Below are 70832 nucleotides of genomic sequence, written 5' to 3' on the forward strand. Positions count from 1 at the left end.
AAAAAGGGCCTTTTTCTCCTTGGAACTGGGAGAGAAAAGCTCATTGTCACTTTGGTAGCTGTTGGAGACCAAGGGTTGGAATTTGGACTCACCCATTGGTGTGTGGTGACCATGGAGGTGGTGAATGCTCATTGAGGTGCATACTCAGGGTTGTCCCCCATATGACAGGGAAGAAGACACCCTCCAGGAGGGGGTCTGGAGCTTCCTGGAGAGCCTGGGGTTTCTACAGGGAGAGCGTGTGCTTGGGGCGGGCAGTGGCTGGAGCCCCACAAAGTGGGAGAGCGCACAAGGTGGAGTCACCAAAATGGAAGGTGCAAAGAAACAAAGATGGACACCCCAACCCTACACAGACCAGCTCCAACAGGGAACAGCACCTTTACAGTCACCACGCCACCAGCAGCAATCACACAACCATGAGTGACACAAACGTCTCTAGCCCATTCCCCCTCTCAGGCAGATCTGCTGTGAAGGTCACAAGTGGTCTGTGCATCCTCTGGGTCTGCTCAGATCCCCTGCCCCAGTCTCGGGGCCATTACCCACTTGGCAGTTGGAACCCTGGGTGTCTCCAGATCCTCATGTCCTCTTTCTGCAGCCAGCCCATCTTGGATTTGGCCAGCATAGCACGTCCATAAATTCAGCCCAAACACATATCCAACAGTGAGCACACTCATGCATCAAACAGCCAGGAGCAGAGTTTAAGAAGATGGCCAGACCATGGTGATTAGGCACAGATTTGGCCAGACCAGCCCTGGTCAGCCCCCCGCCCACATGCAGCCAGCCCCTTGCATACCCCTCCTCTCCCCATACACATTCTTCTTCTTCCCAATCTACCCCTTCTCTGCCCCAGTCTGCTCCCCAATTAACAACTGTCACCATAGAATCATAGAGTCATAGAATCATAGAACAATTTAGGTTGGCAAAGACCCTTAAGATCATCGGGTCCAACCGTTAACCTATCACTGCCAAGTCCACCACTAAACCATGTCCCTAAGCCTTACATCTACATGTCTTTAAGTACTGCCAAGGATGGGGACTCAACCACTTCCCTGGGCAGCCTGTTCCACTGCCTGACAGCCCTTTCAGAGAATAAATTTTTCCTAATATCCAGTCTAAACCTGCCCTGGTGCAACTTGAGGCCATTTCCTCTGGTCCTATCACTTGCTACTTAGGAGAAGAGACCGACCCCCACCTCGCTACAACCTCCTTTCAGGCAGTTGTAGAGAGCAATAAGGTCTCCCCTCAGCCTCCTCTTCTCAGACCAAACAACCCCAGCTCCCTCAGCCGCTCCTCACCAGCCTTGTGCTCCAGACCCCAGCCTCGCTGCCCTGCTCTGGCCACGCTCCAGCACCTTGATGTCCTTCTTGGAGTGAGGGGCCCAACACTGAACACAGGATTCGAGGTGTGGCCTCGCCAGTGCCCAGTACAGGGGGACGATCACTTCCCTAGTCCTGCTGGCCATGTTGTTCCTGATACAAGCCAGGATGCTATTGGCCTTCTTGGCCACCTGGGCACACTGCCAGCTCATATTCAGCCGGCTGTTGACCAACACCCCCAGGTCCTTTTCCACTGGGAGCTTCTCAGCCACTCTTCCCCAAGCCTGTAGTGTTGCATGGGGTTGTCGTGACTCAAGTGCAGGACCCTTTCTGCCCTAAAAATGAGGGCTTAGACCCTAAAAATTAAACTGTGGGCCCTACAAAAAGGCTATGGGCAATAAAAGACAGGCTGGGACCCTAGAAATGAGGATTTTGGCCCTAAAAATGAGGATTTGGGTACTAAAACTGATGGGCTAGATGCTAAAAATGATGCTCTGTACCCTGATAAGGAGGGAAACCTCTTGGTTTCTCTATGGCCTGTGATGGGTGTGCGCAACCCCTTGACCAGACTGGCAGTGGGTTGGTGTCCCGATCCAATGTCGGGAGAGGTTTCGATACGATCCCAAGGACGAGATTAAGACGCAAACGAGGTCAAATGCCGTACAACCTTTTACTTTTATTAGAGGGGAGAAGAGGACGGAGGGAGGAGGGAGGGCAAGGGAGGAGAGGAAAAGAATAGGGGAGAGAGAGAGAGAAAGAGAAAGAGAAGGAGAAGGAGGAGTTTGTCACCACCACTTCGAGTCCGGAGATCTTCCGCAGGGTCTTCGGTGGCCTCAGGTTCCGGCGGGGATCGAAGCGGGGGGGTGTGAGCCTGGAGGGTGCAGGAACAGAAGGAGTGGTCTCGCGCGCGCCGCTGCCACCCCCGCCGAGGGGCACGTGCACTCCTTATATAGGGGCTCCCACGCATGCGCAGATCACAAATGTGTACGTGCAGTTCGCCACGGCCGTGCTGCCCCCGCCTCTGCTCTTTTCGCGCCTTTTTGTCCCCGCCTCAGCTCTTTTCGCGCCTTTAGTCCCTGCGCAGGCGCACGAGGTTGTTTTTTCTCAAAGCTGTGGAGAAGATGGTCTTCTCGAAGCGCTACGCTGGATGGCGCTACAGCAGCAATGTCGAGACAAAACCGCATTTGGTACCGGTTCTCTACACCACCCCGTGGCTCGACATTGCAGCTTGGTGGCATAAGACAGAGAGAGAAAGAGAAAACAAAGGAGAAAGAAAGAAAGCGCAGAGTTGAAAGAGGTGGGGATAAGGGTGGAGGAAAATTGTGGGGAGGAAAAAAGGGAATAACATTGTTTCGGATGAAGGAATGTCTTAACACAGGTTAACTGAGGTTGGTTGTGACTGACAGATGGTACAGATTTTTGTTACACTATCAGGTGGAGCATTAGGAACAAATTGCATATTTGACACAATGTGTCGAATTAATTGAATAAAACATGGAATTATACAGCATAGGAACAGTAAGGTGGCAGTTGCACATAGCAAATACAATATTAATTGTTTGACCCACGGTGCCCCTGGTAACCAGGACCACAAATCACAATTCCAACCACTCCAGGTTTGAACAGGGACATGGGCTATTTTCCTGGTATCTTGGATCAGTTGGAGAACCACTTCTCCCACATCATCTATTTCTAGGCAGCAGTTAGAGATATTTAATTTTCCACACACCTCTCCCTCCTCAGCCAGTAAATAATCTAGAACCATGCGGTGCTGAAGGATTGCCGTGCGCATTTGTTGAGACTGCCGAGTTAATAGGTCTATGGCGTCAGCGGTTTTGTTGGTGATAATCTCTAGGGCCGCCTGTAGTCTGATTATTCGGTTTAGATCATAGACTGGTTCTCTTGCCCCTGCAATGGGCTCGTTCGGATTCCAGGTTGCTGGTCCATAATGTTCAATTATTCGCTCAGGGGGCCATTCGTCATTCCCCCATTTTTGTGTCCCACCTAAATTTACCTTGGTAGATCGCGTCTTACGGGCAATACTTCTATCCCCGAGGTTATCATACACTTTTACGTCTAATTGGGGTCCACCAGTTTCTGGCAGGAGGAAGAATAGGGGTCTTATGATCCCTATATAACAAACTCCCGACCACCCCGCGGGTAAGAATTTGTATGCCGTGTTTCCACAAATCCAATAATGCCCTTTTCTGGCTTTATTTCCTTGAGAAAATGGCCCATCTTTCCCTGGTGGAAATTGAAAATAAGTTGTGTCTTTGTCACCCAGAGGGCTGAAAAAGGTCGTTGCCCCATCCCTTATTCGGCCGGTACAATACCAAGCCCCATAAGTACTGAACATTCAATATTTACTTTTTGCAAAGAAAACTAGACAATTACATTTTCTAAGCAAGTACAACATTTCATGTTACTTGGCTATTAAGTTTTCCCATATACAGGACTATTTAATGATAAAAATAGAGGAAGATCAAAAAAAAGTAAGAATTATATATATAGTAAATCATAGGTTGAAATCCTTGAGATGTCCCACATAAATAGGTATCATTGGGAAGTTATTGGGTATTTTTTCTTAAATAAGCACACACACATATATATGCTTAAACACGCACCAGACAATTAGGTGTCTTTGTACTATTGCCTAAAGACTGTAGTGCACTGAAACATCTAATACTTAGCCTGTTTGACATAGATATTAAATCTCGAATTATTCATAGAGCTGCAATGAAGTACAAACATGTATGCACACATATGTACCACCAATTATAAAAACTGATATACACAGTGGAATATTGTAATGGATTAGTGTCTCTGAGTTAAAATGATCCAAAGTAGCAGGTGCATCGTGGTCATATCACCGCCCTTAAAAAACAAATAGGAACAACACTTGCTCTTTGGGTTAGGAGGAGGAAATAATCCATTTGGTGTAGATTTTGTTGGTTCTCCCACTGGTATCTTTTGCTTTCCATGTATATTTGTTTAGGGGGGTATCTAATATGAGAGGCACAGCTCCCACGGTGGGAAGCTCGACCAGAACCGGCTGGCTGGGAGAGTAAGATGATGCACCAGGGCAAGTGGGGTTTCGAGAGACGGGTACCATGGTTGGCCCCTGTGGACAAAATGCCGCAATTTTCGGGCACCCATTTGTGCCCCAGTGATTATTGACATTGGCCACTGCCTCCCCCACCTGCTCGGCCCATCCCGGTTGGTGGGGTTTAGTAGATCTCCCTTATTATTACAGGCGAGTTGCCTGATAAACATCCGCCCTCCACCTCCCTCCTCACCCTGAGGGGGCGGAGGTTTTAGTTTCCCGCCACTCTTTTCATCCTTCTTAAACACTTCCTCCCTGTCCAATGCTGGCGCAGAAGGTGGGTTCGGTTTGGGAGGGGGTCCTTGCCTGGACCACCTCCGCACCAAGAGCTTCAACTTTTTGGTGGGCAGCCCATCCATTAGGTCTCGGGGCACACCCTTTTGCAGTCCCATTTGCCACAATCCTTGTCGGAATGGGGGTTTCTCCCTTTGTGTTAGGGCGGGGCTTCCCCCCGAAAAAGCCAGCGGTTTATTTGCCGGCTCCGCTGCCCGCACGGCCCTAGTTTCCACCTTGTGGTAAGTTCTGCCTACTGGCCCGTATTTCCTTCCATAATTTATCAGTTCCTGAGCTATCTCCCCCCAAGTCCACACCTTCCTCCCCCGCTGCCGCTGTTCCGGTGTTACTGTTCCCTCCAGGGCAGCTGCAATTCGCGCTTCACGAGGCACATTTTGGATTCTCCCCTGTAATTGGATCCCGATAGGTTTTAGCGAGTCAGGGAGTCCTCTTATTAGCAGTGTCAGCCGCTCGGGGTCTACTGGTAACAACATCGGAGAGCTTAAATTTGGTTTAAGTTCCCGGTCATACATCATTTGCAGGCATGCTGCCTTTTGTACGTTTTCTAGTAGTTGCTCAACCGAACCAGTTATAGCTAGGGGATCCCCCCTTTCTAATGGGTTCAGCCCCCCCGCCCAATATGCTGCCCTCTGGGTCAGAGACCATGGGGCCCGGCGATTGCCTGTTGTGAGGAAGACGCCGGGGCCCCAATACCCCTCTGCTTCTTTTTCTGATAGCATGATCCCGTCCCCCCCCGACAGGGATATCCTCCACACATACTCGGTTTCGGACTCCCTCGCCGTCCTAGCAAAATCCTTTCGGAGTTTAGCCAGTTCAGTGGCGGTAAAAGGGATTTCTTTGGTTACAACTTGGGGACGGTTGTCGCTATCGTCCTCATATATGTACTCCGTTTTTACCAGCGGGCACATATGGGGGGCGTTATCCACCGTCTCCCTTAATTGCTTTAGGTCTTTTTGGGGGTAGATTTGGCGTACGCCTTTCTCCTCCAACATTACCTCCGCCTCAGCGAGGGTGTCTGCCTCCCTCAGGAGCTGAACCCTCAGCTCCTCCTTCAAAATCCTATTTTGGCGCTTCTCCTCCTCTAGCTCCCGTTTGGTCTCTAGTAGTTGCTCTCGCAGCGGCGCTATCGCCGCTTGCAACGCAGCGGCCGCAGCCTCCGATTGGCAGGGCACTCGTTTCTTGTCCTCCACAGCCGCTGCCAGACACGCTCCTAACACAGCACAAACAATAGCCTTCCCTTTTCCCTTCTTCACCCTAGCTTCTTTATGCAAAACCGCTATTCGGTCCATAACACTTTGCAGTTGGAACCAGTGGTCCCGTGCCCAATCTCGTCCTGGGGGCGAGGGGCGAGAGTGGTACGTTTCTAAAAACTCATATAATTTCTCTGTCTCTTCACAAAAATCGCCTGCCTTTTGGGCGGCCATATCCTACAAAGGGGAGTTCGTCCCGGGAGGGTCAAACCTTAGAAAAAAACCCCACGTTTCCCCTATACACTCCCAGGAGGCCAGTCTGCACACTACTACAAGACAAAGATGAGCCTACAAAGGGGATATCGTCCTGAGGGGGTCACACCGTGCAATCCAAACTTCCCCTATACTCCCCCAGGAGGCCAGACCATAAACTACTGTAAGACAGAGCAGAGCCTACAAAGGGGATATCCTCCTGAGGGGGTCACACCATAAAATTCAAGTCTCCCCTACACGCCCTCAGGAGCTCAAATCACAAACTGCTACGCGCGTTTCAGTGCAAAGGTCTCAACACCCACTCCTTCCTTGCGCTTCGTTCGTCTCCGGCTGCTTCCCTCGCGGGAGAGCAGAACCGCGGATCGGAACTCCGCACTCGCTTCGTACTTATTTGTACGTCTCGTTCACACACACTCGCTCAGCACACTGTAAGGTTGTATGACACTCTCGTCTCAAGGGATCCTGTCCGTGACACCAATTCAAATGTCCCGATCCAATGTCGGGAGAGGTTTCGATACGATCCCAAGGACGAGATTAAGACGCAAACGAGGTCAAATGCCGTACAACCTTTTACTTTTATTAGAGGGGAGAAGAGGACGGAGGGAGGAGGGAGGGCAAGGGAGGAGAGGAAAAGAATAGGGGAGAGAGAGAGAGAAAGAGAAAGAGAAGGAGAAGGAGGAGTTTGTCACCACCACTTCGAGTCCGGAGATCTTCCGCAGGGTCTTCGGTGGCCTCAGGTTCCGGCGGGGATCGAAGCGGGGGGGTGTGAGCCTGGAGGGTGCAGGAACAGAAGGAGTGGTCTCGCGCGCGCCGCTGCCGCCCCCGCCGAGGGGCACGTGCGCTCCTTATATAGGGGCTCCCACGCATGCGCAGATCACAAATGTGTACGTGCAGTTCGCCACGGCCGTGCTGCCCCCGCCTCTGCTCTTTTCGCGCCTTTTTGTCCCCGCCTCAGCTCTTTTCGCGCCTTTAGTCCCTGCGCAGGCGCACGAGGTTGTTTTTTCTCAAAGCTGTGGAGAAGATGGTCTTCTCGAAGCGCTGCGCTGGATGGCGCTACAGCAGCAATGTCGAGACAAAACCGCATTTGGTACCGGTTCTCTACAGTTGGTGCAGGCTCCAGGAGAGGCAAAGGCCTGAGCCGTAGCAGGGCCATGAACTCCTCATGTTTCAATCTGTTCTCTGAAAACCCACAAAAGAGCAGAGTGGCACAGTGAGCGTCAATGCATATGAGCTTAGAACAGAGACACATGCGGTTGACACGTGAATAATGGGTGGCTTTTCCAAGACTCATTTATCAAGGGACAAAGAAAGTTGTGGGTACAAGGGAGCCTCATGTATACCTTTCTTATCACATGTAATTTGACTACGAGCCAACCACTTTATCCTATAAATATGACAGCCTAAGTGAGCCTTCTTTGAGCTCTCCCTGCTCGGCAGCGTGGCAGCATGGTGGTGATCTGCCCTGGAGCTGGGACACCTCTCAAGGTTGCTCCTCGAGGCAGAGAGACCTTTACCAATGGCAGATCTTTGGTAAGCAACTGATATTGTGCATAACCTTGTAGTGTGGTAACTTTGATTTTGTCTTTGATTGCGTGCTGAATTGATGCTAATGAAACGTTACATAAACTTTTCATGTACAATCCCTTAGACATAAACCGCTCCCCAAGTCTGAGACTGAGACTGGACCTAGCCACACTTAAGCTCCTTCAGGAGTTTAGAAAGCAAGGGGGTCTACTCTGAACCTCATGACTCAATGGGTGGGTCCTCCTTAATCTTTTGTATCCCCGGACTCTCTGTAAATCATTTTAACACAAGTCTAACTCAGTTTTCCTTTGTACATTTCTTCCATGCAGTCATTAATAGAGTGAACCTTGCCATCGAACTTTGTTAAGTTGCACTTTTACAACACCATATTAAAACCACTTTTGCTAATACCATTGTTGGTGATTCCTTAAGTGACGTAAATCACCCATTTGCGACAAATTGGCGTAGGCGGCAGGATCCTAAATCAGGATTCACAACAGAGGGTCAGCCTCCCCATCAGTCCCCGGGCTGGGGCCAGCCATGGCATGAGGAGATGGAGGTCAGTGTTTGCCTGTGTCCCCTGCCACTGTCTCCAGGAGATCCCTATTGCGCACTGCCGACAGCCCCTCTGAGCCAGCCCCTCTCCCCAGCACAAGGCTCCTGGCCCGGGGGCTCCCCAGGGTGCTCCTGCTGCCCCAGTGAAAGAGCAGCCTGCCCTGAGCTGGTGTGTGCAGCCATAGGTTTCTTTAGGTCACTTATTCCCCCAGGAAAGCACAGAGTTGCTCCATTCCTCTTCTCCAGGGACATCCCTGACCCTAGAGAGCCTTTCCCCAGGGGACTGTGTCCATGCAGCCACTCCTGCCCCTTCCCTGTGCTTCCCGCAGGGCCCGGATCTGGCAACGCTGCTCTGCAGAGCAAGTGGGCTGTGGTGCCCAAAAGCCACAGAGAGACAATCCCAGGCAGATCCCTGTGGATCACTCACCATCTCCAGGGGTGCTGGGCACCCACAGGTGAAGGCTCAGCTCAAGCCCATGCCCTAACACATTGCCACGTGCCCAACTGCCCTCAGCCCATGGAGAACCCAAGCACAGCAGCACGGCCTCGTGGGAGCAATTTCTCCAGCCTGTTCCTGACCTCAGCTTTGGAAGAAGAGCCCAACCTCCAGACACCGGCACGGAGGAAATCCATGTTATTACAGAGACGTGGCACGGGAGGCCAGCTGTACCATCGTGCCAGGCACGTGCAAAGACCTCTGGGTCAGACAGACTGGGTTCATGCCTCTGGAGAAGCGGAGAGCATGCAGACATTCCTGGAGAAACAGAATTATCACAGATAATACGCTAGGGCTAGAAAGACATGCAGCTCTCTTTTGTCCTTGCCATGTCTTCGCTTTGAAGCAAAGCCTTTGCACACATGAAGTCTCGGACACTTGGTACCAGGTTTCCCTCTGGCAAGTTTAAATTTGCCTGGTGCCACCGCTGAGGTGCTTCAGCCCAAATGCGCAGCAATGCCCTCAGCCAGGGGCACAGCCAGGATGAGCTGGAGCCATTACTGTTGGAGATGGAGCTGTGACACTGGTAAAATAAACTGCCAAGGCGTGGTGGCAGAGCTCAGGACAGCTGGTCTTCAAGAACTGCATCCTCTAAGCACAGCAATAGTCCAGACTGAGATTCAGCCTAAACCCGAAAGGCAATTCAAGGACACCATAACAAGCTGTTACTGCTTCAGGAATAGTTAAAGAAAAAGAAAGCTACTGGATGGCCAGTGCTGAATTTAGTTAACAAAGAGATCTCAGATTTTCTATGTCATGTTGTCCTCTGTCTTCCCCAGCTAGGTCTCCCAGGCTGCTGTCACTTGAGGCAGGACTCTGGAGGAGAAGAACTAGCGGTGGATGTGGATCAAGTCAGGGGTCGCTTGGACGAACGCAATCCTTCCCAGTGTACAGGACAGGAGGGTCGGTATCCCAGGGAGCTGAGAGAGCAGGCCAATGGCACAGTGAAGCCACTCTCCATCATTTTTGAGAGGTCATGGAGACTGGGGGAACTCCCTGATGACTGTCAAAATGCAAATGTAGGATGCATTTTTCAAAAATGCCTCATGTGCAGGGGAACGAAAGGCTGTGCCCCAGACCGTGTCCACTCGGCTCCCATTTCTGGGTGTCCAAAAGAGAAGGGGACTGGATTTACCCCGGGGTAGGTTGTGCCTGACCATCCTCTTTGCTTTCTCTGATGAAGGGACAGGATTGCTGGATGTGGGCAGAGCAGTGCTTGTCTTTTACTTGGAAGGCAGAAAGGCTATCAGCATCATTCCCCACAATATTCTTGCATCCAAGTTAGGATATTATGGTCTGCATGGGTGGATGAGGAGATGGGTAAAAATTCAGCTGGACAGTCGGGCTCGGAGGAACGTGGTCAATGCGTAGTATTCTGCCCAGAGGCCTGTAGCTGGTAGGGTCCTGTCATGTTTCAAGGGGTTTTAATTACCCAAGAGAGTTGAGAAAATGCTTTTTCATAACATTTGTAGATGACAGCACATTGAGGAGCGCAGACACTACATTGGACGGCAGGGTTGCCGTCCCAAAGGATTTAGACAGGCTGGAAGGATGGGCCAATAGTAGCATCATGTTATCCAACAAGGAAAGATCTAAAGTCCTGTCCTGACGTTGACTAAGGCCCTGCGGTGACAGAGGGCAGGGACTGCCTTGGTTGGTATCAGCTCTGCAGGAATGGCTCTGCTGGTCCTTTGGTTTCGTTAGGCAAAACACAAGCCATCAGCAAAGGCCGGAAGCATCCTGGGCAGTGTGAGCAGGAACACAGCCAGTGGAAGTGATTATTGCCCTCTAGTCAGCACATTTTCGAACAGATCCAGAATACTTCCCTAGGTTTTGACCTCCTGCAATGCCTGAGAGACATTGATAAGCTGGAGCCAGTTCCGTGGAGGGCCACCAAGGTAGTCAGGGTCAGAGCACTTGTTCTGCGAGACGAAGCTTAAAAAGCTGGGCTTGTCCAGCTGGGAGAAGGGAAGATCCTAGGGGAACGTGCAGCAGCATGGCACTGTTCCCAGGAGGACTGAGTCAGGCTTGTGGCCATGGTACAAGGCACAAGGACGAGAGGCAATGGGCTGAAACAAGAGAGGGTCAGGCTAGAGAGAGGGAGAAATTTTTCCAGCATGAGGACAGTCAAATGCTGAAAGCTGTTTCCGAGAGAGTGTGCACCAGCTCTGTCCCGGAAAGTGAGCCAGATGTGTTTGGATAAAGCCCTGAGTAATCTGGTCTGAGCCTGCTTTGAGCAGGAGGTTGGTCCAGACACCTCCCGAGGTCCCCTCCAGCCTGAATGATGCTGTCCTTCTTTCCCCTTCATGTTTTCCAATTCGGGAGAGCTCTCAGGTTCTCCCGGACCCCAGGAGTCATTCACGTCAGGTTCAGGGCTGCTTCACAGGTGTCCCCAAACAGGCCTGACCCCATCCTTTCCTTCTGTTTTCATTTCCCCCTGCCCAAGTTGTTCTCTGTTACCCTCCAAAAGAACAGCCTACCACGTTCATCCTTTCCCCATTGGCCCTGCATTTCTTGTTTTGTACCCTCTCATGGTACGTCTGAGGTGGTTGCTGTAGTGTTTCTGACCACGGGTTGCGACTCAGTTGAACACATCACTCTCTTCCATTACCTGTGGTGTCCTGCAATTCCCCATGCTGCTTTTCTGCTGGAGGCGTTGGCCCACAAATCTTAAATGCTGACATGTTGGAGTTTCAGTCCCGAGGGACCTTCACATCCTTGTGACTTTGGCCAACAGAAATCTCTTGAAGTTTTTCAAGATGAAGGGGGCAAGGTCTGCATAGGGAGCGGGATAAAGCCCATGCACGAGGAGCAGCTGTGACATGACTGGCTGAGGAGTGTCCTGAGGAGAAGGGCATGGGAGTTATGATGGATGCCGTAGGAGCCAGTGTGTTTCCCATTTTGAAAGGGGGATGGAGAAACTGGAGAAAGTCCAGAGGAAGTCTGTCATGGTGGGGTTAGGGACCTAAAGCACATGAGCTGTGTGGAGTGCTGGAAGGAACCGGGTCTCTTTAGTCTGCTGAAGGAGAGGCACAGGGCAGTCTAAAAGCAACTGAATCCTGGCAGAGAAAACAGCCATAAGTTTCTTCCCGGGGGCTTCAGGCTGGGCCTCAGGAAAAATGGACTAGGAGGGTGATGCTACCCTGCAGCAGGACCCCCAGAGCCTCTCTGTGATCTCCATTTTTTGGAGGTTTTCAGGTTTCAGTCAACCTGGGATTGGTGATACCCCACCCTATGCTGGGAAGCTGGACCAGAGATCCCAGCCCTCCCTTTCCCAACAACCCTTCCGTGAGCCTGTGCTGTGCAGTGTGCCCCAGGAGAAAGGATTCAGCTGGAGGTGGGGGTCTCTGCAGCAGAGGGCCATGGGACAATTCAGGGTGGAATGGTCTTGTACTCAGGAGGTCTCTAGTTCTACCTTTGGCTCCAAGCAGGGCCAGCTCTGAGGTCTGAGCAGGTGGCTCCATAAATGTCAGCACCCCTGTACAAAGTCTGCCACCATTACAGAAATGGAGACGAGGCATTTGACCAGCTCCTTGAACCCAGGAATGGGTATGCCATGCCTCCTGAGATTCCCAGGGACACCTAAGCTTTGTGTGCCGAGAAGTGTGAGTCCTCCTTTGGTGTCCTGGCCAGTCTCCTGGCAAATGCGGTGCTTTAGGCTGTGGAGAGAATCAAAAGAATCTTTTTGACCAGGTTAGGTTCATTTTTCATGCTGAAATGCAGGGCAGATGAAGGGAGCTCAGAGCTTCCAGGCTCTCTGCTGCCCAGTTAGGACTTCAGAGACCAGAAATGCAGGTAACGGTGTTGTGTCAGTGTCCAGCACATGGAAATGTTGGCTTCCTTTGTGCCTTTGCACCTTTGCACTAATCTGGGATGTGTCCCTCGGCTGCCTTTGGTTAAAAAAGAAACAGCTGCCATCTTCGACCTCCCTCTCCTCCACAAAACAGGGAGAAAAGATAGGAAGCAGGGATAATTTAAGGGCAATGCTGTCTAAGACGTGTAATATTTAAAAGTAACAGAGAGCTAGCAGTGAGAGAAAAAGCACTGTTCTAAGAACTTCGTGCCAGAAGCTAACTACTGAGCACTTATGGCTATTTTCTCAAGTCAAAATGAATGTTGGAATGAAATTAAAGTGCTTTAATTAATCATAATGATGAATAAGAAGGAACTCCCTTACAGCACTGTGCTGTTCCTGTTATTATAGTGATAGTACCGCTCATTCCTTAAACAGCCTTGAGAGCTGCTTTATTCTTCTCATTTCCAAAGCTCCACCTACTCAGATCATCAAAGGACTACCTCAAATCTCTGCGACCCAAATGTCTCCAGCCTTCTCTCATCAAAGGTCTTTTACCCCAGGACACTTCTCACGATCACTTCAATACACTGCCCGGTCTCTATTTTTCATCTGGGGGAAGTCAGGGTATTCCTTTGCAAAGCCTTCCCCACAAAAGCCTTTTCTACATGCTAATCCCACTGGTATCACCTCCTGCTGGGTACAGCTCCGTCCGCTTTCTGCAGAGCTCCATGGGATGGGCAGTTTTCCTGTTTCTTCTGCCCATTCACCTTCACAACCTTCTTGTATTGTCTGCGTATCAAACACATTTATCCCCCACAGTTTCAGCCGTTCCCAATTGTGCTCACGATTTTAAAAAGTTGCATAAAGAAAAGGAACAGGGGCATGTTTGGAGCGATGGCATTTGTCTTCCCAAGTCACCGTTACGCGTGATGGAGGCCTGCTTTCCTGGAGATGGCTGAACACCTGCCTGCCGATGGGAAGGAGGGAATGAATTCCTTGTTTCGCTTTGCTTGCACACACGGTTTTTGCTTTACCTATTAAACTGTCTTTATCTCAACCCTCAGTTTTCTCTACTTTTACCCTTCTGATTCTCTCTCCCATCCCACCGGGGGAGGTAGTGAGCGAGCGACTGTGTGGTGCTTAGTAGCTGGCTGGGGTTAAACCACGACAAACAGAAACTCCAGAGGTCTCAGGGCCCCTGTTCCAGTGCTGGACTGGCCCCGTGGTGATTTTTTTTTTTCTTTTTATTCTTTGTGTCAAGTTAGTCAAGCATTACACAGCTCAGTGCAAGACATCATAGCAGGGGAAGATGACCTTCATGTCTTTTAACTTTTTTAAGCTGATTCCACACGGGGACACTGTAGATAGTCCGTGGCATCTAGCAAGTGATTTCTCAAGCCTGAGGGCAGTCATCTCTTCATTGGTTGTGTCACCCTCTGGGCCCTACTGACTACTGACCATGCTTTGACTCTTTCCCCTGAACGTTACGTTGGTCGGATGCAGCTTGAAGTAGCTATTGGCATCACACTCTTGAGGGGCACTGAAGGTGCTCTAGAGTACAAAGATATCATGGTGGGGCATGGCGTAACAGGAATGCCTCAGGAGACCTCTCCGCTTCTTGAGCAGGATGAAAGCCAGGCTGGACACATGGTTTTGTCTGAGCAAATATGGGATGCTTTGTTCAGGCAACCACATAACCCAGTGGGACTTTTGGTACTGCTTGGGACTATTTTACATCCTCGGTAGCATCACTTTGTCCATAGGAGTCTCCTCAAGGCAATTCTCACTTCCTTACTCCTCAGGCTATAGATGACAGGGTTAAACATGGGGGTCACAATTGTGTAAAACAGGGCAAGGTATTTGTCGGTGTCTACTGAATCCCTTGACCGTCACTTTAAGTAGACGACTGTGGCCGAGCCATAGAAGAGCGTCACCACCCCGAGGTGTGACGAGCAGGTGGAATAGGCTTTGTGTCTGCCCCGACCTGAAGGCATTTTCAGAATTGCCCTAATAATTTGAATGTAAGAAGTACCTATGAAGGAGAAGGGAAGGATTGCGAAGAGCAGGATGATGGTGTACAGCATCCCTTGGTTCCAGCACGTGTCTGCACAGGCCAGTTCCAGCAGAGGGGGGACATCGCAGAAAAAGTGATGGAGGTCATGGGATGCACAGAAGGGCAAAGTGAACACCTGGTAGGTCTGTCCTACTTGCACTGGTATGACAGCCACCCAGGACCCCACCACCAGTCTGATGCAGAGACCCCTGCTCATGACGAGGGTGTAGTGCAGGGGGTCACATATGGCTATGCAGCGGTCGTAGGCCATGGCAGCCAGGAGAAGGCATTCAATGCTGCCCAGCAAAACCAGGCAATACAGCTGGGCAGCACAGCCCAGGAAGGAGATCCTGCCATCCGCCCGCAGGAAACCCACCCGCATTTTTGGCAGAGTGACTGATGTGTAGCAGATCTCCAGGATGGACAAGTTCCTCAGGAAGAAATACATGGGGCTGTGGAGGCTTGAGTCCACCACCGTGATGAGTGCAATCAGGCTGTTCCCTGTGAGGAGCATGAGGTATATGACCAGGAATACTGTGAAGCACAGGCCCTGCAGGCCGGAGTGGTCAGAAAATCCCAGAAGAAAGAATCCGGATCCAACGGTGTGATTCTCCGAGCCTTTTCTTTGGGGCATTTTTCCTAGACAGAGCAATCCAAACAACAGGCTCTCAGAGGATGCTAATGGCTTGTCCACCATCCCACACACTTCAAGCCTAGAGAAAGCCTATGAACATCAGCGTACACGTGATTGCAGGATTAGGCGAGCTGGACCAAGATCTGCCTGAATGTTTGGAAATCTAACATGGTTTGCTTGCTGCAGGGGGAGGGTTAAAAAGAGGAAAGAACAGAATCCTTCAGCCTGAATGACTGGGATTTTTAATACGGGTAAAAGAAACTTGACTTTCTTTTTCAGAGTTGATTTTCTTAAACAGAATACCTGGTGAGAGATGAGAAAAAAAGAAAGAAAAAGGATAAATACTCACCCCTTTAAGAACAGTCTTGCTTACGTTCCTTGTCCAGATCTTGTAAGAGCTGCACTGAATGTAAGAACACAAAGAAGAAATAGGGTGAAAAGGAGGAAAGGGATGAAAAGGGGAAGACAAAGCAAGGCAAGGCCAGGCAAGGAGAGGCAATCAAAAGAAAGCGAGGCAAGGCCTGACTTGATTCTTAGATCTCAACGAGAGAGACTCATCCCAGCTCTCCTCACATGTAAGAGCTCATCCCCTGATGCCGTGTCCGCACACAAACATCTGGGAGACTATTTGAGACCTGAATCATTACTTTTTACATGGCGAAGGGTGAATCCCATCAGAAGTACAACAGACTTCTATCTGCCAATGAATCGAGTGACACTGATGCATCCAGGGGCATTTGAACAAGACGGATAAGCAGCAGTTTATACATAAATCTCAAGTTTTCAGGGTCCTAAAAGACATCTTTATGCAAGCAATCAAACTGCTTGATGCACTTTTCAGTTATGCAGAGAAGAAAGTGATTAAAATTTGGTGATCTCCTTATGATATCCAATTTTCCTGAGCAGGTCAGGCTTTTATAACTTCTGAATGAGCCCTGAATAATTCAGCATTCCTGAACTTGCTGCTCTGTCGCTTGGATTTCTGACAGCTTACAAATCCAGCCGAGGGCCCATTTGCTCTGCCCCCAACCCTGCAATGCTTCCCACTCCCCTGCAAGCCCTCACAGAAGCAGAGCGATGCTCTTGCTGCCTGGGGAACTGAGCCTTCCCTTGCCATTTCTCACCTTCCCAGAGCATAAAGACTTCGTGCTGGGCACACTTGAGGGATGGGAGCTACAAGCAAGCAGCGCTGCAAGAGCAGGTTGCTGCTTCTGCAGAAGAGACTCAGCTGAAGGATGTTTTATATTCTCAGCTTGACATGGGGAAAGAATACCCTCTTCCAGGCAGAGGACTGAGGATGCTGGCCATGTCTATCACTACCTCCCTTTGAGGAGTCTTCTTCAACTCGGGTGTACTAAGGATGAGAACAGCAGGTCAGAAAACATGTGATAAAAGCATTCAGACTAGCCAAGTGAAAAACACAGGGTGGTTTTCTCAAGAGAAAAACCCAAATTCACAAAAACACACGGTCCTAACGATGTGATCCTTTTCCCAAGGTGTTCCTGCCTTTTTCCTGTTTTTTCCATCTCATAGAGATGCCATTCAAAATTTCCAAGATAAAATTAGGGTTTGCATGAGTGAAAAGTCACCATGATTGTTTTCTAATCTACCTACTGTTTCGTATAAATGTACAGAAAAATAAAATACTTCTCTGATACCCACATTTATTTTAAATTAAGGCTTTCACTCAAAGCAACCATTTACCTGCAGGTTACCCACATACCAGCATTTCCTGCTTGTTTCAAAATGTCCTCAAACATACAGCCTGTTCTTTTTAACTCTCCGATGTCTCAGTGCTTCACAAGATCATGGGTGCAGCATGGTTCAGGCCAGCTTTGCTCATGGGAAACCGCCAGAGTACTTCTGAGATGGTGACTATCTCACGGGCGGCACTTTTCAAAGCTGAAGGAAGCCCATTTCCATGCCCAGCCAAGCTGGACAGATGCCTGCAGCTGCTTCTGGCGGTGTCTGTGCTGCCACACTATCTCAGCATTTCAGGGCATGCCAAAAGGGATTTACTGTTGCCAGGAGCCAAGAGGCAGGAACACCCTCCTCAGTCCATGGTGCTGCAGGAGGCAGTGGTGACCTCTTTTTCTCTCCGTCATTCCCCTCAAAACCACCTGGCCATGGCTCTCCGGACACGTCTCTGTCACTCTCACCTGGTGATAAGACAGTTAGTAAGCAGCCTCAGGAGAGAAGGTGGGGATGCTGGTGCTGCCACTGCTCCTCCCTGGACACCCACGGCACCAGGAACTATTTTAGAAAGACTGTCAGAATCACGGGCGCCAGCCTGACAAGCAACTTCCACCATAACTATAGGTCTTTAGAAAGAGAAAAACTGAGACATGAGGTTTAGCTGCTCAAAGGACAAGTGCTAAACTTGTGGGAGGAAAAACAAAAAATACAAAAAAGGCAAGCAGGGAAGCAGAACGTAAGCCTTTTCAGTCTGTGCTTAACTTCACTGTGCAGCAACAGAAAAGGCTTCTCTGTACCTCCACCTCTCTGGGTCCCAACCCGTGCCTGTGGCCCATGTTATCCTCAAGACGGAGGTGGCCCTGAGAGGTTGAACTCTGACTGCTTGTGGTGTCTGCATGCTGGTTCACATCCAGAAAGAGCCTGGAGAGGAAGCTTGGGTTTGGGACATCTGCATGGGAAGGAAAAAAGGACTGTGTCATGGCACTATGCTGCAGATCTCTGTATCTGTACAGAATAATTTGGCCCCAATGCCTCAGGAATGGTTGACTGAGTCTGACCTAGGTAGACTTGGTGGCTTTATAGCCAATAGCACAAATAACCCCTCCAGAGGAAAGGATCTCCCACCACTGTGTAAGGTAAATGCAGTCCCTGATTCCTTGCTCTGAAACCTGAGATGTGACTCAACAGCCTCCAGTCTGTCCTTTCGGGTTACCCAACAAAGTCAGGATTAAGGCAAGAAAATCATCTCCCACCAGGACCAAAGGACCCAATGGTCAGGAAGGCTATGAAGTGCTGTGGCTTGGACAAATCCAGGCACTGCAGGGTGCTTTCCTCCTGTCAGAGCTGTAGGATTGTAAATATGGAGAGAGACCGGGGTCAGCAGAGCTACTCCAGGAGAAATATCCCACCCAAAGCCTGGTTATCTACATACCTAAGCTCTGATTAGAGCTCAACAGACAAACAATGGATATGGTGTATGAGAAATACAAAATGGTTCACCTGACCTGAATCTGATTTGGGTGACACACGGTGGTGCCCACAGCCATGGTGCCTCCAGTTCATGAGGAAGCAGAGGGCAGCTGCTCATGCTGCCAGGCCTTGAACCAGCACTGACAGGATGATACCAGGATGCTCATCTGTCCATCCCATCTACCCAAATTATCTTTTCTTTCTAATGCTGTTACCATAGTCATCATTGCCTGAGACGATATTAAAGATGTCGTTACACAGGTGCTGTTGGCCTTGAAGATGCTTCAGGATACCTGTTAGGTTAGTCAGGGGTTGGGTTCAGGTTTGAGTTAGAATTAGAGTTAGGGTTAGGGTAAGAGTTATGGTTACACCTGGTTTAGAGTTAGACTTCAGGCTGTGGCTGATGTTCGTTTAGGGTTAGGTAAGGGTTAGAGTTAGAGTTGAGGTTTATGATTGGAGTAGTGGTAGGGCTAGTTTCGGGTAATGGGTAGGGTAAGGTTTAAGGTAAAAGGGTTAGTTCAGGGTTAGGTTAGGAAGCATTTGTCTTCCCAAGTTACCGTGAATGTTCCCCCTTCCTCCTTCTTTCCCCCAGCTTTTTTTTGCTGAACATGACATCACACGGTATGGGATATCCCTTCGGTCAGTTGGGGTCAGCTGTCCCAGCTCTGTGCCCTCCCAGCTTCTTGTGCGCCCCCAGCCTATTTGCTGGTGGGGTGGTGTGAGAGGCAGAAAAGGCCTTGACACTGTGGAGGCTCTGCTCAGCAATAGCTAAAACATCCCTGTGTGATCAACATTGTTTTGGTCACAAATCCAAAGCATGGCCCCATACGGCTGCTATGAAGAATCATAGAATCCTAGAACGCTTTGGGATGGAAGGGACCTTTAAAGGCCATCCAGTCCATCCCCCCTGCAATGGGCAGGGACATCTTCAATCAGATCAGGTTGCTCAGAGCCCCATCCAACCTGACCTTGAATGTTTCCAAGGATGGGGCATCTCCCACCTCTCTGGGCAACCTGTGCCAGTGTTTCACCACCCACACTGTAAAAAAGTTCTTCCTTATATCTAGTCTGAATCTACCCTCTTTTAGTTTAAAACCATCACCCCTTGTCCTATCGCTACAGGCCCTGCTAAAAAGTCTGTCCCCATCTTTCTTCTAAGCCCCCTTTAAGTTCTGAAAGGCCGCAATAAGGTCTCCCCACAGCCTTCTCTTCTCCAGGCTGAACAACCCCAGCTCTTTCAGCCTTCCCTCATAGCAGAGGTGTTCCAGCCCTTGGATCATTTCTGTGGCTCTCCTCTGGACCCGCTCCAACAGGTCCATGTCCTTCCTGTGCTGAGGACCCCAGAGCAGGACGCAGTGCTCCGGTGGGGTCTCACCAGAGCAGAGTAGAGGGGCAGAATCCCCTCCCTCGCCCTGCTGGCCACACTTCTTTTGATGCAGCCTGGGATACAGTGGGCTTTCTGGGCTGCGAGAGCACATTGCTGGCTCACATCCAGCTTTTCATCTGTCCGTACCCCCAAGGCCTTCTCCTCGGGGCTGCTCTCAATCCCTTCATCCCCCAGCCTATGCTGATACCAGGGATTGCCCTGACTCAGGTGCAGAACCTTGCACTTGTCCTTGTTGAACCTCGTAAGGTTCACACAGGCCCATCTCTCCAGCTTGTCCAGGTCCCTCTGGATGGCATCCTGTCCCTCAGGCGTGTTGACTGCACCACTCAGCTTGGTGTCATCTGCAAACTTGCAGATGGTGCACTTGATCTCGCTGTCTGTGTCATTGATGAAGACATTGAACAGCACTGGCCCCAGAACGGACCCCTGAGGGACACCACTCGTTACCGTTCTCCATCTGGACATCAAGCCATTGACCACTACCCTCTGGATGTGACCATCCAGCCAGTTCCTTATCCACTGAACAGTCCACCCATCAAATCCATATCCTTCCAATTTAGAGAGGAGGATATTGTGGGGGACCGTGTCAAAGGCCTTAGAGAAGTCCAGCTAGATGACAGCCGTAGCTCTTCCCTCATCCACTGATGTAGTTACTCCATCATAGAAGGCTAGTAGGTTGGTCAGGCAGGACTTGCCCTTGGTGAAGCTGTGCTGGCTGTCCCGAATCACCTCCCTGTCCTCCATGTGCCTTAGCATAGCGTCTAGGAGGAATCCCACAGCTCTTGCCGCAGTTTCCAAGCCTGTTCTGAGAAAGCTCCAGCTGCATCAGCTGCTCATGGCCTTGTCATGAAAAATATTGAACATTTCCATTGAGTGAGATCCCAAGTCAGAAGTTTGGTTTACATTCAGTTCACAGCCAAAGCACTCCATGGTCTTCATATATCTCATTTCATTTTCACTGGCCAGAAACTTCCTCATTTCAACATCTGACTCTTGCCTATTATTCTCCTGCCAAGCAATACCATGAGAAGACCGGTTTCACTTTCCTGAAAGCCTCCCCATGGGGACTGGCAGGTCACCATGAGGTTCCCAATGCCTTCCCTTCCGCACATTGAACAAGGCCCTTTCCTCCACTTTCTCCTCCCAGGCAAGTGCTCCAGCCCCTCAGCAGCTCGATGACTCTCCACTCAATTCCCTGCCACTTACCAACACCTCCCTTGCTGTGCTGGTGATCTCTGGCCAAGAGCCCAGCAGCCCCACAGGCGCTCCCTCCCTCCTCCCCTTCCCCAGTGGGGGCCCAAAAATGGACACGGTTGTGTGCAGGTGGTCTAAGGAGCGATGAGCAGGGGGAGACAATCACTGCCCTCGCTCTTTTGGTGAGACTCCAGGACTCTGCTGGCTGCCTTGGCTACCAGGTCGCGCTGCTGGGTCATGTTTTGCCTTCTGTCCCCCACCACCACCAGGGCCTTTTCCACAGAGCTGCTCCCCAGCCAGGCCTCCCCAGGCCCTGCAACTGCAGGCTGTTAGGCTGTGGTCCGTCTTCTATCTCCTGAAGTTCCTGACACGACAGTCCTTCTGCCTGCACGTTTGCCCTGAATGGCATCCCTAGGGCACAGCAATGGTCCTCCCAATTTAGTGCCATCCACAGACGTGGTGACAGTTGCCTCCTCCGGGTCATGGATACAGGTGTTAAACTGCACAGGGCTCAGGAGAGGCCCCTGTGCTGCCCCACAATGCCCCAGTATGGCCCACTGGCCTCCAGGTAGGCTATGACCCCTTCTCCACTGCTCTCTCAGCCTCATCCTCCAACTGGTGTTTCACCCATCTGTTTGTTGACCCATCCAGACTGTAATGGCCCAATGTGGGTACCAGGATATAGCGGGAGACCATGCCAAAAGCCTTGCTGGAGTGGAGGTAAAGGACACCCACTGTTCTCCCCTCGTGCATAAAAGCAGTTCCTTCATCAGGAAGGCCATCAGGTTGGTGAGGCAGGATTTACCCTTGGCTAATCCATGCTGACTGCATTTGGACACCTTCTGCTCTTTGAGGTGCCCAGCAATGTCCCCCAAGAGCACTCATGGGAAGGCTCACTCCTCCCCCAAGTGAGCTTGTACAGCCTGGCGTTCCTGGGGCTGCACTTTTGGCCTCTTTCAACGATGGCTGCAACATTGGCTTGTCCTCACTCCCAAGAGACCTCTACCAATCCTGTGACCTTTCAAAAGGGCTATTCCAATGAAATATCGATCTTCCAGTGTCACTTCATTACCACTATTCTACCTGTTATATAGTGTATTTAATTGAAGTTAAAATTAAATTTAATTTATTAAAATAAATTAATATTATTTTTATTAATTTAATTTTTATCTTTCATATGTTTTCACCTCTCTTGATAGAAGAACCGTTTCTAACATCATCTTTTCACAGGCACACTGCCTAGACAAAGGCCCTTTCCCTTATCCTTCAGTTTTTTCCTCCCCTTACTCTTTGTTCACTCAGATTCCTCTCACCCATCCAGTTGCTGCTTTGACATCAGGGACTTAAAAGTTTGCCTCTCTTTCAGCAGTCTAATTGTCTCCTTAGCCAACTCTTTAATTATGTTTATATCTCTCTTCTTTGGATCTACCTACCTGAAATAGTTCTCCTAAGATTATCCCCTGTAGAAAGGCAACCTCATTAGAGGCAGCTTGGACTTAGCAGATGCTTGCAGAGTCGGTTTTCTTTATGGAACTTGACCATGCTTGACATTTCCTTTGCTTGCAAATAGGAAAAACCCTTCTGTGCCTGTGTGCAGCCAGGTCTCTAAGGAGAGCAGGGGGGAGATGGTGCAAAGGAGCTGTACCATCCAGCTGCAGAGATCAGTGGAGAAGTCTGCTGTAAGGAAAGGTCCCAGGTGGGCAAGGAGAGAAATGGTGGGGTTGGGGAGGTGAGGTGGGAGGTTGTCAGAGCTCAAGGGACAGCTTCTCCTACCAGTCGAGACCTCCTGAGGAGACACCCTGCAGCAATATCTATTGGAGAATGCTGGAGTGGAGGTAAAGGACACCCATCTCACTTCCTCACCCTGCTCTCACCCTGCTGTTTCCGTACATTCACCGACGGCTGTCCACCCTTCACACTCTGTTCCTTGAAACACAAGGAGATGGACTGACCTCATACTCCTTCTGGAGGACTTCATGTACCACAACACTACCCTCGGAGTGACATTTCTTCCTCTTCATGTCCAGTCCCCACCATCCAAGCTGTACTGTGTGTAACTGTTTCTCTCTCCTGCTCTTCCCTACATCCAAGGAAAGTTCCAGCATCTGGGAAACCACCCTTCTAAACAGGCATCCAAACCCACCAGCCTTCTTGCAGCCCTTCACCTGAACAGACAGAAGTAACCTCACCCCTTGTGAGGCTGCAAGCCTTTCTGCTTCTCGGATAGACAAGACAGAGCTGTGTGCCTGCTGCTGTCCCATCCTGTACTCAGGCAGAAGAGACAGGACAGCCAAAATACAAGCCCCCTTCCTGCACTGAGCCTAGGTCCTTCGGCAGAGGGGGTCTCACAGCCAATGTGCCAACCAGGTGCCTTCTGCTGGCCTGTCAGAGACACCGGCAGAGGTGAGTTTAGAATCACATATCCCAGCCATGAGTCAAGGGCTGACCTATCGGCTGTTTCAGGAAGAAGTGACCTCACAGTGCCTTTCCCAGACACATTCCTGCGGTTGGCCTCTCACCTCCAGAGGCAGAAGTGACCTCACAGCCCCCTTCACAGCCATTGGCTTCCTAATGGATTATGAGTTCCCGAGACACATTTGACCACATGATACCGTATCCAGCCATCACCCTTCCGCAGCAGATATATATGTACGTGAGCAGGTAAAACTAAGCTTGTTTCGTCATGTTTATCTAATAGAGTTCCTACCAACAGTTTCAGTGGAGAAACGTTCCTCAGAGGAACTGCTGTATTTATATCGGTCCATTTTATGCCTCTACTTTTGCCTCTCTGTTTCTCCTTCTTCCTCTGTCTCTTCTGTCTTCAAAAAGCCCTCCAAGGAAAAGAGTCATTGAATCCTGGAATAACTCAGCTTGGAAGAGACCCCTGAACATCACCTTGTCCAGCTATCCTGCTCAAGGCAGGGTGAACCAGATGAGGTTGTGGAACGGGTCTGCCCAGTTTGGCATCATCCACAAAGGAGATGAAAAGGCACTCCGGCACATTATCCAGGCAGTTAATGGAGACAGTCAACAGTGTTGGCCCCAGCGCTTGCACTGAGGGATGCCACTGGGAAGTGGCCACCAGGAGGACTCTACCACTGCTGACATTTGGGCTGGATCCACCAGCCACCTTCCTACCCACTACATCACCCCCTTCTTCAATCCAGATATCACCAATCTGGCTATAAAGAGACTATGGGAAACCATGTCAAAACCCTTGCTAAGGTCCAGGATCAAAACATCCCCTTCTTTCCCCTACCCACACAGGTTCGCCAATGCCTTTCTTGTCCTTCAAGTACCTGGAAATGGCTGCAGCAGTATTTGGCCCATCCCATTCCCAGGGACTGAGGTGATGTTGTCTGCCTATTCCAAGGACCCCAGAACCTCTCTGATGGCTCTGGCACCTTTGAGGGCACAATCCAGAAAGGGTAACGAGACCAGACAGGAGCATTTGCAATGAGCCTGTCCGAGGCGGGGGAGATGAATCTCCCTGGGCCAGTGGGGTTTGTTCCTGGAGTCACACACAGAAAGAGCAGGGCCCTGTGAGGTGCCCATATCTGAGCTGGCCTCATGCACTCCTCCTACACACAGGGGTGTTCAGAGGCACGAGTCCTTCCCTTGCACGTGCGGAGGCAGGGCACTGCAGCAGGAATAATGGCTCTCTGGCCTCCTGTTGCCACTGCCAGGGGCTGGGAGACACCTCAGCCCTGCGCTGTATCGCCCTGCTCTGCACCTGTCTGAGATGCCCCTCGTCATGAGGAATGGACACAGGGACCTCGGTTCACAGAAGCACATCCCAGTGCTGCATTCAGGTGCTTTCCCAGGGGACATTACTCTCCAAGTGAAGTGACCTGGAGGCACTGTCTGTCCCACAGGCCTTCACGGCACCTCTAGGAACAGCTGATGGCATTTGGGCTCCCTCAGGTTCATCTCCCCACACACACACGGTGTGCATGCTTCAGTCTCCTCTGTGCAATGCAAACATGGAAGTCTGACCTACTCCTTTGGTGTCCTTCCATGGAGGGACAAAGAACCTCCCTGAGTTGGAGTGAGAGGCCAGTGCTGGGAATGGTGGTTGCAAGGGGCTGGTCTGTGGCCATTGCCCTGGGGCACCTTGCCCAGGGTGTCAGGCAAACACGGGCACAGACCAGACCCTGCTCTGCTGGTCCTTCCAGTCTGTCCCTGGAGGCCTGGCTGTGCGAGGGACACTGCTGTGTGCCCCAGCCCTGCACACTCACACGCTTCACTTGTTCACTGGTGTTTGCCTCACCAGGGCACTGTCTTGAGCTTGTTCTTGAGAGAATCTTTGGAAGAAGACCTAAGCCTCCATGCACTGCCCTGAGGACATCACCTTTCTTTTTCGAAATGCTGTTCTGGAGGCCAGCTCTGTCACAGAAGTGCCCATTGCCTGTCCCTGCCTGCGGTCACAGGACTACCAGAACAATAACAAAAAATACAGAAGACAGGCTGTGCCTGCAGTGAGTTACGTTATAACAGCTATGAAGACAATGGGCAGTTTATTGCTCCAGAAACACATCTGGTTATCAGTTTCCACACTGCACCCTTGAGCTGCTGGTTCCTCATGCTGTAGATGAGGGGGTTCACTGCAGGAGGCACCACCGAGTACAACACTGCCACCACCAGATCTAGGGATGGAGAGGAGATGGAGGGGGGCTTCAGGTAGGTAAATATGACAGTACTGAGAAAGAGGGAGACCACGGCCAGGTGAGGGAGGCACGTGGAAAAGGCTTTGTGGCGTCCCTGCTCAGAGGGGATCCTCAGCACGGCCCTGAAGATCTGCACATAAAACAGCACAATGAAAACAAAACACCCAAAGCCCACAAAGACACTAACCACAAGAAGCCCAGCCTCCCTGAGGTAGGCATCTGAGCAGGAGAGCTTGAGGATGTGGGGGATTTCACAGAAGAACTGGTCCACAGCATTGCCTTGGCAGAGGGGGAGGGAAAATGTATTGGCCGTGTGCAGTGCAGCATAGAAGAAACAACTGCCCCAGGCAGCTGCTGCCATGTGGACACAAGCTCTGCTGCCCAGGAGGGTCCCGTAGTGCAGGGGTTTGCAGATGGCCACGTAGCGGTCGTAGGCCATGATGGTGAGAAGACAGTACTCTGCTGAAATGAAAAAGACAAACAGAAAGAGCTGGGCAGCACAACCCAAGAAGGAGATGTCCCTGGTGTCCCAGAGAGAATTGGCCATGGATTTGGGAACAGTGGTGGAGATGGAGCCCAGGTCAAGAACAGAAAGGTTGAGGAGGAAGAAGTACATGGGGGTGTGGAGGCGGTGGTTGCAGGCTACGGTGGTGATGATGAGGCTGTTGCCCAGGAGGGCAGCCAGGTAGATGCCCAGGAAGAGCCAGAAGTGCAAGAGCTGCAGCTTCCGTGTTTCTGTGAATGCCAGGAGGAGAAACTGGGTGATGGAGCTGTTGTTGGACATCTGCTGCTTCTGGGCATGGGGCACTGTTATAGGAGAAAAAGACAGTGACAAGTTAAGGGAGATGTCTCTGAGCAAAATCAAAGCCATTTCCAATAGACCGTGCCCCTGCACACACAGACACCCATTTCTTTCTCTAGGAGAGCTTCCTTCAGCTCTGTGGCTGGAGCTCAGGTTCGTGCTATCCAAGTGTGCAATGAAGAGCAGAGCCTCTGCCCATGGGCTCTTGATAAGCCAGCGCTACTCTGCAGAAGCGGGGAGGGGCAGGCACCAGTCCTGGTGTTCAACTTTGTCAGGTGAAAACAACGCAGAAGGGCCTGTCAGCATTGCCCACAGACCCACAGGTGAGATGAAAGCTGGGACACTTGTTCCCATGGACACAAATGCATGAAAGCACCCACAAAATCAGTGTGTGACTCTGGAGCTGAAACTCCACCTCCCCAGAGAGCCTGGCAGCAAGAACAAGATAACAATAGCAATAACACAGACCAGTGGAGGAACAAGGGAAAACACAGTGAGGGTGTGGCTGAGAGAGGCCAGGGCAGAGGCATTGGGGCACTCAGACAGCGTTCCCCTTCCCCAGCTGTGCACGCCACCTCCCAGACACCACCATTGCCGGGCAGCTGCTCTCAGCCCCTGTGCTCTGCAGAGGGAACTGGGCCCGTGGCTGCAGAGCTGCACCACGGCTCTGCTGGAGCTCTGGCTGCAAAGGAGGTTCAGCCCTGACCCATGCAGCACCCTCTCAACAGCAAAAGGACCCTGCCTTGCTGGGGGCTGCTCCTTCCACCCACAGCTTCTCCCTGCAGAACCATGAGGAGCTCCCCAGGCAGGCTGAGTGCTGACCCTGGCAGGCGGCAGAGTCCCTGCCCCAGCACACAGCCCCCTGGGGTGCAGGGACCCTGCTCGGAAGGACAGCCCTGGGCACCCCTGGCTGCACACCCACCTTCACACCCTGCAGCCATCCCTGGCAGAAGGCACCCATCATGCTCTGTCCCTCTGATGGTGCAGCAGGGAGTCCCTGCTCTGGAGCATGTCCTCCTCCTCTGCACTAGAGAAACCGTGAGAAGCCTCCTGAAAGATCCCATAGGCTGTGGGACGTGCTGCATTTTGGATTTTCCTCCATGAGCAAAAGCTACATTGCCCTACAGCAAGAGACTTACCGTGTAGAGGGCTGTGAAGATTTCTCCTCCAGTCAGCTCTCAGATCAAAGCCTTCCCACCCCAGACTGCCTTTAACCTCTCTCTGCCTCACTCCTCTCCCCTCAGTGCCTGCAGGCAGTGCCCTCAGCCCTGCTGCCCTTTGCAGAGGAGCTGCTCCTGGGCAGAGCTGTCTCTCTGCAGCGCTGCCCACTTGCCATCAGCTGCCTCCATCCCAGGAGCCCAGCCCAGCTCAGCAGCAGAGGCCCAGCCCAAGGCACCACTTTCTCTGCCCCTCTGGGCTCCCTCCAGGTGTCCCTGGGGCTCCAGGGGAACCTGCTGGGAAACAGGCTGAAGGCATCACTGATGTTCCCTCCATCAACTTCTCCCCTGCAGTGTCATTATTCCTATTAGAAAAATAATTGGGCATGAGAATTACTTTTTCTGTCCCATCCTTAGACAGGACACCCAGGAAGGTGACAGGGAAGGATCTAACTTCTGCAAGCTGGGAGGATGTGTTCTGTTGAGTGAATTTAGGCATTTCATCCTGGGTCCTTAGACCTGGGGCTAGAAAGACACGCAGCTCTCTTTTGCCCATGCCACATCTCTGCTTTTGCACACACGAGGTCTTGGACACTTGGTACCAGGGTTCCTTATGGCAAATATGAGCTTGCCTGATTCCGCAGTAGTGTTGCTTCAGCCCAAATGTGTGCCAGTGCCCTCAGCCAGGGGCACAGACAGGATGAGTGGGAGCCGTTAATGTCACAGACAGAGCTGTGATGCTGATGGAATAAACTGCCAAGGTGTGGTGGCAGAGCTCAGGACAGCTGGTCTTCAAGGACAGCATCCTCCAAGCTCAGCAAGGGTCCAGATCAAAACTCAGTCTAAACTTGAAAGGCAATTGAAGGGCATCATAAGGAGTGTTTACTGCTTCAGGAACAGTTAAAGAAGAAACAAAGATCCTGTGCGGCCAGTGCTGAATTTAATAAGAGCAGGTGTAGATAGATGTGAGATTCTCTGTGTCCTCTTTGCCTCAGTCTTCCCCAGCAAGGTCTCCCAGGCCTTTGTGCCTTGAGGTAGAACTCTGGAGGAGACCAGGCAGCAGTGGATGGGGATCAAGTCAGGGGTCCCTTGAACAATCAATCTTTTACCAGTCTATGGGACAGGAGGGGCAGCATCACAGGCAGCTGAGTGAGCAGGCCAATGGCACAGCAAGGCCACTCTCCAGCATCATTGATAGGTCACAGAGACTCTAGGAACTCCCTGGTCACTGGCAGCACCTGCACAATGCATACACCTTTCCAGAATGCCCAAACGATGAGTAGGGGAATGAAAGGCTGTGCCCCAGAGCATGTCCACTCGGATCCCATTTCTGGGTGTCTGAAAGAGAAGGCGACTGGATTTACCCAGGGGAGCTTGTTCCTGGCCATCCTCTTTGCTTTCTGTGATGAAAGGACAGGATTGCTGGATGCGGGGAGAGCAGAGATGGTCTTTTACCTGGAAGTCATCAAGGCTTTCAGCATCATCCCTCCAGAAATTTCTGGTGTCCAAGTTAGGACAGTATGGGCTGCATGGGTGGATAAGTCGTTGAGTAAAAAACCAGATGGAGAACAGTTGGGCTTGGAGGAGTGTGGTACATGCATGGTGCTCTGCCTGGAGCCATCTAGGTAGTAGGGTCCTGCAGGGGTCTAGCTTGCAACCTGCCCTGTTTCACATCTTTTGAGTGACCTGGAGGATAGGAGGGAGTACTTTTTGATAACATTTGTAGAAGACATCCCAGTGAGGAGAGCAGGGCAGGGCTGGAGGGCACGGCTGCCATCCCAAAGGACATAGAAACCTCATGGTATCCAGTAAAGATTCCACCAAAGTCCTGCTCCTGAAGTGGATGTAGGCCCTGAAATGGCATAGGACAGGGACTGGCTAGGCAGGTAGCAGCTCCACAGGAATGGGTCTGCTGGTCTTTGGGTTCCATTAGGCAAAAGATGAGCCATCAGCAAAATGGCCAACAACAGCCTGGCGCTGTGTGAGCAGGAGCACAGCCAGGGCAAGTGAATCTCTCCCTCTGATCAGCACTTGTGACACCACATCCAGAATACTTGCCCAGGTTTTAGTTCCCTGCTATACCAGAGGGACACTGGAGAGCTGGAGGGCCACAAAAGTTCAGTGGATGGCCACAGAGATGGTCAAGGTTGGAGCACTTGTCCTGTTAGGAGAGGCTGAGGGAGCTGGGCTTGTTCACCCTGGAGAATGGAGGGCTTTGTGGGGAGGATGGAGCAGACTTGCATTGCCTACGGTGAGGTTCCCAAGAAGATGCAGTGGTGCAAGGCAGGAGCACAGGAGGCAATGAGCTGGAACACGAGGGGGTCAGGCTCAATATAGGGAGAAAGTTTTTCAATGTGAGGACAGCCAGACATGGGAAGCTGTTTCCCAGAGCGTGTGCGCTGCTTCCATCCCTGGAAGTTTCTCAGACCCATCTGGATAAACCCATGAGTAACCTGGTGTGATCCTGCTTTGAGGAGGATGTTTTCTACAGCTATCTAGCCAGGTCCCTACCAGCCTGAATGACACTCTCATTCCTCACCGCTCCGTGTCCTCAACATGAGGGAAAGCCCTCAGGTTCCCTCTGACTGTGGAAATAATTCACATCAGGTACAAGGCAGCAGCACAGGCACCCCAAACAGTCCCGAGGCCATCCCTGGCCTCACCTTTAATTTACTGCTTCCCTTTTTCCCCCTCTCAAATTCTTCACTGTTCTCATTCTCACACCTTCCAAAAAGGCCAGCCTGCCCTGGCTGGCTGGGGTGGAGTTCATTGTCTTCATAGCAGCCCGTAGGACTCCAAGTTTCAGATTTCTGATGAAAACTCTTTTAGCTATTGCTGAACAGTGCTTAAACAACAGGAAGGCCTTTTCATGCTGTTTCTCACGCTGCCCTTCCAATGAGTGGGCTGGGTTTTTCGCTAGAAGTTGGGAGGGGACGCAGCCAGGACAGCTGACCCCAACTCACCAAAGGGATGTCCCACACCATATGACATCATGCTCAGCAATAAAAGCTGGGGGAAGAAGGAGGAAGACGTTTGGAGTTTTGGCATTTCTCTTCCCAGGTAATTGTTACTCACGATGGAGCCCTGCTTTCCTGGAAGTGACTAAACACCTGCCTGACGATGGGAAGGAGCGAATGTATTCCTGATTTTGCTTTACTTGTGGGCACAGCTTTTGCTTTACCTGTTCAAGTCTCCTCATCTTGACCCATGAGTTCTTCCTCACTTTGCCATTGCAATTCTCTCCCCATCCCTCAGGAGACGAGAGTGAGTGAGTGACTGGCTGGGGGCTTAGAGGCCACATTACGGACTTATTTCTGTTTTCATTAAAAGCAGTAACAGTACCATGTTCTAAAATTTCCTCTTCTTCTTCATGATGATAAATTTAATTCCTTTCATTTTATTTTTGTCATTCATTCTGAATTCACAAGGTAGCTATAACTTAAGAGTATTTAGATTCTGGCATGAAGTGTTTAGAACACTGCTTTTTCTCTCATTGCTAACACTTTCTTACCATTTCATGGTAATACCTGTCTGACAATGTTGCCCTTAATTCATTTCTGCTGTCTGTCTTTCATCCTTCTTTCAAGTGTGTGTGTGTGTGTGAGGAGTTCATTGTTTTACCAAAAAATGTCAAGGGGCAGATCCCAAACTGGTGAAATGGAGAAAGCAAGGCAAATTTTTCTGTGGTGGACACTGACACAACACCGTTATCTTCATTTTGGATATCTGAAGACCTAACCCTTGCACAGAGTGCCTGGAAGGTCTGAAGTCCCTCCATCTGCCCTGTATGTCAGCATCGAAGGTGAAATTACTCCAGTCAGAGGTGTTGTTTGGATTCCCCTCACAGCCTAAACCACCACATGGGTCAGGAGATATTCCAGGACTTCTCAAGGGCCATCATATTCCTCTGGACCACAAAGTGGAATCTCAGGGGTCATGGCATACCAATACTTGTGTTCAGGGACCTGGTCAACTGACCCATCTCTATTTCTGTAACGGTGCTTGAGTTTACTCAAGGAACCCTTGAGTCGATCCCCATCCACTGCTGGCTGTCCTCCTGCACAGGAGGAGAACACGGGGGCATCCCCTCAACACAGGGAGCATCCCCGAGACTCATCCTCTCTGCCAGTCTCTCCAGCAGAGCCTGTTTTCCTCCATTGCAGAACCCCACACAAGCAAGCTGTCCCACCACATCTCATTTCATCCCAAACCATCACAGTTGTGTGACAAGCCACAGGGCTCCAGCTCCTCCTGCCTCTGATCCACCTCCTCCTGGCTGTGCACGGTTTGGACACAGCAGCTCAGCTGTGGCACCTGGGTGGAGCGCAGACTTCTCACAGGGAAACCTGAGCAGTGACCCTGACCAGAAGACCACGGTACAGCCAGCTGGGCTGCACTGCACGTACAGCCTGGCCTTCACGCCTGTGCTGTGCTGCACAGATCCCTTGGCCACAGGACAACCTCAGCAGCTCATTGTCCCAAGGGGCCTGCAGGCAGCTCCCACTCAGGACCAGCCCTTCTGCCTCCTGCGTGGCCTTGTCTGTACCTAACAGTGCAGCAAGGAGTTCTCATGAGAACTTCCTTTCTCTTTGACTGTAGAGATGAGGAAAAGAGTTGTTTTCTTGTAAGAAAATTTAAGAGCAGCTTGAATGACCAAACCAGGAGACTGTCTTCTATGGGTGGGTCTGCAGGGCATGCTGTGGGGGGGTCAGAGGCCTGTTCAGTGCTACGCCACTTGGGGTTCCCACCATCTAAAGGCACCTGAGATGATCTGCATGATTCTCTCCTTACAGGGTTAGTGCTAATGAGCAGCATTTTACAAGATCCCTCACAGCGTCCGAGTGCCTTTCTTACTGGAATTACAATGAACCAGTGCCTCCTGGTGAAATACACTCTCTCAGCACCCTTGAGTGCAGCCCCTCTGGTCCCATGGACTGGTAAGGGTGTAGTTTGCTCAAGTAACCCCCGCCTTGGTCCTCATCCACTGCTGGTTCTTCTCCAGAGTTCTGCCTCAGAGCGGAAAGGCCTGGGAGATCTTGCTGGTGGCAACTGAGGCAAAGCGTGTTAGAGTATCTCAGCCTACCTACACCTACTCTTACTACATTTAGCAGTGGTCCCACAGTATTTCTGATTCCTCTGTAGCTTCTGTTCCTGAAGTAGAAACAGCTCATCTTGGTGCCCTTGCATGCCCTTTTCAGTTTCAGTTGAGTAGGACGTATTGCTGTGCTTGGGGGATACTTTCTTTGAAGACAAGGTGTATCCAGGCACACGGTGCAAATGGTTCGTCTGTTCCTTGGCTGTATCATCGTGGGTGTGAGTAAAGACCCCAGTGTGATGTGCTTTGTGTTCAGGCAATGCCTGCAGCTCTTGGGAAGAGAAGGGACCTTGCCTCTCGGATGGCATCTGATGACTGATGCCTCTGACTGATGGCATCAGTCAATGGCACACAGGCACCAAATCACACTGCTTGCAATGCCATCTGGGGTGTCTGTCACACACCCACCCTGAATGGGAATTGCTTTCCTATTGGTCATAAAATCATGATAGATTCACAGAATGGTTTGGGTTGGAAGGGACCTTAAAGATCATCTGGTTCCAACCCCCTTGCCATGGGCAGGGACACCTTCCACTAGACCAGGTTGCTCAAAGCCCCATCCAAGCTGGCCTTGAACATTTCCAGGGAGGGGGCATCCACAACTTCCCTGGGCAGCCTCTTCCAGTGCCTCACCACCCTCATAGAGAAGAATTTCTTCCTTGTATCTAATCTAAAGCAACCCTCTTTCAGTTTAAAGCCATTACCCCTTGTCCTAGCACTACATACCCTTATGTAAAGTCCCCCTCCAGGTACTGGGAAGTCTCCGCGGAGCCTTCCCTTCTCCAGGCTGAACAACCTCTCTCTACCTGTCTTCATAGGAGACCTGCTTCAGCCCTCTGATCACCTTCATGGCCCTCCTCTGGACTCACTCCAACAGGTCCATGTCCTTCTTCTATTGGGGACCCCAGACAAGAATGCAGTACTCGAGGCGGGGCCTCATGAGAGTGGAGTAGAGGGGCAGAATCACCTCCCTCGCCCTGCTGGTCATGCTTCTTTTGATGCAGCCCAGGATTCGGCTGGCTTTCTGGGCTGCGAGAGCACATTGCTGGGTCATGTTGAGTTTCTGATTAACCAACACCCCCAAGTCCTTCTCCTCAGGGCTGCTCTCAATCCATTCTCGGCACAGCCTGTATTTCTGCTTGGGATTGCCCCGACCCATGTGCAGGACCTTGCACTTGGCCTTGTTGAACTTCATGAGGTTCACACGGGCCCAACTCTCCAGCCTGTCAAGGTCCCTCTGGATGGCATCCCTTCCCACCAGCGTGTCAACTGCACCCCACAGCTTGGTGTCGTTGGCAAACTTGCTGAGGGTGCACTCAATCCCACTGTCCAAGTCACCGACAAAGATGTTAAGCAGCGCCAGTCCCAAGACTGACCTCTGAGGAACACCACTCGTCACTGGTCCTGTGCTGTCTCTGCAAGCCTTGGCATCCCATGGAGCTCTGTGGGCCTGGATTTATAAATTAAATTGAGTAGACACCCGGATCTCTGTAAGGCAATGTGGGGATGAACATGAGGCAACTGCCAGTAGAGTGAGTGGAGACCTAGTGAATACAGCTGATGGAGAAGAGAAAGAGAGAGCCTGAGCTCTCCCTGTGGCACATGTATCCTCTCAAGGCTCCTGAACGTAATGAGTGGGGGCAGGTTCAGGTGCCCTCATTGGGGCATCAGCTGTCATTTCAGTTGGCCAAAGAAAATTCCCAGCAGCCTCTAAGAGGATTCCCCCAGATGTTGGCCTGTCTGTATGAACGGCTCCATTAGAGCTTGCAGCTGCCTCCACAGATCTTTGACCACTCCTGGCACTTTCAATGTCACCAGGTGTTGTGTCTGAACAGCCCAGTCCTGCCCTCCATCCCCATTAACAGGCATGGGAACTGAGGCAAGGAGCTCACATGCGGGTGCCTATTCTGTGCCCACTTGAACACCTGATGCAAGAGGAATCTCACCTCCTGTTGGCTTGTGTTGTGCGTGGGAGGGAGCTAAGTCCCCTTCTAGCCCCAGGACTGCAAACCCACAAAGGAGATGTGTCTACTGACTCATCTGCATCCCTTCCCTCAGCAGGGGTAACACAGATCCCTCCTTGTCACTGTCTGCTTGTCCTGTGTCATGATGGAACAAGGTAAGCTGATTCTCCTGCCCAAGTCTTTTCCTGATAGAAGAAATGACAGTGCTGGGAATAATTGTGTCTCCCCAGCTGAGAGAGGGAAAAGAAGTGTTTTCTTTCAGTCTGTTTCACAGCAGGTTCTGTTTCACAGCAGGATCTTCACAGCCCTCTACATGGTAAGTCCTTGGTTGCAGGACAATGTAACTGGTGTTCCTGGAGGAATCTCCACAAGCTGCTACATCCCACAGCCTATGGGATCATTCAGGAGGACTCTCGCAGTTCCCCTAGGGGTAAAGGAGGAGGACGTGCTGCAGAGGAGGACTTCCCTGCTGCACCATCAGAAGGAAAAGGCAATACAGCTGCTGCCTTCTGGGGTTTTGAAGATCAGTGTGCACCTGTGTGTGCCCAGGGCTGTCCTTCAGAGCAGGGTCACTGCACCCCAGGGGGCTGTGTGCTGGGGCAGGGACTCTGCCGTCTGACTGGGTCAGCACTCAGCCTGCCCAGGGAGCACCCTTCAAAGCTGTAGGGAGAAGCTGTGGGTGGAAGCAGGGCAGGATCCCTCTGCTGTCCAGAGGGTGCAGCGTGGGTCAGGGCTGCTCAGACTTCTACATCACCCAGAGGACATTTGCAGAAGGTCATTTTAAAGATGGCTGTCAAGGTACGGGATTGCCTGAAAGGAAAGAAATCTGTGCTTTGAGTTTATCCACTCTTGATAGGCTGGGTGGGCAGTGGGAGATAGGAATCTATTTCTCTGCTCTGGAACAGGCGATGAGACCCCAGTTCTCGCTAGGACTTGTCTGAGCTGCTCCTTAGCCCCTGCACACACAGAGATGCTCCTGGGCAGTGCCCTGCTGCCAGGAGGTGCCTGCAGGGCAGAGCTGAGCACACAGCAGGTGGGATGGGCTGTGTGAGCATAGAGAGGGAGGAAATGTGGGGATTCAGGCATCTCCCTGCCATCCCCTGCACTGCAGATGCTTTCCTGGAGCAATCCCCTGGTCTCCTCAGTCACACAGCAGAGCCTCTGCCCTTAATGGCATGGAGACTTGGCCATGGGTTGCCTTCCCATCAGCCTGACGACCAAAGAGAGTTAAAATTCAAGGGTCTGACTGTGTCTCCCTCTCCTGCCTCCCCTGGCAGGGCTCCTTTGGCATGTTCTCCTCTTCTCCCTGACGCCCTTCTTCTTACTGGTACACTCACTGCTGCTGGTGGGGGGGTGAGGATTCAAGTGCAGCTCAGACACCAACGCTGCGTGTGCTGTCATGCACATATGGCCATGGAGGAAAAGCACCCAGCTCGCACCCTGTTCACCTGTGGGGCTCTGGGGACTGCAGTGTCTGTGGCTGGCACTGATCTCACCCTCCCTTCAGGACATAACAAATTCAGGAGAGTTGACTCTGTCCTTGGGAGGTCCTGCTGGGCTGCAGGCTGCCCTCCCGTAGGGCACAGCTCTCCCAGGGCATCTCTGTCTTATGCAGGAGCCCCATGGAGAAGACACCTAGGTGCTAAGGCCATTGAAATGCTGCTGGGTGGCTGCATGCGGGCAGCTGTCATGAGCCCTCTGTGCCCCTGGTTGGGAGGGCAGAGCTGAGATCCTCCTAAGGTACGATGAGATGGGGTGAGGGTTTGGAGATCTGCACTGGGAAACTGCATTCCTCTGCTCCCAGCAGTGGCCTCTTTCTTTTGGGGGGAACACGCGAGTGCGATAGTCCTCCAGGTGGAAGAGCTGCCAGCACAGGGCAGCTGAGAGCAGGGCTGATGGACAGAGCGGCTGTCCTCACTCTGCACTAAGGGACAGTCCCTGTGCCCAGTCTCAGCACCCACAAGGTTTCCCTTGCAGTGCAGCAGAAATGCCAGGCATTGCTGCATTCAAACCACTCCTCAGCTGTGCTGGGGCAACCAGAACAGAAGGCACAACCCAAACTCCCCACAGCTCTGCTCTGCCGTCAGGTGAACTGGGAGTGACAATGCTGAAAAGCTCTTTGACATCACGACTAGATTTAATCTGAGAGCACCCCGAGTTCCTGTTTACTTGTTGCTGTAGGGCAGGACTGAGTCCTGCAGAGCCCCCAGCAGAGCCTCCTGCTCCCTGGGGCACACTCAGCCAGCACCAACCAGAGCTCACCAAAGGTCTTTTGGAAAAGTGAAGGGCGGTATTGGGGCTTTCTATAAGAAATTGAATAGATTTTTCTGAAAGCGGTCAGCGCTAACTTCTCACTTCTTTTACCTCCTCGAACAGATCCTCATGCCCAGAGGGATAAAATGTCCAACAGCAGCTCTGTCACCCAGTTCCTCCTCCTGACATTCACTGACACATGGGAGCTGCAGCTCTTGCACTTCCGGCTCTTCCTGGGCATCTACCTGGCTGCCCTCCTGGGCAATGGCCTCATCATCACCACCGTAGCCTGCAACCACCGCCTCCACACCCCCATGTACTTCTTCCTCCTCAACCTCTCCCTCCTCGACCTGGGATCCATGTCCACCACTCTTCCCAAATCCATGGCCAATTCCCTCTGGAACACCAGGGCCATCTCCTACGCAGGATGTGCTGCCCAGCTCTTTCTGTTTGTCTCTTTTATTTCAGCAGAGTATTGTCTCCTCACCATCATGGCCTACGACCGCTACGTTGCCATCTGCAAACCCCTGCACTACGGGACCCTCCTGGGCAGCAGAGCTTTTGTCCACATGGCAGCAGCTGCCTGGGGCAGTGGGTTCCTCTATGCTCTCCTGCATACTACCAATACATTTTCACTGCTGCTCTGCAATGGAAATGCTGTGGACCAGTTCTTCTGTGAAATCCCCCACATCCTCAAGCTCTCCTGCTCAGGTGCCTACCTCAGGGAGGTTGGGCTTATTATGTTTAGTCTCTTTGTGGACTTTGGGTGTTTTGTTTTCATTGTGCTGTCCTATGTGCAGATCTTCAGGGCCGTGCTGAGGATCCCCTCACAGCAGGGACACCACAAAGCCTTTTCCACGTGCCTCCCTCACCTGGCCGTGGTCTCCCTGTTTATCAGCACTGCCATGTTTGCCTACCTGAAGCCCCCCTTCATCTCCTCCCCGTCCCTGGACCTGGTGGTGGCAGTGCTGTACTCAGTGGTGCCTCCAGCAGTGAACCCCCTCATCTACAGCATGAGGAACCAGGAAATAAAAAATGTCCTATGGAAACTGGCCCAATAAATGATGTTTCACTGACAATAACCTGCCTCCTCTTCTCTGCATGTTTCCCAGAGTTTATCTTAGGCCACAATTCTGCTTTCTTCTCCTGTGATAGTTCAACTTAGAGATAATTGTCTGGGTTCATACTCCTTCTGTGGAGGTTTGATCCTGTTGTGCCTGACCCTTGCACAACACTGTGCCACATGTAGCCTGTCAGATAGCAGCTCTTTGATTAAAGGAGATCTCCTGGGTGCAGTGCCAAGAAAATGTCCAAGGAATTCGTTTCTGTTCTCCTTGTGTTCTCAGTGGTTTTGAGGCTAAGCTCATGATAATGTTGAGTTCCATTGGATCAAAAGTTCTGGCTTTAAAGGCTCTCTTCTTGGTGTCCGATGGCAGGGGAGATGGTCCATCAGCTCCCCATTATCTCCTCAGGTTGCTTCATGTATGACAGGAGTGATGGCATGTACCAGACTCTTTGGAAATGAATTTGGAGGCGTGAGGAGAGGATGGGGACTTCCCACGTGCCCTGGGGTTGGAATGAATGGAGACTCAGAAGGTGAAACACCCTCAAATGTGAAGTTCCCCCAAAGTAAAGCAGTAGATCGAGGTATCCACGAAAAAGGACTCTGCAGTGCCATGGGAGTCAGTGCGGACTCAGCAGGCACAGGGAGGGGAGAGTGGAGAGCTACAGGAGGTGCCTGAGGAACCCCAGGGCCAGGACGCTGGTGCTGTCCTGGGGAGTGGGGCTGGTGGCAGCAGAGGAGGGGGAAAATTCAGTCAGGGTTGGGGCTCACCTACAAGATGAATTCAGGAGAGCCAGAGAGTGCCTAGCTTCTGTTTCCTCATGGCCTTGTGGCCAGCACCAGCTGTGGGGCTGATGGGGAGCCTGAACCCCGCTGTCTGCCCCCCAGCAGCTGCTGTGGCCTTCAGAGGGGCTGGGGCTGTGGGGTGAGTGCCCAGAGCTCTGCAGCAGCCTGCGCTGGGCAGTGCCATGGAGCCAGCCCAGGCTGGGCTGCTCTGCTGGGCTGGGCTGGGCTGGGGAGAGGGCAGGGGAGGGGGGGAGAGGTGGGGAGGGTCTGGGCTGGGCTGGAAAGAGCCCGGGAGAGAAAAACACCGGCGCAGAGCTAAGGTGTGTGAGTGTGCAGGGTAGGGGCAGCCAGCACTCCCAGTGCAGAGCCAGGTGTCATGGTGAAGGAAGCAAGACATCAAACGTGCAGAAGAGAGGGGCCTGGTCTGTGCCATGTTTCCAGGACACCCTGGGGAAGCTGCTGCAGGAATTTGTCCCAGACCAGTCCCACCCACCGGCCATTTCCATCTCTGGCCATACACCCCAGCCCTGAGGAAGGACCTTTGCTGCATGGTCACCCCCATCCTCCTCTGGGGCTTAGTGATACCCAACTCCACTGCCATTATTAATCAAAATGAAAGTCATTTCCTCCTGACTCTCATTACACACCAAGTCCCACAGCTCTTGCCACAGCTGGTCTCTCAGCCAAGCCCCTTCTCAGACATCTCCAGCTCAATCAGGTGGTTGTCTCAACCAATTTTTAAAATCTCCATTGACTGAGATCTCCCCAGCTGGCCTGGGTCCTTGCTCTGGTGTTTGGCTCTGAGGGATTTCTGATAAACCCAGCTCTCTCAGCCTCTCCTTCTCCATTATGTGATCCAGGCCCCAGCCATCCTTCCGGCCTCTGCAGGACTTGCTTCAGTCCGTTACGATCTTCCTTGTGCTGCTGAGCCCCAAACTGGACACAGCAGTCCTGCTGTGCTGGTCCTGTAGTGGGCTAGCCTTGGCCAGCAACCAGACACCCACCCAGCTGCTCACTCACAGCCCCAGCTCAAAAGGACAAAGGGAGAAGATAAGGTGGTCTAGCTCATGCATCAAGATAAAGACAGGGAGATCACTTACTCATTACTGTCATGGGCAAAGAAGAGATGACTTGGGGAAGATCAATTGAATTTATTGCCAATTAAAAGAGATTCGGATAGAGAGAAAACATAGGAAAAATATTCAAGACCATTTCCTCACCCCACTCCTTCTTCCCAGGCTCAAATTACTCCATTGCTCCCAATTCTTCTACCCACTCCAACCCCAAGAGGAGCTGGGGGGATGGTGAATGGGGGTTACGGTCAGCACAGAACATCTCTGCCACTCCTTCCTCCTCACACTTCTCCCCTGCTCCAGCATGGGCCCTCTCCACAGGATCCCACTGTGTTTGCCATCAAGGCTATGTGCTGTTCATTTCTTTCCGTCTTACTGTTCTCCTTCACACTCACAGAATGACAGAGATGTTGAGATTGGAAGGGACCTCTGGAGTTCATGAAGTGCAACTCCCCAGCTGAGACACGGTCAGCTAGAGCAGGTTGCTCAGGACCTTGTCTAGGTGGGTTTGGAATACCTCCATGGATGGAGGCTCCTCAGCCTCTCTGGGCAACCTGTTCCAGTGTTTGACCACCCTCACAGTGAAAAAGTGTTTTCTTGGGTTCAGAGGGAATGTCATGGGTTTTTATCTGTGTCCACCACCTCTTGTCTTGCCAGTGGCCCGAGAAGAGTTTGGCTCCCTTGTCTTCATTCCTTCCCATCAGATATTTATGCACATTCATAATAACCCCCAAGCAATTTTTTTCTCCTGGAAAATTAGTGAAAAAAATAAGTTTTTTCTCATTTTTCTCCAGAGCACTCAGTACAGGATAGACATGGACCTGTTGGAGCTGGTCTAGGGAGGGCCACGAAAATGATCAGAGGGATGGAACACCTCTGCTGTGAGGGAAGGCTGAGAGAGTTGGGGTTGTTCAGCCTGGGGAAGAGAAGCCTCAGGGAAGGCCTTATTGCTGCCTTTCAGTAATTAAAGGGGGCTTAGAAGAAAAGTGCGGACAGACTTTTTAGTAGGGCCTGTAGTGATAGGACAAGGGGTAATGGTTTCAAACCAAAAGAGGGGAGATTGAGACTAGATATAAGGAAGAACTTTTTTTGCAATGAGGGCAGTAAAACACTGGCACAGGTTGCCCAGAGAGGTGGGAGATGCCCCATCCCTGGAACCATTCAAGGTCAGGTTGGACAGGGCTCTGAGCAACCTGATCTAATTGAAGATGGCCCTGCTCGCTGCAGGGAGGGTTGGATTAGATAACCTTTAACGATCCCTTCCAACCCAAACCATTCTATGATTCTTTCTATGATTCTATGGTAAGTAAGTACCGTGCTGGGATATCTTAGGTGACTGAGGAGCATTAGCTTTGAAAGCAGCTGGATGTGTTGCTTGGGGATTCACAGCTTTGGCAAATCCCTGCAAAACCACAGCTTTGTGTTAGAAGCAAAAGGCAGGGAGGACAAAAAGACATTTGTAAAGCCTAGGTACACAGTGAGGTGGGGAAGCTGGGGGGTGGCCAAAGTCTGCAGGAAAACTGCTGCAGGCATGGGACAGCACGGGAGAGCCCCTGGTGGGGATGACTGAGGGCCTTGGTGGGGCTGGGACTTGCCCAACACAACCAAGGTCTCTCTCCTCTCAGCTATGAGTATTGTCACTGCCACCAAGAGCCACGAGGGGACACCATTTCCTTACAGCCCCATGGCCTCGATGCTTCCTCATCCCCCCCTAGAGTCCAGGCAGTCCTAGGGTTGTCCTGCACTCGTCATCGCACACCCCCACATCACACTGCTCCATCAAGAGCCCTGAGCAACGCATGAGGAAAAGGATCTCCCTTCCCAGGTGCCAGGGATCAGAGCTTGCCCATCCTTCTGGATGAAACCCATCAAGGGCTGACGTGGCAGCAGAGCCACCTGCACATTGCCTTTGTCACCTGGAACCAGTGCTGACCTCTTGCCAGTTTAAGGCAGCCCCCAGGGAGGGGTACCTCCACCCGTGCTTCCCTTCATGGCTTCACCTGTGATGGCCCTCAGGGGGCCCACTGACACCCTCAGAGTCCTGGAGATTTGAATCACATTTTAAAGGCTTCTTCAGCGACTTGTTCAATCTCCTTTCGGTAGCTGCAGTTCGGGAACTTGGCACCAGAGGGCTCATGGAAATGCAGATACCCTAACATGCCATGGCCCTCTGCAGTTTTCTTTAATGCCTCCCTTCTTGGGTGGTTCATTAGGGAGAGTTCAGGAGTATAGTCTAAATGAGAAGATGTCAAGGACAAATAACATTTTTAAAAGATTTATGCATTTCATTATTTTTCTGCTTACAGAATAAATGATATAGACAGTCTCCAAGTCATATTGATCCCGAGGGTCTCACGATGAAGTATGAACATGCGGGAAAAGCAAGACCCTTTCTGTCAGACACTCTAGAGACACTCTTCATCCCACCCCACCCCAACCTGCCATTTCTCTCGCCGGTCACCTGAAACTCACACCACTCATGTTCAAATGGAAGCTTTTCCCACTCAGGCTGGAGCTGAATGTCTCAGCCTCCATTTCCTTCTGCTTTCCTTGGACAAGTGGCTGCAGAGACACACAGCATTTCTCTTAGTTAACAAGAACTAAAACCACAAAAGAAATTGAAAAGAATAGTTCAGTAAAAAAATAAATTACATTCCTCAGCTGTCCATGAAGTCCAAGCTGTCTCCACTAAATCCCACTTGTACTTTTGAGGGGAAAATCTTCAGTGAGATTAGTAGGAAAAGGACAGAGAGAAAGGCAATGAAGGAGCTGGCTACAGAGACAGTCAGGAGACAGGAGCAGCAAACTTTCAACTGCCTGAAGCTCCAAGCAGCACCTGGGTACTTGGGAGGGGTCTGAGGGAATGGAGAGTAATGGGAGGAGGAAAACCAGATGGACACTCAAAAAGGCATCTGTGCAGACAGTCTGCTGGAGAAGATGACTTGAGAAATGGTCAGTTGAATCAGGACATGTGGGAATACCTAGAAGATTAGTGAGATTCAGTACACTCCATACTGGAGAGAGCAGTGGCCAAGCAAGTGCCGGGAAGATCAAGGTTTCTTCTCCCGAGAGCAGTACACATCCTGGAGAGTTTCATGATGGCAGCACAGGAAAACATTCTCTCTCTCTGAAAAGTATTCAAACATTTCAGCTGATGAAAACGTTCCCACACTACATAAATGTTGAGAAAATGTCCTCATCTTTGCAGGCCAAGCTCAATTCCTGACTCTTCATGGTTTGCAAGGACCTGATCCAGGTGGGCATCATCTCTGTTGGTCCAGCTGGTGGCTTTGCAAAGAAATTGCTCCAACACCCTCCAGAAACCTATTGGGCTGTTTTCACAGTGCTGTGTTCCCCTTCCAATGAATGTCAGGGTCATTAAAGTCCCCTCAAAGAGCCCCATGTCACTGATCTAGAGACTTCCATAGGTTGCTTAAGTAAGAGCCTCTCCACCTCCTCCCCTTGATCACCAGTTCTTTATCTCCCATCACCATGTCGCCCTAACTGGCCTCTCCTCCGATCCTCACCCACAAGGACTCACCCAACCTGTTGACTTTCCCAGCAAGGAGATCCATACATCCAAGCAACTCCTTCGCACAGAAAGTATTCCTCTTCTGATGCTCCCAGACTGTGCCTCATGAAGAACCTTTATCCATCCATTGCAGCACGCCAGCTGCGGGAGGTGTCCCACTGTGCCTCAGAAGTCACAGCTTGTGACAGACCTCGGGGCTCCAGCTCCTCCTGGCTGTTCCCAGTCAGAGGAGAGTGTTGCACATCTGGGCTGCAGCCCCTGAGCTGTGGCTCCAGGCCAAGCTCAGCCTTGTCATGCTGAACAGGGACACCAAGCACCCAAGAGCCCATGTGCGCAAAAGCTTTGCTGCATGGCAGAGACATGCTGGAGCGGATGGCAGACGGCATTGTAAGAAAGACTTGAGGTGCCCCAAAAGAGAGCAATGCCTGCTGTCCCCAAGGTCCGAGAGCAACAGGGCTGGGCTGGGCAGCCCTGGCAGGAGAGGCCATTGCTCTCCGTGGTGTCTCTGCAGCCCCGGAGGGCCTTTGGTGGAGAGAGGCACTGATCTCCTGGAAGGACAAGGTGCTGCTGAAAGCGTCCTTGGGTGTGGACATCCTGTGATCTAGGCACACTCTAAATTCACTGGGCTCTTTGAAGACTGTATCGTCCAGAGGGTGAGTAAAGGATGGGGCAGAGGAGAACTAGAAGAAGCTGAGAACATAGGCCCACAAGTGGAGAGCCCAGTGCAATGTGTTTCTTATTCATGCGGTGCCTTGCATCTGCTGGATAGCGATGGGACAGGGCTGGCCTCACTGCAGGGCTGGCAATCAGTCACTTGCACACAAGCACCGAAGGAATCTGAGATGGTGCCTGGGGTGTCTGTCACGCACCCGCTCGGAGGGGACATGGCTTTCCTGCAGGTCCTGTGCTGTCCCTGCCAGCCACACGCAGTTTTGGTGGAGAGCCTTGGCGTCTCACAGAGCCCTACAGGCCTGTATTTGGCCATTCAATGAGCAGCTGCCCTGAATTAGGTTAGGCTCCATGGGGATGTGGGAGACAACTCTTGTTACAGGGAATGGACAGCTAGTCAATACAGCTAAAGGAGAGGAGAAAGAGAAAGACTTCCCTCTCCCTCTGGCACAGACCTCCATTTGGTCAGCTGGACACCTCTCTAGGCGGCCCTGAACAGCGTGAGTAGGGACAGGGGGTGATGTCCTAAATGTGGGCATCTGCCGTCATTTCACCTGGCATCCTCACCAGGCTGCAGGATGGTGCCCCCAGATGTTTCCCAATCTCTCAGTACTGCTCCTTTATCATGGACTACACATGACACCTCAGATGTCACCAGGTGTTTGTGTGTGAACTCCTCGTCTCCATCTCCATCAGTGACCATGGGACCACAGAAAAGGAGTGCAGGTGCCTATGTATAGCAGACACCATGAATGAAGCAAGAGGAATCTCACCTCCTGTGGGTTTGTGGCAGGCATGGGAGGGAGCTGAGGTCCCTTCCAGCCGCAGGACTACAACTCCAGGAGGAGACGCCTCCATTGACTCAGCTGATTGCCTTCTCTCAGCATGGGTAAAGGAGATGCCTCCCTGCCAGTGCCCAGGTGTCCTGTCTCATGATGGGCCAAGGAAGGGGGATTCTCAGACCTAACTGTGACTCTGAGAGGAGAAAGGCCACTGCTGCAAAGAAACGTCTCTGCGGAGGTGAGACAGGCAGCATCGGTGATTCCATCAGTCTCTTCCCAAGCAGGTTCCTGGAGAGCCCCAGGGACACCTGGAGGGAGCGCCGAGTGGGGTGGGGGCAGAGCAAGTGACGTCTTGGGCAGGTCCTCTCCTCCTGGGCTAAGACGGGCTCCTGGGATGGAGGGAGCTCATGGGAAGCAGGCAGCAGTGCAGAGAGACAGCTCTGCCAAGGAGCAACTCCTCTGCCAAGCGCAGCAGGGCTCTGGGAAAAGGAGTAGGGCAGAGAGAGATTAAAGGCAGCCTGGAGTGGGAGGAGAGAGGAGAGCTGCAAGGGAAGAAATCTTTCCAGCCCTTGTCACGGTAAGTCTCTTGGGGCAGGGCAATGCAGCTGCCGTTCCTGGAAGGGTCTCCTAAAGCGTTCATAGCCTCCAGCCTACAGGATCTGTCAGGAGGCCTCCCAGCCCAGGGGCTCCTGTTAGACAAGGGGGAAGGGATGAAGGCAGGGTGTGCAGCCAGAGCTGCCCAGGGCATTTCAGGGGGACTTTTCCAGAGGAAGACCAAGGCAGGGGATCCCTTGAAGGTAAAGAGCTTTCCTGAGGCTATGCTTTCAGTTTCCTGCTATTTCTGGAAAAAGGGGAAAGGCGCTACTGCCTTTGAAGAGGGAGAATGAGAGTCCTGAGGGGCTACACTGAGAGATCAGTAGGTCTGGTGGGAGGCAAGTCAACTGCTTCCATCCCCTCCTCTACCTCCAGAGAGCACCAGCATCACCTTTGTTGTCCTCATCAGGGTTTGTCTGACCTGCTCCTCACTGCCTGCAAACGGGGAGTACCTCTAGAGAGTGCCTGGAACGGGGAGGTTTCTTCAGGTGAGAGCTGAGCAGACAGGAGTCGGTGATGGGGTCTGTGATCCCTGACAGGGAAAACTTGGAGGGAGAAAACAGTTCCCACTAGGGACAGCTCCAGGCTGCAGAAACATGGGCAGAGTGTTGTAGGAAACTCCAACCAGCTGTGTGGTCCAGGGCAGGAGTTGCCTCCTCTGCAGCCAGAGCTCTGGTACAGCAGAGGGGCATCTCCCCTGACACGGGGCCGCTTCCCTCTGCAGGGCAAAGGGGCTGAGAGCGACTGCCCTGGGCTTTTGCTAACCGGGAGGTGCTGTGCTCTGCTGGGTGAGGAGAAGGCTTTCCTGAGTGCCCGGCTGCCTCTCCTCTCCTTGCTTCCCTTAGGAGGAGAGTCACAGAGTTGTTCTTTTTTTCTCGATGTGCTTGTGCTGCTCTTCTTCCTGCTCTTGGGGTCTCTGGCAGTAACAGTGGTGGTGTGGGGCAAGGGGTGGGGGTGCTGAGTGCCTGCTCTGGCCCTGACCTGGAGGGCGCTGCCCTGGAGGTGTTTCCATGGGACCAAGGTGCCCAAGCCCTCTCTTCATTTTCCAGGCTTGAGACACTGCTTCCCTTAGCAGACAGCACTTTCAGACACCTGATCAGGCTGGGCAGGGAGTCCTGCGGGGCTGTGAGCATCACTCCAGAAGGGCACAGCTCTCCTGTAGGACCTTGGTGATGTCTGAGAGCACCTGATCTGCCCATGCCAATCAGCATCCTTGTCCTGTGCTCTCCGTCATACTCTGCAGAGCTGTGCTGGAAAGGAGAGGTGTTTTGAAATCTGCACCTTGAACAGGACCCCTCTGCTCTCAGGACAGTCCAGTGGCTTTTCTGGAGCAACCTCTGTGTGCAGCCCTCCTGCAGCTGGGAGCGGTGCAAGCACAGAGCAGCTGGGCACCAGGCTGATGGACAGAGCAGCCCTCCTGCATGGGAGCACTGACGCAGGTTTACACTGAGAGCAACGGGGCAACAGGGTTATTTTACCAAGAGTTTTTCCCAAGTGGGATGGGGGTGTCTGATTTCTAAACCTCAGTGTAATGAGACACATTTGCTGCACCTCAGCTCCCACCTTCCTCTGTGGAAGAAAGCATCCTTCGGAGCTTTCACCCTCCGCTCTAGTGCAGCACAGGGAACTCCTCCCCAGGAAGCCTCCCTCCAAACACACTGGGCTGTTGCTGCCTCCATGGGTCATTGCTGTAAAGCAGGGCTGACCCTCCAGGAGCCCCTGGGGAGAGGGCACGGCTCTGCACAGCACACTCAGCCAGCACAAAACAGAGCTGAAGCCTCGGAGCTGCATAACAGTCCCCCAGGAAAGAAAAGCTCCCTTAGGTATTTCACAACGAAGGAATCAAATTTTGCTCAGAGAAGCTTCTCTGAATTATTCTGGTTTTATCTCCTTTGGCAGTTTCCATGCCCAGAAGCAGCAGATGTCCAATGGCAGCTCCATGAACGAGTTCCTTCTCCTGGCATTCACAGACAGGCGGGAGCTGCAGCTCTTTCACTTCTGGCTCTTCCTGGCCATCTACCTGGCTGCCCTCCTGGGCAATGGCCTCATCATCACTGCCATCGCCTGCGACCACCGCCTCCACACCCCCATGTACTTCTTCCTCCTCAACCTCTCTGTTCTTCACCTGGGCTGCATCTCCATCACTGTCCCCAAATCCATGGCCAATTCCCTCTGGGACACCAGGGACATCTCCTACAAAGGATGTGCTGCCTAGGTCTTCTTTGTATTCTTCCTGTTTGGTGCAGAGTATTCTCTTCTCACCATCATGGCCTATGACCGCTATGTGGCCATCTGCAAACCCCTGCAGTACGGGACCCTCCTGGGCAGCAGAGCTTGTGTCCACATGGCAGCAGCTGCCTGGGGCGGTTGCTTCTTCTATGCTGTGCTGCACACTGCCAATACATTTTCCCTCCCCCTCTGCCAAGGCAATGCTGTGGACCAGTTCTTCTGTGAAATCCCCCACATCCTCAAGCTCTCCTGCTCCGATGACTACCTCAGGGAGGTTGCGCTTATTGTGGTTAGTGTTTTAGTAGTATTCAGCTGTTTTGTTTTCATTGTGCTGTCTTATGTGCAGATCTTCAGGGCCGTGCTGAGGATCCCCTCACAGCAGGGACGCCACAAAGCCTTTTCCATGTGCGTCCCTCACCTGGCCGTGGTCTCCCTGTTAGTCAGCACTGCCATGTTTACCTACCTGAAGCCCCTCTCCATCTCCTCCCCATCCCTGGATCTGGTGGTTTCAGTTCTGTATTCGGTGGTGCCTCCTGCAGTGAACACCCTCATCTACAGCTTGAGGAACCAGGAGCTCAAAGATGCAGTGTGGAAAATGATGACTGGATGTTTTTCTGAAGCAATAAACTGCCCATTTTCTTATGCATATCACTTATAATGTATCTCATTACAGGCTCAACCTGTCTTTTGGAGGTTTGGTGGTTGTGGCGGTTGTCTTTTTGCTCAGCTTTGCTTGTGATAATGTTGTGCACAAAGATTTGTCATTATTCATACCATTTCTAATTCACTATCTACCTTTCCAGCGTTACCCAGAGCCTTGAAATGAGAGCCATGTTCTCTGTGCATTTAAAAAAATAAAGGACCCTACAGTGACTTTTTTGTCTGAGACTTTTGTTTTTCTGAGACTTTCTCTGGAGCTGCACGGCAGTGCCTGTGTGGTGACATGGAGGGGGAAAGAGTCTCGGCACAGCAGCACGGCCAGGCAGCACCAGCGCTTGGTCTTTCCAGAGCTGCTCTCTTTTAAATTCTGCACTCTCTTTCTGAGCCCCTCTCTTGGTGTAAGGAAGGATTGCTCTGGCAGCTTGGTCAGAGTCCTTTTGTGTGGCAGTCCTGTGACTGCAGGCAGGGACAGGCAATGGGCACTTCTGTGACAGAGCTGACCTCCAGAACAGAGTTTCCATCATATAAGGGGATCTCCTGATGGCAGTGCCTGAAATCTTAGGTCTTCTACTTTTTCGCTCAAGAACAAGCCCAAGAAAGGGCCCTCAAGAGGAAAACACAGCCAAACCGTTTGAGTATTCGCTGTGGGAGCACGTGGCAGTGTCCTTGCACAGCCAGGCCTCCTGGGGGAGATAGGAAGGACCAGCAGAGCAGGCTCTGGGCTGAGGCCATGGTCGCTGGACACCCCAGGGAAGCTGCCCCAAGGCAACTCTCACAGAGCAGCCCATAACAATCACCCTTTCCAGCACTGGACTGTCACCCCACCTCGTACAGGTTGTTTATCCCTCCATAGTGGCACACCAAATGACTAGGTCAGAAGTCCATGTTTGTGTTGTACAGAGGTAAGATCATGGAGGAGATATTCCTGGAAGACATGTCAAAGAGTATTGAAGAGAGGGAGGTGATTAGAGAAAGCCAACATGGCTTCACAAAGGCCAACTTGTGCCTGACTACTCTAGTGGCCTTACACGGAGTAACTGCATTAATGGACAACGGAAGAGCTAGAGATGTCACCTGTCTAGCCTTCTGTAAGTCCTCTGATATGGTCCCCCACAACGTTCTTGCTGCTGCTAAGTTGGAGAGATACAGATGTGACAAATGAACTCTTAGATGGATGAGGAACTGGCTGGATGGGTGCATCCAAAGAGCTACAGTCAATGGCTCCATGTCTGAGTACTAGTACTAGTGCTAGTACTCACCGAGTGGCGTCCCTCAAGGGTGCATACTGGGACCAGAACTGTTTAATATCTTCATCAGTGACATAGTGGGATTGAGTGCACCCTCAGAAAGTTTGCAGATGACACCAAGCTGAGTGGGGCGGTTGATTCACTTGAGGGGAGGAACGACATCCCGAGGGACTGTGACAGGCTGAGTTGTAGGTCTGTGCAAACCTCATGAAGTTCAACAAGGCCAAGTGCAAGGTCCTGCACCTGGGTCGGGGCAATCCCCACTGTCAGTAGCGACTGGGAGATGAATGGATTGAGAGCAGCCCTGCAGAGAAATGTTTAGGGATATTGGTGGGTAAAAACTTGGACATGAGCCGGCAATGTGTGCTTGCAGCCCAGAAAGCCAACCATATCCTGGGCTGCCAAAAAAATCATATCCAGCAGGTGGAGGGAGGTGATTCTCCCCTCTAACAAGTAACAAGGGGAGACAATCACTTCAGCTCACTCTTTTGGCAAGGCTCCTCTTTATATGTTCTAGGACACTGTTGGCCACCTTTGCTACCAGGTCTCACTGCTGGGTCATGTTTTGCCTTCTGTCCCCCATCCCCACCAGGGCCTTTTCCGCAGAGCTGCTCCCCAGCCAGGCAGTCCCCAGCCCCTGCAACTGCAGGCTGTTAGGCTGTCCCAGGTGCAAGACCTGGTGTCCTGGTTTAACCCCAGCTGGCAACTAATCACTACGCAGCCACTCACTCACTCCCTGCCTCCAGTGGGATGGGGGAGGAACTGGAAGGGTAAAAGTGAGAAAGAAACTCATGGGTTGAGATTTAAGCAGTTTAATAACTAAAAAGAAATAATAATAATAATAACAACAACAACAACAACAACAACAACAACAACAAAGAAATGTAAGGAAAAGAGGGAAAAAAAAAAGGAAAGTGAGAGGAAAATAAAACCCAAGAAAAACAAGTGATTCAAATGAAAACAGTTGGTCAAATACAACTGACTGATGTGTAGCCAGTCCTCAGTCAGAGCACCCCCCCGCCAACCTCCCCTCCCCGCCCTGTTTTATTGTTGAGCATGACATCATACGGTCTGGAAGATCCCTTTGGTCAGTTGGGGTCAGCTGTCCCAACTGTGTCCCCTCCCAACTTCTTGTGCACCTCCACCCTACTCACTGATGGGGTGGAGTGAGAAGCAGAGAAGGCCTTGATGCTGTGTAACCACTGCTCAGCAGTAACCAAAACATCTGTTTGTTTTCAACACTATTTTCATCACAAATCCAAAACATAGCCGCATACAAGCTACTATGAAGAAGTTAAACTCTATCCCAGCCAAAACCAGTACATCTGGACTTTGTCCTTCATCTGTCTCGTGAAGTTCCTGACAGGACAGTCCTTCTGCCTGCACGTTTGCCCTGAATGGCATCCCTAGGGCACAGCAATGGTCCTCCCAATTTAGTGCCATCCACAGACGTGGTGACAGTTGCCTCCTCCGGGTCATGGATACAGGTGTTAAACTGCACAGGGCTCAGGAGAGGCCCCTGTGCTGCCCCACAATGCCCCGGTATGGCCCACTGGCCTCCAGGTAGGCTATGACCCCTTCTCCACTGCTCTCTCAGCCTCATCTTCCAACTGGGGTTTCACCCATCTGTTTGTTGACCCATCCAGACTGTAATGGCCCAATGTGGGTACCAGGATATAGAGGGAGATGATGCCAAAAGCCTTGCTGGAGTGGAGGTAAAGGACACCCACTGTTCTCCCCTCGTGCATAAAAGCAGTTCCTTCATCAGGAAGGCCATCAGGTTGGTGAGGCGTGATTTACCCTTGTCTAATCCATGCTGACTGCATTTGGACACCTTCTGCTCTTTGAGGTGCCCAGCAATGTCCCCCAAGAGCACTCAGGGGAAGGCTCACTCCTCCCCCCAGTGAGCTTGTACAGCCTGGCGTTCCCGGGGTTGCACTTTTGGCCTCTTTCAACGATGGCTGCAACATTGCTTTGTCCTCACTCCCAAGAGACCTCTACCAATCCCGTGACCTTTCAAAAGGTTTATTCCAAAGAAATATCAATCTTCCAGTGTCACTTCATTACCACTATTCTGCTCGTTATATGGTGTATTGAATTTAAATGAAATTTAAATTGAATTTATTAAAAGAAATTAAAATTATTTATATTAATTTATATTTTATCTGTCATATCTTTTCACCTTTCTTGATAGAAGAACCGTTTCTAATGTCATCTTTTCACAGGCACACTGCCTAGACCAAAGCCCTTTCCCTTAATCTCCTGTTTTCTCCTCCCCTTACTCTTGGTTCATTCAGATTCCTCACACCCATCCAGTTGCTGCTTTGACATCAGGGACTTAAAAGTTTTCCTCTCTTTCAGAGGTCTAATTGTCTCCTTAGCCAACTCTTTAATTATGTTTTTATATCTCTCTTCTTTGGATCTGCCTACCTGAAATAGTTCTCCTAAGATTATCCCCTGTAGAAAGGCAACCTCATTAGAGGCAGCTTGCACTTAGCAGATGCTTGCAGAGTCGGTTTTCTTTATGGAAGTTGACCATGCTTGACTTTTCCTTTGCTTGCAAATAGGAAAAACCCTTCTGTGCCTGTGTGCAGCCAGGTCTCTAAGGAGAGCAGGGGGGAGATGGTGCAATGGAGCTGTACCATCCAGCTGCAGAGATCAGTGGAGAAGTCTGCTGTAAGGAAAAGTCCCAGGTGGGCAAGGAGAGAAATGGTGGGGTTGGGGAGGTGAGGTGGGAGGTTGTCAGAGCTCAAGGGACAGCTTCTCCTACCAGTCGAGACCTCCTGAGGAGACACCCTGCATCGATATCTATTGGAGAATGCTGCTGTCACCTCTTCTCTAAACTGAAAAATAATAAACTACACCCTTGGAAATAAAACCTCATGTTTATTAGAAGCTCTGACAAAGTCTCCCCAGGGACTCATTAGAGCAGAGAATTGGAGGCCATGATTACAGGGAGGCAAAGGGAATGTGCAGGCAGCTCAGATGCTGAGGAAACTTTTTTTGTTTGTTTGTTTTAAATGAAGCAGCAAGGCCAAACCCTCACCCCCAGGCAATGGGAGGGCAGATCCTGTCCCTCATGTGTGGGTCAGGACTCTTCCTGGGGGCAGTGGGATGTGAAGGTGAGCAATGCCAAGTCAGGACAACCCCAAGAAGGGGTGAGGGGCAAACCAAGTCCAGAGCCTCAAAAGAAAGTTCTGCCTAGTCCAGATGTGGCCGCACCAGTGCAGAACCAAGGGGGATGATAGCCCCCTTGTCTGGGTGGCCACAGTCCTCCTACTGCAGCCCTGTATGCAGTTGGCCTTACTCACTCTTTCTGGGTAGTGTTTGCTCTAGGAAATGGCATTTGAAATGATACTTCACAGGGTCTGCGTGCCTTTCTTCGTGGGGACATAACAAACCAGAACCTCCAGGTACAACAGAACACCCAAGTCAGGTGCCTGCTGCTGGCTATCAGGTTCTCAGGCAGAAGTGATGTCATAGTCAACATCTGAGTCATGTGTCTGCTGATGGGCAATCACCCAAAGAGACTGGAGACTACAGTGACCTCACACTCACCTTTGTTCTATGTGCTTCCTCATGGTCTATGAGCTTCTCAGACATGATTGATGTCATAATGCCATCCCAACCCATCAGCCCTCTTGTGGCCTATCAACTGACCAGACAAAAGGAACCTCACCATCATCTTCCAAGCCATGTGCCTGCTACTGGCCTTTCAGCTTCTCTGGTAGACACAACCAAGCCATGTAGCTGCTGCTGTCCCATCAGGTCCTCAGGTGGAAGGGGTGCGACAACCCATACCCAAGGCCTCTTCTTGGAGGCGCCTACCAGGTCCTTAGGGAAAGGGATTTCCACAATCAGCGTGCCAACCAGGCGCCTTCTGCTGGCCCATCAGGGTTGCTGGCAGATGTGAACCAAAAAGCACATAACCCAGCCACCAGTCAAGGGCTGACCTACCAGCTACTTCTGAAAGAAGTGACCTCACAGTCCCTTTTCCCAGACACGTTCCTGCTGCTGGCCTATCACCTCCAAAGACAGAAGTGACCTCACAGCCCCCTTCACAGCCTTGTGCCTCCTGCGGGCCCATGAGATCCTGAGGCACAGCTGACCACACCATAACATTCCCACCCGTCTCCTCCCTGTGGCCCGTGGGCTGACCAGATCCAGGTCACCTCACATTCCTTCTCAAACACCTTGAGACTGTTTCAGGGCCTCATGATCCCTGGCCTGCCTTCAAGAGGCCAAACAGCTTAAGTTCGGGTTAGGAGTGGGTTGAAGGTGAGGGGGTTAGAGCACAGGAATGAGGGCTTTGGGAGTTAGGTGTTCAGGGTAGGGCTTAGGGCTCAGAGCTCGCCTTTCAGTGCTGGGGATTAGGCAGTCTTAGGGGGAGGGTTTGGTGTCCTTCTGAGGGTGCCTGGTTAGTGTTAAGGCTGTGGGCTAGCTTTGTGGCTGAGGGCGTTGTTTAGGGCTGGGGATAGGGCAAGGATTTAGGCTAGCATTTTAATGCTAAGGATAAAGGCTAGGGGCTGGCGTAAGCAATAGGGTAAGAGTAAGGGTAAGGAGTTAAGGGTCTGGGATTTGTCTTAGATGGAAGGTTTGAGGTGAGGGATAGGCTAAGCTCAATTAGGTCAGTAAGAGTGGATTACTGCCGGGGGGGGAGTGGCATTTAGGGGTAGGGTTAGGGCTTAAGGTTACTGGTTAGAGATAGTGTAAGGGCTAAGCATGAATGTTTTCACAGTCTGTGTTTTCACAGCAACGTCATCATAACCCCTTTTACTTCTTCTTTAGTGTTTATTGGCCAAGCCTCTCTTCCTTCCCCCAAATCTCCCATCTCTCTTGCCCAGGCTCCTCCTGACCTCCCCAAATGTGTCATCTTGTTGGGGGCAGCTTTCTGATGACTTTCGTGGCCTCCGAGTAGCTCTCTCCCTGCAGCTGATCAGTCAGAAGTGACCTCAGAGCCAGGATGCCACGGGACACATTGTGCTGCTGTGCTTGAGAGGCCTCTTCACAGCCTACCCAGCAGCACTGGAGAAAGGTGATGCCCTGCACCATCCCAGAGGTAGCCTGCTTGCAAACCAGCTCAGGCACCAGAAGGGTTGCTGGATTACCTTTCCCACATGGGTGCCTCAGTTACCCCAGAGCACCCTGGATGCAGTGGCAACCTCTGTGCGGACAACTGAATCAAGCCCAGAATGTAAATTTTAGAAAAATTTGAAACCTATGCAGAAAATCTCTCTGTAATAGCTGAAAAAAGTCTTCCTTTCCAGCATTGCTAGACTTCTAATGACTTTTTATGAAATTTTGCTGATCACTGAGGGATGCTGCTACTATCTGGCTCCTCGGAGGACTTGGTACCAGTGATGGCATTTGGTCCTGAGTCTCCAGCCAACTTCCCACCCCACCGCATCATCCACTTCTTCAGTCCAGATCAGGACACCCAGGTCAAATGCATAAAATCAACTTTCTCACTATGGTAGGTTGAGAAAGCTGGATTTGTTGACTCTGCAAAAAAAGAAGGCTTTGGGGACACCATTGGAACAACCTTCCCACACCTACCAGGAGGTGATCCGGAAGAGTCAGGCTCTTCACTGTTGTGCATGATGGGATGATGAGGGCCAATGAGCAAGGAGGTTTCCCAGAGAGGAGGTGCCATCTCCATCTTTGGTGGGTTTGAAGCCCAACGTGAATAAAGTCCTGTGCAACCTGGTGTGACCCCGTGGGTGACCCTGCTGTCAGCAGGAGGTTGGACTGGAAACCTCCGGAGGTCACTTGCATCCTGAACGATTCTGTGTTTCCAGCCACCACGGCTTTTCTCTTGAGGATTTGAGGGAAAGCACTCAGGTTCCCCATGACCATGGAAGTCAGTCAGGCATAACTATGGTCAGAGCAAGTGCAGCTTTCTTGTCCCACTCCAGCCTGTTGCAGGTGAAGGGCTGCTTGGCAGGTACCCCTGAACAGCCCTGGCCATGTCCTTGCCTTCACCTTGTATTTTCTTTTTCCCTCTTTTGCCCCTCCCAAGTTCTTCCCTTTGATCATGCTCATGTCCTCCCATACAAATAGTCCACCTCTCGCTACCCTTCCCTCATCAGCTATGGTTTGTCTTGCTTTGTGCCCTCATGTGGTGTTTCTGGGATGCTCACCGCAGTAATACCTATTTCGGCCAGCAATTTCATTCAATTAGTATGTTGTCATCAAGGCAGGCTCAGACTGGGCTGGATGAGGAGCAACCTCAAAGAAAAGGGCCTGGGCATTACAAGGGATGCCATAGCAGCCAGTGGTGGTGCTAAACAGTGCAGGCCCTGAGCCCAGCAGGAGGAGGCAAAAATGGCCGTGCAGCAAAACTCACCCATAAACCTGTGGTGAGTGGAGAGTGCTGCAAGTGGCCAAATAGGGAGGCTCACTCCAGTGACTGAAAGCTCCCTCCAGTCCCATTCCCGAACACATCGCCCTGAGCCCTACTGCCCTCAGCCCATGGAGAACAGCACAGCAGCACAGACTCACGGGGGCAATGGTTTATGCTGTTCCTGACCTCAGCTTTGGAAGAAGAGCCCAACCTCCAGACACCAGCACTGAGGAAATCTCCTTTTATTACAGAGATGTGATATGGGAGGCCAGCTGTGCCATCGGGCCAGACACACGTGCTTTGGGTCACTCAGACTGGGTTCATGCCTCTGGAGAAGCGGACTGCATGCAGACATTCCTGGAGAAACACAGTTATCACAAATAAAATGCCCAAAGCACAGGAGGTTCCCCAGATACATTGGAAATCACTTGGAAAGAGACACGGGCAGCTTATTGCTGCTGAAAGACTACGGATTGAATGAGTTTCTTCACTGCGTCTTTGAGCTCCTGGTTCCTCATGCCGTAGATGAGGGGGTTCACTGCTGGAGGTACCACAGAATACAAAACAGCCACCATCAGATCCAAGGATGGGGAGGAGATGGAGGGAGGCTTCAGGTAGGCAAACACTACAGTGCTGATAAACAGGGAGACCACGGCCAGGTGAGGGAGGCACGTGGAAAAGGCTTTGTGTCGTCCCTGCTGTGAGGGGATCCTCAGCACAGCCCTGAAGATCTGCACATAGGACAGCACAATGAAAACAAAGCACATGAAGACCATAAAAACACCAAGAACAAGAAGCCCGATCTCCCTGAGGTAGGAATGTGAGCAGGAGAGCTTGAGGATCTGGGGAATTTCACAGAAGAACTGGTCCACAGCATTGCCATGGCAGATGGGTATGGAAAAGGTATTGGCCGTGTGCAGGAGAGCATTGAGAAATGCACTGCCCCAGGCAGCTGCTGCCATGTGGACACAAGCTCTGCTGCTCAAAAGGGTTCCGTAGTGCAGGGGTTTGCAGATGGCAACATAGCGGTCATAGGCCATGCTGGTGAGAAGGTAACACTCTGCTACTACCAACAAGGCAAACAGAAAGATCTGGGCAGCACATCCTGTGTAGGAGATGGCCCTGGTGTCCCAGAGGGAATTGGCCATGGCTTTGGGGACAGTGGTGGAGATGGAGCCCAAGTCAATAACGGAGAGGTTGAGGAGGAAGAAGTACATGGGGGTGTGGAGGTGGTGGTCACAGGCTACAGTGGTGATGATGAGGCCATTGCCCAGGAGGGCAGCCAGGTAGATGCCCAGGAAGAGCCAGAAGTGCAAGAGCTGCAGCTCCCGTGTGTCTGTGAATTGCAGGAGGAAGAACTGGGTGATGGAGCTGCTGTTGGATAGTTGCTGCCTCTGGGCATGTGGTTCTGTTCGTACAGGAAGAGTCAATGAAGGGGACATTTCTCTGAGCAAAATCAAAGCTTTCTTTTAGACCCTCACTCAGACACACTCTGCCCCATCCCACACCCACCCCATTCCTTTTCCACGAGACCTTCCTTCAGCTCTGTGGCTGCAACTCTGGCTGAGTGTGCTGTGAGGAGCAGGGCCTCAGCCCGCTGGCTGCTGAGGACTCAGCCCTGCTCTGCAGCAGTGAGATCGTGGGAACGGTGGGGCAGGGGCCAGTCCTGGTGTTCAACTTTGTCAGATGAAACTGCTCCTAATGCACAAGGGCCTGTCAGCATCTGCACTCCCATGCTAAGGAACAGGGATGGCAGGAGGCACTTTGGGAGATTTTAATGCTCCACCTCCATCTCACCTGGGCAGTTTTCTTAGATTTCAGAAAATGTCAGCATTTCTGCTGCACTCAGGGAGAGCAGAGCAAGTCCTGGGAAGCAAAAGGACAAGGACAGCCAAGTGTCCTAACGATACCATCTGATTAAGGGAAAAACAGCTTATTCTCCAGCCCCATAGACCGTATTGCCCACAGCCCCACAGTTGAGATGAAAGCTGGGACACTTGTTCCCATGGACACATCTGCATGAAAGGACCCACAAGATCAGTGTGTGACTCTGCAGCTGAAACTCCCATCCCCAGAGAGCCTGGCAGCAAGAACAAGATAACAATAGCAATAACACAGACCAGTGGAGGAACAAGGGAAAACACAGTGAGGGTGTGGCTGAGAGAGGCCAGGGCAGAGGCATTGGGGCACTCAGACAGCGTTCCCCTTCCCCAGCTGTGCACGCCACCTCCCAGACACCACCATTGCCGGGCAGCTGCTCTCAGCCCCTGCGCTCTGCAGAGGGAACTGGGCCCGTGGCTGCAGAGCTGCACCACGGCTCTGCTGGAGCTCTGGCTGCAGAGGAGGTGGTTCACGCCTTGGAGCCCCCAGCCCTGAGGGCAGAGGCTTTGGTGGGTGGGAGAGGAGGCAAGGGGGCTTGCTCAGAGGAAGGCGTCTGCATTGGGGGGGATCATACAGAGGTTTCTGAATTCTCCCTCCCACAGCATTTCTGGTTTTAGTTTTGTCTCATTCCCAGATCATCTCCCTGCTGCCTGGAGATCCTCACCCTGGGAGGTGTTTCCCTGTCCCATGGCTTTTCCCTGTCAGTGCTCACAGACCCCATCCCAACCTCTGTGCACTCACCCTGGCCCCACAGAAACCTGCCTGTTTGCAGGGCACTGGCTGGGCACATGTTCCTGTTTGCAGGTGGAAAAGGGCAGGTCAGAAGAACCCTGAGGGGTCCAGCAGAGGTGATGCTGGTGCTGTCCATAGGCAGAGCAGTGGCTGAGGGCACCTTAGGAGGCTCCTATCAAGCTTACTGATAACTTGGTCAGCAGTCTCAGCGGCTTCCTCAAAGTTGACTGCTCCTTTTCCATTTATTCTTTTCCACTACACCACCACCCAAAATAGGAAACTGAAAACAGAAATTCAGGAAATCTTCATTTTCTTTATGGCAATCCCTGCCAGGACCTCCTCCTTGAAACATCCCTTAGGAAATATTCTGGGGGGGAACTGGAGCTGTGAGCAGCCCTGACCCATGCAGCCCTCTCTCAACAACAGAAGGACCCTGCTCTACCACAGATCCCTTCTTCCACCCACAGATTCTCCCCACAGCGCCGTTGGGAGCTCCCCGGGCAGGCTGAGCACTGACCCTGGCATACAGACTGCTGGGGCACAGGGACCCTGCTCTGAAGGACAGCCTTGGGCATCCCTGGCTGTGCACTTGGCTTAACAGCCTTGCAGTCACCCCCGGAGGAAGGCAGCCATCATGCCCTGTTCCCCTGATGGTGCAGCAGGGAAAACCTGCTCTGGAATGTGCCTTCCTCCTCTACACTAGAGAAGCTGTGAGAATCCTCCTTAAAGATCCCACAGACTGTGGGATGTAGCAGCTTTTGGAGATCCCTCCAGTAACTGCAGCTTCACTGCCCTGCTTCTAGGGAGTTACCTTGTCAAGGGGTGTGAAGATTTCTCCCACAGTGAGCTCTCAGTGTCCTCGCACTCCAGGCTGCCTTTAACCTCTCTCTTCCTGGCTTCTCTCCCCTCGGTGCCTGCAGGCAGTGCCCTCAGCCCTGCTGCGCTTTGCAGAGGAGCTGCTCCTGGGCAGAGCTGTCTCTCTGCAGTGCTGCCCACTTGCCATGAGCTGCCTCCATCCCAGGAGCCCAGCCCAGCTCAGCAGCAGAGGCCCAGCCCAAGGCACCACTTTCTCTGCCCCTCTGGGCTCCCTCTAGGTGTCTCTGGGGCTCCAGGGGAACCTGCTGAAGGCATCACTGATGTTCCCTCTCTCAGCTGAGGGGAGACAATTACTCCTAGCACTGTCATTTCTCCTATCAGGAAAAGATTTGGCCATGGGAATCACCTTTCCTTGTCCCATCATTAGACAAGACACACAGACAGTGACATCAAAATTTACACTTTCTGAAAGAAGGGATTCACAGAGTCAATCGAGGCATCTCAGTCAGGGTCTGTAGTCCTGGTGGTGGAAAGGGACTCAGCTCCCTCCCATGACTGCCACAAACCCAGCGGAGGTGGGATTCCTCTTGCCTCATTTCAGCTGTGCAGAACATAGGCACCTGCATGTGAGCGGCCTGTCCCATGCTCATCATTGGAGAGGGATGCGAGGAGTGAGATGCAAATGTCTGGTGACATTTGAAGTGCCGGGGTGGTCCAAGACATGGTCAGGGAACTGTAAACTGAAATGGAGCAGCTCATACAGACAGGGCAGGATCTGGGGGCATCCTCTTGGAGGCTGTTGAGAATTTCCTTTGGCCTTCTGAAATGAGAGCTGATGCCCAAAAGAAGGGCAGTTGAACTTATTATGTTCAGGGCAGCTTACAGAGTTATTCGTCTGAACAACTGGAGTGATGTGCCATAGGGAGAGCTCAGTCTCCCTCTTCTCCTTCCGCTGTAGTTACTAGATCTCCACTAACTACATTGCCAGTTGTCTCAGGTTCAGCCCCACCTTGCCTAACAGAATTTAGGGCAGCGACGCAATGTCCTGTTCAAATCCAGGCCCACAGAGCTACAGGAGATGCCAGGGCTTGCAGGAAGAGCAGAGGACCTCCAGGAAAGCAATTCCCATTCAGGGCGTGTGTGTGACAGACAGCCCAGATGGCATCACAGGGAGTGTGATTTGCTGCCTGTGTGCCATTGACTGATGCCATCCGTCAGAGGTATCAGCCATCAGATGCCATCAGAGAGGCAAGGTCTGCTCCTCCTCTACCCAGCAGCTGAAGGCATTGTGTGAACACAAAGCACATCGCACCCATGATGATGACAGAGTCAAAGAACAGACCGCTCATTTGCACAGTGTGCCTGGATACAACTTGTCTTCAAGGACAGCATCCTTCAAGCACAGCAATGATCCTTACAAAAACTCAGTTGAACCTGGAAAGGGAATGCAACGGGAACCAAGATGAGCTGTTGCTACATCAGCAACGCTTAAAGAAGAAACAGAGAGAATGGGGGACCACTGCTGAATTTAGTAAGAGTAGGTGTAGATAGATCTATGTCCTCCTTGCCTCAGTTTCCACCAGCAAGGTCTCCCAGGCCTTTGAGCTTTGAGGCAGGACTCTGGAAAGGAACAGCCAGTGGTAGATGGAGATCAAGCCAGGGGTTCCTCTGGCAAACCACACCCTTACCAGTCCATGGGACTGGAGAGGTTGGACCCAAGGGTGCTGGTCAGCAAGGTCAGCTCATGTGGATGACTGAGCACAGCCACCCCCAGCAGTGGGCATTCCCCATCTGCCAGCCTGAGGCATGCACAGTGTGTGTATCATCCCTGACTGGCACAGGAGGGACCTTCCTTCCTGCTGTATTCCCAGGACAATCCTCCTCCTCCTCCTCTTTCACCTGCAGACATCCGCTGCTTTCCATTTCTGGTTTCAGACATGGTTGTAAGGATTTGCTAACACCATCAGCCATCAGCTTGTTTCTCCCTGACATTCCCTTGACCCCCTGTCCCAGACCTACACATGGCCAATCACTGCTGCTCAGGGCCACTCACTCTTCAGAAGAGGCCTTGAGCTTCCTGGATCTTCCTGGTGAATATTACAATCCTCCTAGCTCCCTCCAGAGCTCATGGTGAGCTTTCTTGGCAATAACTGGGCCTTTATGACCATCACTTATGAAACTGTTGTCTTGTTATGACCTTCTGGGCAGAAAGTGTAGTCACAGAAAAGCACCAAATCTATTAAAAGGGATGCCGAGTGAATTTCCAGTAAGCTCCCCCCATGGCTGTGGCTTCCTGGCAAGGAATCTGGCCTGAGAAGGGGATCCAGCCTCTGCCACTCTCTGGAGAGGGAAACCAACAGTGTCCATGCCAGTAGGGGACACGGCGGGTGACTTTTGCAAGACCACCCTTCATCTGAACCGCTTCAAACCTGTGGACTGGGGATCATGCTGTCTATTGCAAATACCGATCCCACTGGAATTGCCCAGAGATGTATGCAAGATTTGCTTTTGCCTTTCTCCAGTCCTGATGACCTTCCAAAATGTATCAGAGTAGTACTGCTATGACATTGGCCTGGTCCCTCAACAGCCTTGGATTCATCCCATCTGGTCCAATGGACTACTAAGGGTTGAGGTTACCGAAGTAACTCCTGACTTGGTCCCCATCCATGGCTGGGTTTCTGGGGTTCTGCCTCTTAGGCACATGGAACTGGGAGACCTTGCTGGTGAAAACAAAGGCCAAGAGTACCTCACACCTATCTACACCTACTCTTAGCAAATTCAGCAGTGGCCACACATGAGCTTCATTTCTTCTTTCAGTGTTCCTGAAGTAGTACCAGCTCATCATTGTGCGCTTGAACTCCCTTGCAAATGTCAGCTCTATGGGGACTCTGGCTTTTCTCAAACCAACCATATTTCTGAATTCCTCCTTTGTTTTCATCCTAGCATCCACCTCTTGGACGCTTCCTTTTTTCTGTGGGGCTTCCCCATGAGTTTCCTGTTTCCCCAAGCTTCTCTCCTGATAGCTCTGCTTGTTTTCCTGGCTATTGGTATGCACAGTCTGGTACTTGAAAGGCACTGTCCTTGAAGACCAGCTGTACTGAGCTCTGCTGCCCTTCTGACCAACCTGGCAGCTGTGCTATAAAGCCCTGTGTCGCAAGCTGTGTCCCAAGACCCTCCAGAAACCTCCAGGACTGTTTGTGTGCTGGTGTGGTCCCACTCCAGTGAATGCCAGGGTAATTAAAGTCCACAAGGGGACTTTCATGGGTTCTTTGTCTCCCACAACAATGTCACCCTTACCAGCCTCTCCTCTGACCCTCACCCACAAGGGCTCACCCACCTTGTTCATCCCATAGAGGAGCTGCACACACCTAAGCAGCTCCTTCACAACTGAGGGCAACCCCCTCCTGACCTTTCTGGCCTCCTGATCATCCTGTACCCACCCATTACAGCACCCCAGTGGTGTGAGCTGTCCCAACAGGCCTCAGTTGTTAGCCCCTTCAAGTGGAATGAAGAGATTGCACACACAGCTCCAGCTCCTCCTGTCTGTGCCCCAGACGGAGGGCATTGGTGCATGTCTGGGCTGCAGCAGCTCAGCTTTGGCACATTTAGCTTGAGAGCAGACTTGCAACAGGAAGATCTGCTGCCAAGCACCCAAGACCTTGTATGTGCAACGGGTTTGCTTCAGAGCAGAGACATGCAGGAGGGGATGGGAGATGGCAATGTAAAGAAGATAGGAGGTGCCCACAAAGAAGGCAATCCCTGCTCTCCCCACGGCCAGAGAGAAACAGAGCTGGGCTGTGCAGTGTGAGCAGGAGAGGGGTTTGCTATCTGTTGTGTCTGTGCAGCCCTGAGGGCCTGTGGTGGAGCTGAAGCTGATCTCAGGAAGGAAGAGGTGATGTTGAGAGTGTCCTTGGCTGTAGACAACCTGTGATACCGGCTGTCCCGATCCAAAGTCGGGGGAGGTTTCGATACGATCCCAAGGACGAGATTAAGACGCAAACGAGGTCAAATGCCGTACAACCTTTTACTTTTATTAGAGGGGAGAAGAGGACGGAGGGAGGAGGGAGGGCAAGGGAGGAGAGGAAAAGAATAGGGGAGAGAGAGAGAGAAAGAGAAGGAGAAGGAGGAGTTTGTCACCACCACTTCGAGTCCAATGATCTTCCGCAGGGTCTTCGGTGGCCTCGGGCTCCGTCGGGGAACGAAGCAGGGGGGGGGAGCCTTGAGGGTGCAGGAACAGAAGGAGTGGTCTCGCGCGCGCCGCTGCCGCCCCCGCCGCGGGGCACGTGTGCTCCTTATATGGGGGCTCCCACGCATGCGCAGATCACAAATGTGTACGTGCGGTTCACCACAGCCATGCTGCCCCCGCCTCTGCTCTTTTCGCGCCTTTTTGTCCCTGCCTCAGCTCTTTTCGCGCCTTTAGTCCCTGCGCAGGCGCACGAGGTTGTTCTTTCTCAAAGCTGTGGAGAAGATGGTCTTCTCGAAGCGCGACGCTGGATGGCACTACAGCGGCAATGTCGAGACAAAACCGCATTTGGTACCGGTTCTCTACACCACCCTGTGGCTCGACATTGCAGCTTGGTGGCATAAGACAGAGAGAGAAAGAGAAAACAAAGGAGAAAGAAAGAAAACGCAGAGTTGAAAGGGTTGGGGATAAGGGTGGAGGAAAGTTGTGGGAAGGGAAACGGGAATAACATTGTTTCGGATGAAGGAATGTCTTAACACAGGTTAACTGAGGTTGGTTGTGGCTGATGGATGGTACAGATTTTTGTTACACCATCAGGTGGGGCGTTAGGAACAAATTGCGTATTTGACACAATGTGTCGAATTAATTGAATAAAACATGGAATTATACAGGGTAGGAACAGTAAGGTGGCAGTTGCGCATAGCATATACAATATTAATTGTTTGACCCACGGTGCCCCTGGTAACCAGGACCACAAATCGCCGTTCCAACCACTCCAGGTTTGAACAGGGACATAGGCTATTTTCCTGGTATCTTGGATCAATTGGAGAACCACTTCTCCCACGTCACCATTTCTAGACAACAGTTAGAGATATTTAATTTTCCACACACCTCTCCCTCCTCGGCCAACAAACAATCTAAAACCATACGGTGTTGAAGGATTGCCGCGCGCACCCGTTGAGACTGTCGAGTTAATAGGTATGGCATCAGCGGTTTTGTTGGTGATAATTTCTAGGGCCGCTTGTAGTCTGATTATTTGGTTTAGATTATAGATTGGTCCTCTTGCCCCTGCAATGGGCTCGTTCGGATTCCAGGTTGCTGGTCCATAGTGTTCAATTATTCGCTCAGGGGGCCATTCGTCATTCCCCCATTTTTGTGTCCCACCTAAATTTACCTTGGTAGATCGCGTCTTACGGGCAATACTTCTATCCCCGAGGTTATCATACACTTCTACGCCTAATTGGGGTCCACCAGTTTCTGGCAGGAGGAAGAATAGGGGCCTTATGATCCCTATATAACAAACTCCTGACCACCCCGCGGGTAAGAATTTGTATGCCGTATTCCCACAGATTCAATAATGCTGTTTTTTGGCTTTATTTCCCTGAGCAAATGGCCCATCTTTCCCTGGTGGAAACTGAAAATAAGTTGTGTCTTTGTCACCCAGAGGGCTGAAAAAGGTGGTTGCCCCATCCCTTATTCGGCCAGTGCAATACCAAGCCCCATAAGTGCTGAACATTCAATATTTACTTTTTGCAAAGAAAACTAGACAATTACATTTTCTAAGCAAGTACAACATTTCATGTTACTTGGCTATTAAGTTTTCCCATATACAGGACTATTTAATGATGAAAATAGAGGAAGATCAAAAAAAAGTAAGAATTATATATATAGTAAATCATAGGTTGAAATCCTTGAGATGTCCAACATAAATAGGTATCATTGGAAAGTTATTGAGTATTTTTTCTTAAATAAGCACACACACATATACGTGCTTAAACATGCACCAGACAATTAGATGTCTTTGTACTATTGCATAAAGACTGTAGTGCACTGAAACATCTAATACTTAGCCTGTTTGACATAGATATTAAATCTCGAATTATTCATAGAGCTGCAATGAAGTACAAACATGTATACACACATATGGACCACCAGTTACAAAAACTGATATACACAGTGGAATATTCTAATGGGTTGGTGTCCCTGAGTTAAAATGATCCAAAGTAGCAGGTGCATCGTGGTCATATCACCGCCCTTAAAAAACAAATAGGAACAAACTCGCTCCTTGGGTTAGAAGGAGGGAATAATCCATTTGGTGTGGATTTTGTCGGTTCTCCCACTGGTACCTTTCGCTTTCCATGTATATTTGTTTAGGGGGGGTATCTAATATGAGAGGCACAGCTCCCACGGTGGGAAGCTCGACCAAAACCGGCTGGCTGGGAGAGTAAGATGATGCGCCAGGGCAATTGGGGTTTCGAGAGACATGCACCATGGTTGGCCCCTGTGGACAAAATGCCGCAATTTTCAGGCACCTGTTTGTACCCCAGTGATTATTGACATTGGCCACTGCCTCCCCCACCTGCTCGGCCCATCCCAGTTGGTGGGGTTTAGTAGATCTCCCTTATTATTACAGGTGAGTTTGATAAACATCCGCCCTCCGCCTCCCTCCTCACCCTGAGGGGGCGGAGGTTTTAGTTTTCCACCACTCTTTTCATCCTTCTTAAACCCTTCCTCCCTGTCCAATGCTGGCGCAGAAGGTGGGTTCGGTTTGGGAGGGGGTCCTTGCCTGGACCACCTCCGCACCAAGAGCTTCAACTTTTTGGAGAGGAGCCCATCCATCAAGTCTCGGGGCACCCCCTTTTGCAGTCCCTTCTGCCACAATCCTTGTCGGAATGGGGGTTTCTCCCTTTGTGTTAGGGCGGGGCTTCCCCCGAAAAAGCCAGTGATTTATTTGCTGGCCTCGCTGCCCACACAGCCCTAGTTTCTACCTTTTGGTAAGTCCTGCCTACTGGCCCATATTTCCTCCCGTAGTTTATTAGTTCCTCAGCTATCTCCCCTCAGGTCCACACCCTCCTCCTCCGCTGCCGCTGTTCCGGTGTTACTGTTCCCTCCAGGGCAGCTGCAATTCGCTCTTCGCGAGGCACATTTTGGATTCTCCCCTGTAATTGGATCCTGATAGGTTTTAACGAATCGGGGAGTCCTCTTATTAGCGGTGTCAGCCGCTCGGGGTCTACCGGTAAACAACATCGGAGAGCTTAAATTTGGTTTAAGTTCCCGGTCATACATCATTTGCAGGCATGCCGCCTTCTGTACATTTTCTAATAGTTGATCGATGGAACCAGTTATAGCTAGGGGATCCCCCCTTTCTAATGGGTTCAGCCCCCCCGCCCAATATGCTGCCCTCTGGGTCAGAGACCATGGGGCCCGGCGATCGCCCGTGGTGAGGAAGACGCTGGGGCCCCAATACCCCTCTGCTTCTTTTTCCGATAGCATGATCCCGTCCCTCCCCGACAGGGATATCCTCCACACATATTCGGTTTCGGACTCCCTCGCCGTCCTGGCAAAATCCTTTCGGAGTTTAGCCAGTTCAGTGGCGGTAAAAGGGATTTCTTTGGTTACAACTTGGGGACGGCTGTCGCTATCGTCCTCATATATATATTCCGTTTTTACCAGCGGGCACATATGGGGGGAGTTATCCACAGTCTCCCTTAATTGCTTTAAGTCTTTCTGGGGGTAGATTTGGCGTACCCCTTTCTCCTCCAACATTACCTCCGCCTCAGCGAGGGTGTCTGCCTCCCTCAGGAGCTGAACCCTCAGCTCCTCCTTCAAAATCCTATTTTGGCGCTTCTCCTCCTCTAGCGCCCGTTTGGTCTCTAGTAGTTGCTCTCGCAGCGGCGCTATCGCCGCTTGCAACGCAGCGGCCACAGCCTCCGATTGGCAGGGCACTCGTTTCTTGTCCTCCACCGCCGCTGCCAGACACGCTCCTAACACAGCACAAACAATAGCCTTCCCTTTTCCCTTCTTCGCTCTAGCTTCTTTATGCAAAACCGCTATTCAGTCCATAACACTTTGCAGTTGGAACCAGTGGTCCTGTGCCCAATCTCGTCCCGGGGGTGAGGGGCGAGAGCGGTATGTGTCTAAAAACTCATAGAATTTCTCTGTCTCTTCACAAAAATCGCCTGCCTTTTGGGTGGCCATATCCTACAAAGGGGAGTACGTCCCGGGAGGGTCAAACCTTAGAAAAACCAAGTTTCCCCTATACGCTCCCAGGAGGCCAGTCCGCACACTACTACAAGACAAAGATGAGCCTACAAAGGGGATATCGTCCTGAGGGGGTCACACCGTACAATCCAATCTTCCCCGATACTCCCCCAGGAGGCCAGACCATAAACTAGTGTGAGACAGAGCAGAGCCTACAAAGGGGATATCATCCTGAGGGGGTCACACCATAAAATTCAAGTCTCCCCTACACGCCCTCAGGAGCTCAAATCACAAACTGCTACGCGCGTTTCAGTGCAAAGGTCTCAACACCCACTCCTTCCTTGCGCTTCGTTCGTCTCCGGCTGCTTCCCTCGCGGGAGAGCAGATCCGCGGATCGGAACTCCGCACTCGCTTCGTACTTGTTTGTACGTCTCGTTCACACACACTCGCTCAGCACACCGTAAGGTTGTATGACACTCTCGTCTCAAGGGATCCTGTCCGTGACTCCAATTAAAATGTCCCGATCCAATGTCGGGAGAGGTTTCGATACGATCCCAAGGACGAGATTAAGATGCAAACGAGGTCAAATGCCGTACAACCTTTTACTTTTATTTGAGGGAAGAAGAGAATGGAGGGAGGAGGGAGGGCAAGGGAGGAGAGGAAAAGAATAGGGGGGAGAGAGAGAGAAAGAGAAGGAGAAGGAGGAGTTTGTCACCACCACTTCGAGTCCGATGATCTTCCACAGGGTCTTCGGTGGCCTCGGGCTCCGTCGGGGACCGAAGCGGGGGGGGTGAGCCTTGAGGGTGCAGGAACGGAAGGAGTGGTCTCGCGCGCGCCGCTGCCACCCCCGCCGCAGGGTACGTGTGCTCCTTATATAGGGGCTCCCACGCATGCGCGGATCACAAATGTGTACGTGCGGTTCACCACGGCCGTGCTGCCCCCGCCTCTGCTCTTTTCGCGCCTTTTTGTTCCCGCCTCAGCTCTTTTCACGCCTTTAGTCCCTGCGCAGGCGCACGAGGTTGTTCTTTCTCAAAACTGGGGACAAGATGGTCTTCTCAAAGCGCGACGCTGGATGGCGCTACAGCGGCAATGTCGAGACAAAACCGCATTTGGTACCGGTTCTCTACACCGGCACAATGAAAATCATTGGCCTGATCCATGATTGTGACATCGAGGGGATGGTTAAAGGATGGGGGAGAGAAGAAGCAGCAGAGTTTGGGAGGGAATGCCCATGAGTGGAGACCCTGGTGTGATGTGCTTGGTATTCATGCACTGCCAGGCATCTCCTGGAAAGAGAAGGGAACAACCTTGCGTCAGAGCAGCGGTGCGCTTCAGTCATTGACCCAAAGGCACTGAATCTGCCTGAGATGCCCTGGGGGATGCCTGTCCCACAACTAGTCTGAATGGGGATGGCGTTCCTGTACAGGACCTGTGCTGTCCATCTCAGCTGCAGAGCCCTGGCATCTCCCGTAGCACTACAGGCACGTATTTGTAAATTAAATTAAGATTCAGCTTCCTTGAATTAGCTTAGACAATTGGAGTGCAAGGGAGGCACTTGACAAAACTGACATTATATTCAAAGGATGTGTAGAAAATGCAGTTGATGGTGAAGAGAAACAGAGCTCTCCCTATGCTGCATGACTCCATTTGGTCAGCTGAACACCTCTAGAGGCTGCCCTGTACATAAGAAATATCTACAGGTTGAGTTGTCCTAAATATGGGCACCTGCTGTCATTCCACCTGGCCAAATTAATTTCCCACTGGCCTCCAAGAAGATGCCCCCAGATGCTGCCCTGTCTCTGTGAACTGCTCCCTTGGAGCTTGCAGTCTCCTGCACACACCTTGGACCACCTTCTGAACCCCAGATGTCGCCAGGTGTTTGTGTCTGAACAGCTCACTCCTGGTCTCCATCTCCATTAGCACCATGGGAGCTGAGACAAGGAGCTCACATGCAGGTGCCCATTTTGTGCCCACCGGAACTGAGGCAAGAGGAATCCCAGCTTCTGTGGGTCTGTGGTCTGCATAGGAGTGAGCTGAGAGCCCTTCCAGCCCCAGGACTACAGACCCAGGATGAGATGCCTCAGCTGACCCTGCTGAATCCCTTCCCTCAGCAGGGGTAAAGGAAATCCCTCCCTGTGACTGTCTGGGTGTCCTGTCTAATGCTGAGACAAGGCAAAGTGATTATAGGACCTAAACCTGACTCTGGAAAGAGTAGAAAGAAGTTTCTCTCCCCAGCTGAGGGAGGGAACATGAGTGATGCCTTCAGCCTGTTTCACAGCAGGTTCCCCTGGAGCCCCAGGGACACCTGGAGGGAGCCCAGAGGGGCAGAGAAAGTGGTGCCTTGGGCTGGGCCTCTGCTGCTGAGCTGGGCTGGGCTCCTGGGATGGAGGGAGCTGCTGGCAAGTGGGCAGCACTGCAGAGAGACAGCTCTGCCCAGGAGCAGCTCCTCTGCAAAGGGCAGCAGGGCTGAGGGCACTGCCTGCAGGCACTGAGGAAGAGGAGCGAGGCAGAGAGAGTTTAAAGGCAGCCCAGAGTGGAAGGATGCTGAGAGCTCACCGGGAGAGAAATCTTCACAGACAGTAAGTCTCTGGCTGTGGGGCACTGTGTCTGCAGATCCTGGTGGGATCTCCTAAAGCTGGCGTGTGGCACAGGCCGCGAGATACGTAAGTACAACTCTCAGAGATTCTCTGGTGTACAGGAGGAGGATGTGCTGGAGAGCAGAGATTCCCTGCTGCACCATCAGAGGGACAGAACAGGACAGCTGTCTTCTCCTAGGGATGGCTGCAGGGGTGTGAAGGTGGGTGTGCAGCCAGGGGTGCCCAGGGCTGTCCTTCCAAGCAGGGTCCCTGCACCCCATGGCACTGTGTGCTGGGGCAGGGACTTTGCCGCCTGCCAGAGTCAGCACTCAGCCTGTCCGAAGAATTCACCATGGTGCTGCAGGGAGAAGCTGTGGGTGGAAGGAGCAGCCCCCAGCAAGGCAGGGCCCTTCTGCTGTTGAGAGGGTGCTGCATGGGTCAGGGCGGCTCACAGCTCCAGATCACCCCCAGAATATTTCCAAGCGGATATCTCAAGGAGAAGATCAAGGCAGGGATTGCTAGAAAGATAAGGAGCTTTCCTGAGTGTGTCTTTATAGTTTCCTGTTCCAGGAGGGTTGGGAGGGGGAGAGAAAACGATAAATGGAGAAGGAACTCTGAAGTTTCAATAAGTCACTGAGACTCCTGAACTGTGATTTTGAGTGATCAGTAGGTCTGTCAGAAGCCACGTAACGTGCCCTCAGCCACTGCTCTGCCTATGGACAGCACCAGCATCACCTCTGCTGGACCCCTCAGGGTTCTTCTGACCTGCC

The 70832-nt window shown here is 51.7% G+C and overlaps 2 protein-coding genes and 1 pseudogene across 3 annotated transcripts; all 3 read right to left on the reverse strand.

Annotated features, from left to right (window-relative positions):
- Window positions 1-14292: 14292 nt before the first annotated feature.
- On the reverse strand, window positions 14293-15231 carry LOC309603464 (olfactory receptor 10AG1-like; annotated as a pseudogene). Its single transcript has one exon. The product of its transcript is annotated as an olfactory receptor 10AG1-like (transcript).
- Window positions 15232-25474: 10243 nt separating this feature from the next.
- LOC309603461 (olfactory receptor 14C36-like) lies at window positions 25475-26428 on the reverse strand (the record flags this gene model as incomplete). The annotated part of the gene is made up of 1 exon (XM_082338307.1): window positions 25475-26428. One exon carries the CDS (start codon window positions 26426-26428, stop codon window positions 25475-25477), a length of 954 nt encoding a protein of 317 aa, XP_082194433.1.
- Window positions 26429-56342: 29914 nt separating this feature from the next.
- On the reverse strand, window positions 56343-57335 carry LOC309603462 (olfactory receptor 14A16-like; the record flags this gene model as incomplete). The annotated part of the gene is made up of 1 exon (XM_082338308.1): window positions 56343-57335. The coding sequence occupies one exon, from the start codon at window positions 57333-57335 to the stop codon at window positions 56343-56345; it is 993 nt and encodes a 330-aa protein (XP_082194434.1).
- Between the last annotated feature and the right edge of the window lie 13497 nt (window positions 57336-70832).

Source organism: Platalea leucorodia (assembly GCF_965183815.1).
Source record: "Platalea leucorodia genome assembly, contig: HAP1_HAP1_SCAFFOLD_99, whole genome shotgun sequence".
In the NCBI taxonomy this organism is placed as follows: domain Eukaryota; kingdom Metazoa; phylum Chordata; class Aves; order Pelecaniformes; family Threskiornithidae; genus Platalea; species Platalea leucorodia.